The sequence below is a fragment of the Macaca mulatta genome, chromosome 1 (genome assembly GCF_049350105.2).
Source record: "Macaca mulatta isolate MMU2019108-1 chromosome 1, T2T-MMU8v2.0, whole genome shotgun sequence".
Classification (NCBI taxonomy): Eukaryota; Metazoa; Chordata; class Mammalia; order Primates; family Cercopithecidae; genus Macaca; species Macaca mulatta.
In genome coordinates this window covers 549849-620817 of record NC_133406.1, presented here as the reverse complement: position 1 = coordinate 620817, position 70969 = coordinate 549849, and the positions used below count along the sequence as shown (strand labels likewise).

At 39.3% G+C, this 70969-nt stretch overlaps 2 protein-coding genes and 1 pseudogene across 2 annotated transcripts; all 3 read left to right on the top strand.

Moving 5' to 3' along the window:
* The first annotated feature begins 9195 nt into the window (after positions 1-9195).
* On the top strand, positions 9196-10119 carry LOC100428066 (olfactory receptor 2T11-like; annotated as a pseudogene).
* Positions 10120-41357: 31238 nt separating this feature from the next.
* Positions 41358-42486, top strand: LOC722007 (olfactory receptor 2T10-like). The gene is made up of 2 exons (XM_001118207.5): positions 41358-41636; positions 41824-42486. Exons 1-2 carry the CDS (start codon positions 41358-41360, stop codon positions 42484-42486), a joined length of 942 nt encoding a protein of 313 aa, XP_001118207.4.
* An 11198-nt stretch (positions 42487-53684) lies between these two features.
* Positions 53685-54632, top strand: LOC707004 (olfactory receptor 2T5). The gene has a single exon (XM_028848843.2). The coding sequence runs from the start codon at positions 53685-53687 to the stop codon at positions 54630-54632; it is 948 nt and encodes a 315-aa protein (XP_028704676.2).
* The last annotated feature ends 16337 nt before the right edge of the window (positions 54633-70969 follow it).

The following is a 70969-nucleotide window of genomic DNA, read 5'->3' as shown; positions in this document are numbered from 1 at the left end:
GTTGTATACCTGAAACACGACATGCACTAATCCAAGTTATGAGGAAAACATAGACTGTCCCCAGGACTGTCCCTAGTTTTGAAAACATTTAACTACATTATCTGATTTTTGATTCTGATCTTCACAAAATATTAAAGAATCGGCCCCATGGGAGATGAAGAAGCTGATGTTCACAGCAAGTTATTTCCCCATTCAAGCGAGAGGCAGATGGGCCTTCAGAACCACATCTTCTAACCTCTGGTCTGGTGTTTTGTGCCAAGCCATGATACTGATAATTGACAAAGGGGAGAAGCGGCCGGGCACGGTGGCTCATGCCTGTAATCCCAGCATTTTAGGTGGCTGAGGCAGGTGGATCACTTGAGGCCAGAAGTTTAACCTGCCCAACATGGCGAAACCCTGTCTCTACTAAAAATACAAAAAATTGGCGTGGTTGGCACATGCCTGTAATCCCAGCTACTCGGCTGAGGCAGGAGAAATGCTTGAACTCAGAGTGGAGGTTACAATGGGCTGAGATCATGCCCACTGCACTCCAGCCTTGGCAACAGCAAGACTCTCAAAAACACAAAGTGGGAGAAGCACATGGCATGATGATGTGCAGCTGCCAGCTTAACCCTCATACGACCTGGGGACAAAGGTCCCTTCAGAGCAACATGCTGGTGAAAGCCATGTTCATTTGCTGTTGGAGGCCAGTTAGGCTGGTCTAGCGAGGACCTGATGACCCACGTCGAGGGGTAATCGGATTCCCTGTGGGGTCTTTCTGCAGGTGAGGGATATGGATATAAAGCTAACTGAACGCTTGCTTCTACAGACTTTTTATTTATACAGCAAGCATCTATGCAATATAAAATTATAATAGAAGAAAACATACAGTCTACTTATTTAAATACCTTATTTAACTGCCTTATTCAATAGGAAGATATCAGGCAAAAAGGAATGATCAGAGAAACTGAAGATAATTAGATAACTAATATGCTAAATAATTTAGCATAAAGAAAAGAATGCAGACCTCTGTATCCACAAAAATTAAAAAACTGAAAATTGAAAAAATTAGTGACAGAACATCCCTGTCAAGTTAAACAACTGACTTTAAATGAAGTCTGAGAATTCTGACAATTTAGGTGAAAGCAAAATGACCAAAACGTCAGGTCCTGACTCTACAAAGTTCCATACATGAAACAATTGTATTAATAGATAATCGTATGGCATTGATAGGTTATTTAGTTAAAACAATAGGCTGATTCTTACACAAATGATAAAAGCCAGATGCATTTTTAAGCTTTTTTCCAGTTGGATTGTATTGAGGGTAGATTTCTTAAACCTGGGTGACTCCCGTGACCATGCACACTTTCCAGCATTTCACTGTGTGCTTCCTTCTAAATCCCAAGTCATCAAAGGCCAAGAAAACATTTAATCTTGACTACATTCCCTTGGTTTATACAACTAGTTAAGAATATAAAATGGTAAATAAATTACCTGTAGCTTCAACACTGGTTATTTCACATTGTATTTTTATGAGCACTTTAAGCTTCTTTGGTTTTATTAAATCATCACAAACCTAAAAACAAGGATCTTTATTTTGTGATGCATCCCAAGGACCTAAAAACTTTCCTGACAGAGAATCTGCCCTTAATAAATGAGTCTAAGAAACGAATGAAAACTATTTCACAAATTTGCCCTTAATAAATGAGTGAATATGAGTGTAAGAAACGAAAACTTTCATGAATTTGCCCTTAATAAATACGAGTGTAAGAAATGAATGAAAACTATTTCACTTTAGAAGGCAAACTCTAGTACAAACTCTAGTTTCTAAAAATCCTTTTTTTAAAAAAAAAAAAAAAAAAAAAAAACTTTCCTTGGCATCTCAGGTTTGAAGAGACGTTACGGAAACTGGAGTTTAACAAAGTTAGGTGACTTGTACAGGCTCACATAGAACTGCATGTCGGGGTGATGCTAGAAGCAAAAAAAAAAAACCCAAAAACTGTACTTAAATTATTTCCGGATTCACTAAGTGATTTCTAACTATTTTAAAATTGCAGCTTATGTTTAAAAACTCATTGGCTTTTGCTAGATTCTTCATATATTCTTTCTTTGAAGAAACAGGAGGTAAGTTCCATTAGGGGCATTTGCTCAAGGGTGGAAGCAGAAAACTCGTGACTGAATTTAATTGCAAGGTTTAGGATTACATGTGTCAGCTGATGTCATCAAAATTCTTTCCCTGGAATTCCAAAGTGCTTAACTGAAAATGATCAGTGATGTTAACTATTCCACAAACTTGGAAAAATTAAAATCAGAAACATGTTTGAATGTAGTTAAAACCGTATCTTTGGGCCTCAGCTTCTGAATATGAAGGTTTAATGAAAACTGCTTTGCTGTCTCCCTGGATCAACTGTGGAAACGACTTCAAAGGGAGAAAGGATATAATTTTGGCCCAAGGCAGGGATGCTCGCAAGTAACGGCTTTGTGTAATTTGAAAGACTAAAAATCTTCCTTTGGATTATTTCTAAGGACAAGATTATTAATACATGTTGTGTATGTATTAAGGGATTTCAGTTCAAAGGTAGAGAGTAGAGTTGTAAGGAGATTACATACATATAGACACACATACACACACGTACGCACGCATATGTATATATATTATAGAGATGGAAAATATGCCACCTTTTCACTTAAGAATACAATGAACCTGCTATATGGTGATGAATGTAGATCACCTTACATTCCAGTGGTCACTTAGAACTCTATTATGTACTAAAACCTAAAATTATCTAGTATGTGTCCAGTTGGCAGATGCTTAGGTTACTTCCACTTTCTTATTGCAAAATAACACCAGAATGGGTTTTTTTAAATAAGTTGCCCACTCATCTGATTATTTCCATACTACACTTTCCTAGGAGTGGAAGCTTGTACATATTTTTTAAACTCCTGGCATTGACTTAGTGCTCTCTCAAAAAACGACAAAAAAACCCCCAGAAAACCCATTCTAATTCCCACCAGCAGTTTGAGGTTCCCCCTTTATCAACATTGATACAACCCAGCTCTCATGTAGAAGTTCGTTGAATAAGATTGACAAACTATTTCTGCATTGTGGCCTTCTACATTGCTATTTGAGGAAGCTTCATGGTTGCATGCTCTAGGAAAGAATAAAATTAAGTTCAAGCCCCCTGCCTCTGTGCTAGTGCCCAGCTAAGTGTATTCACGTTTCACTGTATTTCATCGCCTCTCAAGAGTAAGAATGTGACCCTAACTGCGCAGTGATAGACACGTATTAGGAGGGAGTGGTGAGTTTTTATGACTCCACCTGAGAGGCCTGAAAAGACCACTTGATTGGCAAAAGAGGCCATCATGAATAATTATATCAAAAATGGTCCCATGCCTGTCCTCGATCCATAGTAGGGAGACTGTCCTGTAACTTAGTTCCCTCATGCCCCTACCTTTAGGGAACTTCTCAAAAAGTGATCTAGTGTTACAACAAAATTAAACATAACCATAAGAATAGTAAAGTCTGACTACAGCGTTGGCCCTTTGAATTGTCTTTTAAAACTGTTTGAAAAATCTCTCCTGCCCATTAGTGGTCTTCAGTACCCGGGAAAACGTTGTATACAAGGGCAATTGTTTCATAAATCATTGACAGGGTCGCTGTAGTACCATTTCAGTGTATTACACAAGTATTTAAATTCAGTTCAAAATTCTGTAATTTTTTGGAAATGAATTTATTTCAATTGTAATATTCAAGGGTTATTCTTTTTTTGTAAGGTACATATAATACATTCATATGATTTGTAAAGATCAAATCAATGTAATTGAGATATCCGTTACCTTAAATATATTTGTCTTGTCTTTATGCTAGAGACATCGGAATTGTTCTCCCCTTAGGTGAACTCTGCCACATTAGAGATCTTCAAATCTGAAATCCCAACAGGGCATAGAACGCCCAGGGCTGCGTGTTAACAGCGGCAATGCTGTGTGGGACTGGACACGTGCCTGTCGAATGGGGCATTGTCCTCCGCAGTCTCACAGCAGTGACATGTGTGAGGGGCATTGGCAAGACCTTTCTCGGGGTACACCCAAGAATTTTTTTTTCATAGACCCCAATATAAAGCCAGACACCTGCAGGCAGGCATGTAATGACTGAGAATTGCCCAGGAGTTAGGGAGAATTTTGAGTTTCTGGAAAATTAACTTCATTTTTGTCACTTTGATTACTTTGACAACTTGTGATCAGAAGTTCAAATTTTCCTTGAGTGTGTTTATGGCCTTGTACGCTGTATTCGTTTAACTTCTCTTTTGCTGGTTGTAAACTTGAGTGATGCTCAAAGGGATATTGTCTTTGGGGAGTAGCTAAGGCAGAGAGAGCATGAAAAACAAAAGCTGAGTCCTTGAGCCTGGGTCCAGCTCTCCCATCTGACTTCCGAGCCTCAGTTTTACCAGCTGTGAGATGGGGATAAGTCCAGTGATGGACCCGTGGAGGTGCTGTGAGGAGCAGGTGGAAACATTGGCACCCGTGCCGTGGTGCCTGGGACCCAGTAAGCACTACACAAGTGCTGGCCCGTTTATTGTTGCAACACGTCTCAATTTTGTCTAAAAACTAAGAAAATCATTTATTGGCACAGAAGTTCCCTATGGCTGTGGTACCAAATGACCAAGTTTTATAATATCACAGCCTGGAGGTCAGAATTTGGAAGCTGGTCTCGCTGCATTGAAATCACGATGTTGGGAAGGGACTACCTTTTCCACGAGGTTGTAAGAGAGTCTTATTTCCTAGCCCTCTCCAGTTTCCAGAGACCGCCTACATTCCTTGGCTTGGGGTCCCCTCTATCGTCAAACCCGGAGACCGACTGAGTCCCCCCGACCCGACCTGTTTTCATATCACGTCTGACTCTCCTGCCTCGTGTCTCCCGTGTAAGGCCTTGGCGTTTACATTGAGTCCAACAGCAGAATTCAGAACTATCTCATCTCAGAATTCTTCATCACACCTGCAAAGTCTTTGCCACTTAAGAGAGCATATTCATTGGTTCCAGACGTTAGCACATGAGGACCTTTGCTGGAGGCGGAAGATTATTCTGCCCATATGGTTTATATTTAACATTAAACTAAGGATTACAGCATCATTCAATTTAAGCAGCAAATTAAGCCCTATGGCATTATTTAAGACAACTATTCTAATCATAAAAGGCAGATGGAATTCTGCAACAAATCATACACAACGATTTTCTTTTTGTCTGTTTAACGTAAGGTGAATTCTAACTATTAACATCTATAGTACAATCTCTGGATGTGTAATAACACTTGAAGCCAAAGTTATTTCAACCTATTGATACCTACGTGAGTGAAGACCTGTCATAGCAAGGACAGATTCAGAAGGCAGAGGAAGTGGGGAGTAGTTCCTCCTTTTTTGTGAATTATGCTGACATCTTAGTTACTCTAGGTATATTTATTTTAAACCACAGCATAATTCTCAAATTTTCTAATTTAGAAGTAAAAGTTATATTGCTGTCTGATCTTAGAAACTCTTGATTTCTTTGTTTCCTAGAATGAAGTTTCTTATCAAATGTGGGTGGATCCCATATTTTTGTCAACTTTGTTTTGCATTGAAGATAAACACCAAGTGCCTGGCATGAAAATTATTTCTTCAGCACATTTTATAAAATCGGGGTGTTTTGAAGGAATTCTGGAGATATATCTTAAAAAGCATAAAAATAATTTGCATTTTTTGCTGGCTGCATGTGTTTAAAAACGATTTATTCAACCAAAATTTACAATGTGCCAGTTGTTTCTTTAGATGGTGAGAGTTCAGTTAACAAAATCGGCAAAACCCCTTATTCACATGAAGTTTACTTTCCAGCTTGAGATAAACACAAAACACAGCATAGTGTGTCAGACGGTGTGAAGAAAAGTGAAGAAAAAGTCATAGGACCAGAATAGGCCCCTCTGAGCAGGTGGCTTTTGAGCAAAGCCCCGAAGGACAGGAGGGGGGGATGGCCTTGTACGGATGGAGGAGGAGCCCAGGCAGGGCAGCAGCAGACGCAAAGGCCTGGGCTCGGGGCTCTTGCAAAGTGGGGACAGAGAACAAACAAGGAAGCGACCGTCGCTGCAGCCCAGGGACAAACAGGCTGGAGTCGGCAGGAGATGATTTCAGAGGATGAAACGTTCAGAACGTGACCGGCCTTAACGCATGATGTGAAGCACAACAGCAGGGTTTCAAGCGGAAAGTGGCGTGGAGTGATGCGGGTCCCACTGTGACTCTGGTGGCGTGATGCGGGCCCCACTGTGACTCTGGTGGTGTGATGCGGGTCCCACTGTGACTCTGGTGGCGTGATGCGGGCCCCACTGTGACTCTGGTGGTGTGATGCGGGTCCCACTGTGACTCTGGTGGCGTGATGCGGGGTCCCACTGTGACTCTGGTGGCGTGATGCGGGCCCCACTGTGACTGGTGGCGTGATGCGGGGTCCCACTGTGACTCTGGTGGCGTGATGCGGGGTCCCACTGTGACTGGTGGTGGTATGCGGGTCCCACTGTGACTCTGGTGGCGTGATGCGGGGTCCCACTGTGACTCTGGTGGCGTGATGCGGGTCCCACTGTGACTGGTGGTGGTATGCGGGTCCCACTGTGACTATGGTGGCGTGATGCGGGTCCCACTGTGACTCTGGTGGTGTGATGCGGGTCCCACTGTGACTCTGGTGGTGTGATGCGGGTCCCACTGTGACTCTGGTGGTGTGATGCGGGTCCCACTGTGACTCTGGTGGCGTGATGCGGGGTCCCACTGTGACTCTGGTGGCGTGATGCGGGCCCCACTGTGACTGGTGGCGTGATGCGGGTCCCACTGTGACTCTGGTGGTTGTGCTGAGATTAGACGGGGGGATTCACGAGACAGCAGGGAGAGCGTGGGAAAGTTCGTGGAACAACCAGATTAAAATGTCACGATGGATTAAGCCAGGCTCCTACGAGCTATGGACACGAGAAATGCTCTAGATGTTTAATTGTTATAAATGTTTTACTTAGTTTTTAGAGACAGGGTCTTCTCTGTCACCCAGGCTGGAGTGCAGTGGCACAATCCTAGCTCTCTGTAACCTCAAACTCCTAGCCTCAAGCAATTCTCCCAGCTCAGCCTCCTGAGTTGCTGGGAGACAGACGTGCCACCACCACGCCTGGCTAGTTCATGTTTTCATAAAGACGAGCTCTGCTGTGTTGCCCAGGCCAGGCTCATCTCAAACTCCTGGCTTCAAGTGATCCTTGGCCTCCCTAAGTGCTGGGGTCACAGGCATGAACCACCACACCCAGCCTGTTTTTAGTGTTTTATACATTTTGGATAAAATGTTTGAATTTGTTTAATATGACAGAGATGTGCTCTCTTCTCCTTAGTGTGGGTTGATTCTAGGAAGTTTTTGGAGTTATGTTTTAAATTTTTGGACTTGGAATTAGCAGAATATATTTTTAGACAATATTTGTGTTCAGTTATCCTTGGGAAATGGAATAGAATTTAAAAGATCAGGAGGCTAAGACTCACTGACATAGACTTAGTTTTGACCATGGAGTATTTCTGGGAGGCCTGACAGAGGCCAGTCCTTAGCCCCTTTCACAGTAATCTGAATGTATCGATCACAGGGAAATTAAACTGGCTTACTCCCAATTTTGATGTTAGTATATAAACATTTTTTAGACTCTATTAATTTGTACTGATTCTACTGGTCACTTTTCAAGGTCATTACAATTCTGGTACCTTTGTGAAACCAGGTATGAATTCAGCATGGTAAAGGACAACCAGATAAATTTGAATTTCAGATAAATGGTGAACCCTTTTTTGATTGTAAGTACATTATGAACTTAAACAGATTTTTTGATTATCTGAAAGTCAAACATAGCTGAGTATCCTGTATCTTTTATTTGCTAAATCTGGCAACGCTAGATAGCAGAGCCAAGGTGTCCAGCAACATGTGAAAGGGGGAAAAAGCCTTGCAGCGCGCACCTAGGGCTCCCCCTTTAATAAATGTTTGACTCAAGCCACTGAGGCCTGACGTGCGGGGAGGGGGGCTAGTGGGCAGAGGGTGGTAATTTTTACTACATTTGTGGTTCTTTTTGTCTAACATTTGAATCTTCCACCTGATATAAGTTAAAGATAAAATCCCTCCTTAAACTGGCCTGTTGCTGTCACATTCCCATACATCTCCATAGCTAAGCCTGAGTTTAGCTCTGACCTCAGTTCCGGTAAACGCTGGCAGACATGTAGCTTGGTGAACCCTGCTCCTGTGTCTCCTGGTGACAAAGCTTCAACCTGCCAACACTTTCCTTGTAATTTCGTTGCCCATTTCCCAAACCTACAGGAGCAATGGAGAGCAAAGCAAGGAGTCAGCTTAGTGTCATAAACTGCTTTTTAAAAATTTAATTCTGGAGTTTTTGCAAATAGTTTTCTTCACCCTCTAACTTACCTGAAGATCGTCAAAAAGGTTAGCAAAACAGTGCAAAGAACACGGAGGAGTCCCAACTTTTAGACACACGGTGGCATAATAGGCATCGAAGACTTGGAAGAGTAGGGGGTGAAAGGGGACCGAAGGGTGAGAAATGAATATGAGCACAACCTACGCTATTTGAATTACAGTTACACTGAAGGACAAGACTCCACTATGCAACATATCCATGTCATGACACTGCACTCGTCCTTAAACTTATACAAATAATAAAACATAGGGAACGTTTTATTCACGAAGCCCCAAAAGTTATCCTAACCCTTCATTTCCTCAGTGATTTACTTCACTCCCCTTTATCCATTCTGTCAATCAATGAAGCAAGCATCCTGCTTTTCCAACTAGCATTTACTTAACCCTACTAAGGGCTAGATAACGTCCTGGATACGAGAAATGCAGCATGGACAGAACAGACATGGTTAAAACCCCGTTCTTGGTGTAGGACACAGCAATTGTATCATGCGGTTACCACAACCTCCAGCAGCATGAACAGACACAACACAGAAGCAGCAGTTCTGACGGGGAAATGCAGCCACGGTTTCCGCTTTATGATGCGCATGTCGGTCTGCTGGTTCTTTTCTAGCCTCTACCCTGGGAGCTTCATCCTGACGGTACCCTCAGAAGTGTCACCTCCACTGCAGACCTTTCCCATCTTGAACGTGTTCTTGCCTCCTCCCTGGGCCTTGTCTTCCCGCTGCCCTGGGACGCTCGTGGGGCCACATCAATGACGAACATGTCATCCTGACTTCACCCTCCTGGGGCTTCTGGTGAAGGGTGAGGCTACGGGGATCGTATTCGGTGATCTTGGCTGTTTTCGCAGCGGCTGTAACTGCAAATTTGGTCATGATATTCTTGGTTCGGGTGGACTGTCACCTCCACACCCCCATGTGCTTTCTGCTCGGCCAGCTGCCCCTCATGGACACCCTTTTCATCAGCACCACTGCCCCAGAGCTCCTGGTGGACGTGGTTCCTAGAGAACCATTTCCTTTGGGGCCTGTGGCATCCAGATCTTCCGCTACGTGACCATGATTGGTCTGAGTTCTTCCTACCGGGCCTCATGGCCTATGACCGCTGCGTGGCTGTCTGTAACCCTCTGAGATACCCAGTCCTGATGGACCTCAAGATGCGTCTCTTGCTGGCTGCTCGTGCCCTGTTTGGTGGCTCCCTCACTGGCTTTCTGCTCACTCCCATCACCATGACTGTCCCTGACTGTGGCTCCTGCAGAATCGACCATTTTTTCTGTGAGATCCCGGCGGTTCTCAAACTGGCCTGTGTGGACACGTCCTTGTATGAAACTCGGATGTGCAGCTGCTGTGTCCTCATGTTGCTCATCCCCATCTCGATCGTCTCCACCTCCTACTCCCTCGTCTTGTTAACTGTCCACTGCATGCGCTCTGCTGAAGGTCGCAGAAAGGCCTTCACACCTGTTCCTTCCACTTGACTGTGGTTAGCATCTTCTATGGAGCTGCCTTCTACACATACGTGCTGCCCCGGTCGTTCCACGCCCCCGAGCAGGACAAGGTAGTGTCAGCCTCTATTCCACTGTCACACCCGTGCTCAACCCTCTCACCTACAGCCTCAAACAAGGACGTCACAGGGGCATTAAAAAGGTGCTTGCACGTTCCTCATCTGCTCAGAAAGTCACCACAAGTGATGCTTAGAGAGTCACTGGCAGGAGGGTAAGGCTCCGAAGACCTTCCTCCGGGTGCCCTGTTTCCCTGGAGATTATTTGGTCAGCTGTCAACGTCTCCTTACTATTGGCAGTTAGGATGATTCACTCTCCTCAGGGGAGCAAGGGAAAGATGTTCTGTTATGCAGAGACCTTTCAGTGTGAAGTATCAAGAATGGTTTATTCAGTTAAATAATCGTTTATTTTCTCTAGGGAAGAAAAACCCCAGATATTGGAGTTCACAGCAAACTTTCACTCTGAACTAGATCTGTTTCACAATAGATGTTCATGTTTAAACAACACAAAATGAAAAAAAAACCTACAAAAGCTATCAAATGTTTTCAGTCAAATTCTGTGATTAGTTTTGTATCAATAGAGTAAAAGAATGTCAATACACAAGTGGCAAAGAAGATAAAGCACACACTTTAGTCGTGTTTCTTATAGTATTGACCCCAAGTAACCGTAAGCTCTAATATTATCTTTGGATCTCTGACTCTTGAGTACAGACAGCAGCTGTCAAATACTAGGCCACAAAAAATGCTGGTGAATTGCACAGAACTGAGTATGAATGGGTGGAGGCTCAACCTGACACAGCTACGCGCAGGGAATAGACTCTAGTACTTCGCATCAAAGAACACGCTGCCACTTTCCTTGAGAGTATTCACAGGACACCAGGTTCGTTAACATCCATGGCCAGAAACTTCACTTTCCAAGTTGTGTGTGATTCAACAACAACCCTTAAGGCACTTTGAATTAGGCTGAGTTGGGTGGGAAGTCCTTGGAGTTTTTCATGTGGGTGTTACGTGATAACAGACACGCGTCTAAAAGCATCACTGTGCCTGTGGTGTAGGAAAATACAACAAAGTGAAATATGGAAACAGGAAGATAATTCAGGAGGTTTCAAAGATGAGAAACAAGGATGGCTTGGGTAGGGTGGACACCAAAAAGGATTTAGCTCATGGATTTGGCATATGTCAGCAACAGATGTAGAGTGAAGGATAACTTATTGGTTTGGGCCCAAGTGAATAAAAAATGGAATTTTTAAGATTTGGAAAACTACAGTGGCCTGTAGCAGAAGTCAAGAATTCACTTGTCAAGATAATTTGGTAATATCTATGAGGTATTTAAGCTAGGCCGGGTGCACTGACTCACACCTGTAATCCCAGCACTGTAGGGGAGGCCAAGGAGGGTGAATTTCTTGAGCTCAGGAGTTTGGAGACCAGCCTGCCAACATTAGCAAAACCCCATCTTTACCAAAAATACAAGTATTAGTTGGGTGTGGTGGCACCCACCTGTAGTCCCAGCTACTTGGGAGGCTGAGGTGGGAGGGGATCACTGGAGGCTGAGAAGTTGAGGCTACAGTGAACAGTGATGGCACCACTGTGCTCCAGCCTGAGTGGCAGAGTGAGACCTTGTCTCAAAATAAATACATAAAGATATGGAAGCTCTATGTAAAGTCAATTGCAGTTCATATCAGTTCTGAACATAGGTATACGTTTAATCCTCAGAGTACAAAGTGTTTAAAAACATAGGTTTTTTGAGAATTTTCTTAAAGCTTGACATCTGAGGCAGCTGGTGTCACATGAAAAATTAGAAAAGAGGGTTTTATGAGGTAAGAAATAAAATCTAAGACAAAATGTTTAAAAAGACAGTATCAGTAACTGCAACAAGTACAGTTTATGGTTGAAATGAGATTTGGTTATGGTATTTAGCAACACGAAGGTTATTTGTAACTTGGACAATTTGTAATGGAGATATGCTTAGAGATTCAGAGTAAAATAAAGGGAGAGGAAGTAGATAAGGTGAGTATAAAGTTTTAGATTTTTTTGTAAAGGAAGTGGATTTATAACGAGAAGAACATGTGATACCAATGTGTTAATGTTGCTGTCATTGTGATACTGAGTATAAAGTTCAAAGGAATAATTCAGTACAAAAAGAAAATTGATATATGAGAAATGGAGGAAACTTTCAGAAAGATGGCCTTCGAGAGTGGCCGAAAGCACAGAAACAGACTGACCTTTTGTGAGAGCCATGGCCAAGTCACTGACAACAGCAGGAGGTCAGGCAGGGCACATGTGTCACCACTCAGCTCCCTTCCCCTGGTTTGTATCTTCTCAGTGCAGTTAGAATCAATGAGAACTTCTGAGTAAAGATCAGCGTGGTCCTGTCAAAAGTGTGAGAGGAGAAGAGAATCATCTTGGAGAACAGGTAAGTTAACAAGCTAGTAGAGCTATCTGGGTTGCAGGACAACCTTTAGGACTCCCCCTCGTTTGCATTGAATATATGAATTCAGCACAACATGTTTGTCAGATAATTCATGATGTGTGTCCAGCATAGTGCCTAGAAAATAGTAGACACTCAATATGTTAACTAGAAAAACAAGGACAAAATAACATCAACTGCTGTCGTTACTACAAACTTACTCCTTTGTGAACAAAGTATGTCGTATTTATGCTTCTCCAATGCATATAATTTGCAGCATGTAATAGATGTCCAGTAGCTGTTGATTTCAATAAATTTGTCTCTTTGGGCAATTAAAAGTTGTAGTGAGAATTCCTCATGGTGTGGAGTTCCTTGTATAATGTGGCATGATTTTGTATTATAAGGTGACATTCTGTCACTTCATTTCAAAGTGCAAATTATTTATGTTTAGAAGTTAAAGTCCACCGTACTCCCAAAACATTCTCTCTGTAATCTTGGCTTTGTGGTGGCTTCTCTGGTGATGGCTTCCCGTTTAGTGTGGAAAAATGTCCCTGCTCTGAGTGTACTAGTTGTAGTTTGTGCATCTCCTCTTGGTGCCCACAGATTTCACTAAAATACTGTGTGATACGGGCATATATGTCCAGTTACAGATTGTTCAGGTGTTGAATAGCTTTTTATAAGGTTGTTTCCCCATGAATATTTAACTGTTTTTTAATTATTTCCACCCCATCTCCCAATTTCAAAGGCAATTTGAGGGTGATAAGGCCATATGCTTGGAGCTGAACCCACTGGAGTCTGAATATTGGCCTGTTTATCTCTGGGCTGTGTGCCCTCAGCATGTTACCTAACCTCTCTGTGCCATAGTTGACTATCTTGCTTAGAGTCGATCATAGTTGAAGAATGAGAGGCTTCTTAGAGCGGACGTTTTCTAAGCCTGTAACTGTTGCTCCTTCAGGCGATGGCGGCTCTGCCTTAGTGATCCAGCCAGGCCGTCTTCTGTGGGTTCTCTGGGCAAAGCTCTCATCAGGAGTTTCTCTTGATTGGTTGAATAGATTCTACCTCAGGCGCTGCACTCAGACATTTGCGATTGCATCTAAGATAGATATCGCCCCACTTTCCCTTGGCTGATTTCTCCCTACAGGTAGGAGAAATCTAGACATGAAGACACAGTCCCAAGTGATTATCTGCAGATTCTATTATGGATACATGTAGATTTGATCCTGTCATCCTGTTCCTAGGTGGTTTTTCCGCAGGCTTGTTTGTGTGGTTGCTTTATAGTGTCAATGGTCTATGTATTTAAGTGTCTTTTGGTAGTGCCTAGTAATGGTCTTTTCTTTCCACATTTAGCACTCCTTTCAGGACCTCTTGTAAGGCAGCTCTGGTTGTAATGAACTCCCTTAGCATTTGCTTGTCTGAAAAGAATCTTATCTTTCCTTTGCTTATGAAGCATAGTTTGGCTGGATATAAAATACTTGGTTGAAAATTCTTTAGGAATGCTGAACATAGGCCCCCAACCTCTTCTGGTTTGTAGGGTTTCTGCTGAAGGATCTGCTGTTAGCCTGATGGGGTTTCCTTGGTAGGTGACCTGCCCCTTTTCTCTAGCTGCCTTTAACATTTTTCTTGTTTTCCATCTTTGAGAATCTCATGACTATGTATCTTAGTGATGGACGACTTGTGTTGTGTCTTGCAAAAAAAGTGCTGAAATGTGCTGAAATGACACCACAGTTAAAGGGATATGAGCCCACACAGATGAGAACAAACCAGTGCAAGAACTCGGGCAACTCAAAAAGCCAGAGTGTCTTCTTTCCTCCAACCAACCACACTTTACCCCACACGAATATGGAGAAATGCAGAGCTGCTACCAATAGGTGTGACTGACCCAGAGTGTTCCAGCTGTGTCATGGGCCTTACACCAGGGGCCCTTCCTGGTGATGAGCAGGGGACCAAAGGGCTCACAGGGGAGACCAAACGTGTTCTCACTCAGTGCTCTCAATTTGAATATTGGCCTCTCTAACAATGTGGGGGAAATCTTCATGGGCAATTTCCTGAAATATGTCTCCTAAATTGCTTGTCTTCTCCCCCTCTTCCAGAGATACCACATAAATCATAGATTTGGTCTCTTTACATAATTCCATATTGCTCAGATGTTTTCTTCACTCTTTAATTTTTATTTTTTCTGAGTTTGGAGTACGTCTTCAAGCTCTGAGATTCTTTCTTCAGCTTAGTCTAATCTGTTAATATTTGTGACTGTATTAAGAAATTCTTGTGTTTTTCAGCTCTCACAGATCAGTTTCTTTCCTATAATAACCATTTCATCTATCACTCCTCTATTTTATTGTAATTCTTAGAGTCTTTGGATTGGGTCTCAACTCTCCCGAATATTGATGATCTTCATTCCTATTTAAATTCTGAATCCTATTTGTCATTTCAACCATTTTAGACTAAGAACCCTAGTTGGGGAGCTAGGGCAGTTGTTTGGAGAAAAGATGTTCTGGCTTTTTGAGTTGCCAGAGTTCTTGCACTGGTTCCTTCTCATCTGTGTCGGCTCATGTCCCCTTCACCGTGGTGTAAATTGAGTACAGTCAGTTGACTTCCAGATGTTTTCAGAGGGCCGAGGCTTTGTGCAGGGTCTTTATTCATAGCTGAGTTCTTGGCCTTGGTTTCACAGGGAGGTATATTAGAGTATTTTTGATGTTGAAGTTTGGGCTGTGATCCAGTAGATGGTGCTTAAGCATAATGGCCAGTAGATAGGCCCTTGTTCAGCCCTGCGGCTCCTCTGTATTTCCTCACCATTGCAGCCATGCTCCCTCTCAGTGGTCTGAAAGTGTGGGCTCCTTTTTCTGGGCTACAGCCCACACCTCTGGGGTGACTCAGGCTTTGTTCCCTCAACCTGGAGGCAGTGTGGAGGGGGAGGGACCTGACAGGGTTGTAGATGAGGTCTTTCACTTGTTTCTTGGAACCCAGCCCAGAGAAATGCAGAGCTGCTACCAATAGGTGTGGTCAGCCCAGAGAGGGGCAGCTGTGTTTGGGCCCAAACCAGGGGGCCCTGCATGGTGACCAAAAAAAAAAAAAAAAACTCATGTCAATAATATTTCTTGTGATTAAAATTATATAAAATTACCTTTTTCCATTCATTATATTGGTTTAATTCTGCAGCATAAATGTATCAAAACACCACATTGTACTCCAGAAATATGTATAATTATTGTTAATCAATTGAAAATAGATTATCAGACAAGAAGAAATAAACGTCATTTTTGAAGTATAACATTCAGAAAAATATCTCTGAATTTTTACAAATTTAATGCATCTAAATCAAGACTCAATACATCTATCTCTGAAACCTCTCTTGGAAACCAATCAATAGCATTGATTAGTTTACTTTTTTTCCTTTATATACCTGGAATCATACAGTATGAAGTCATTTTTGTGTGTGATTTTTTTATCTTAAGTTCTAGGGTACATGTGCACAACATGCAGGTTTGTTACATATGTACACATGTGCCATGTTAGTGTGCTGCACCCATTAACTCATCATTTGCATTAGGTATATCTCCTAATGCTATCCCTCCCACCACCCTCCCCACAATAGGACCCGGTGTGTGATGTTCCCCTTCCTGTGTCCAAGTGATTTCATTGTTCAATTCCCACCTATGAGTGAGAACATGCAGTGTTTGGTTTTCTGTCCTTGCAATAGTTTGCTGAGAATGATGGTTTCCAGTTGCATCCATGTCCCTAAAAGGGACACAAACTCATCCTTTTTTATGGTTGCATAGTATTCCATGATGTTGATGTGCCACATTTTCTTAATCCAGTCTGTCACTGATGGACATTTGGGTTGATTTCACGTCTTTGCTATTGTGAATAGTGCCGCAATAAACATACGTGTGCATGTGTCTTTATAGCAGCATGATTTATAATCCTTTGGGTATATACCCAGTAATGGGATGGCTGGGTCATATGGTACATCTAGTTCTAGATCCTTGATGAATCGCCATACTGTTTTCCATAATGGTTGAACTAGTTTACAATCCCACCAACAGTGTAAAAGTGTTCCTATTTCTCCACATCCTCTCCAGCACCTGTTGTTTCCTGACTTTTTAATGATTGCCATTCTAACTGGTGTGAGATGGTATCTCATTGTGGTTTTGATTTGCATTTCTCTGATGGCCAGTGATGATGAACATTTTTTCATGTGTCTGTTGGCTGCATAAATGTCGTCTTTTGAGAAGTGTCTGTTCATATCCTTTGCCCACTTTTTGATGGGGTTGGTTTTTTCTTGTAAATTTGAGTTCTTTGTAGGTTCTGGATATTAGCCCTTTGTCAGATGAGTACATTGCAAAAATATTCTCCCATTTTGAAGGTTGCCTGTTCACTCTGATGGTAGTTTCTTTTGCTGTGCAGAAGCTCTTTAGTTTAATTAGATCTCATTTATCAATTTTGTCTTTTGTTGCCGTTGCTTTTGATGTTTTAGACATGAAGTGCTTGCCCATGCCTATGTCCTGAATGATATTACCTAGGTTTTCTTCTAGGGTTTTTATGGTTTTAGGTCTAATATTTAAGTCTCTAATCCATCTCAAATTAATTTTCAGATAAAGGAGTAAGGAAAGGATCCAGTTTCAGCTTTCTACTTATGGCTAGCCAATTTTCCCATCACCATTTATTAAATAGGGAATCCTTTCCCCATTTCTTGTTTTTGTCAGGTTTGTCAAAGATCAGATGGCTGTAGATGTGTGGTATTATTTCTGAGGGCTCTGTTCTGTTCCATTGGTCTATATCTCTGTTTTGGTACCAGTACCATGCTGTTTTGGTTACTGTAGCCTTGTAGTATAGTTTGAAGTCAGGTAGCTTGAAGTCTCCAGCTTTATTCTTTTGACTTAGGAGTGTCTTGACAATGTGGGCTCTTTTTTGGTTCCATATGAACTTTAAAGCAGTTTTTTCTCCAATTCTGTGAAGAAGAAAGTCATTGGTAGCTTAATGGGGATGGCACTGAATCTATAAATTACCTTGGGCAGTATGGCCATTTTCACGATATTGATTCTTCCTATCTATGAGCGTGGTATGTTCGATTTGTTTGTGTCCTCTTTTATTTCACTGGGCAGTGGTTTGTAGTTCTCCCTGAAGAGGCCCTTCACATCCCTTGTAAGTTTGATTCCTAGGTATTTTATTCTCTTTGAAGCAATTGTGAATTGGGAGTTCATTCATGATTTGGCTCTCTGTCTGTTATTGGTATATAAGAATGCTTGTGATTTTTGCACATTGATTTCGTATCCTGAGACTCTGCTTGAAGTTGCTTATCAGCTTAAGGACATTTTGGGCTGAGATGATGGGGTCTTCTAAATATACAATCATGTCATCTGCAAAGAGGGACAATTTGACTTCTTCTTTTCCTAACTGAATACCCTTGATTTCTTTCTCTTGCCTGATTGCCCCAGCCAGAAGTTCCAACACTATGTTGAATAGGAGTGGTGAGAGAGGGCTTCCCTGTCTTGTGCCAGTTTTCAAAGGGAATGCTTCCAGTTTTTGCCCATTCAGTATGATCCTGGCTGTGAGTTTGTCATAAATAGCTGTTATTTTGAGATACGTTCCATCAATTCTAAATTTATTGAGTTTTTTTTTAGCATGAAGGGCTGTTGAATTTTGTCAAAGGCCTTTTCTGCATCTGTTGATAATCATGTGGCTTTTGTCTTTGGTTCTGTTTATATGCTGGATTAGGTTTATTGATTTGCATGTGTTGAACCAGCCTTGCATCCCAGGGATGAAGCCCACTTGATCATGGTGGATAAGCTTTTTGATGTGCTGCTGGATTCTGTTTGCCAGTATTTTATTGAGGACTTTTACATTGATGTTCATCAGGGATATTGGTCTAAAATTCTTTTTTTGTTGTGTCTCTGCCAGGCTTTGGTATCAGGATGATGTTGGCCTCATAAAATGAGTTAGGGAGGATTCCCTCTTTTTCTATTGATTGGAATAGTTTCAGAAGGAATGGTACCAGCTCCTCTTTGTACCTCTCGTAGAATTTGGCTGTGAATCCTTCTGTTTCTGGACTTTTTTTGGTTGGTAGGCTATTAATTATTGTCTCCATTTCAGAGCCTGCTATTGGTCTATTCAGGGATTCAACTTCTTCCTGGTTTAGTCTTGGGAGAGTGTATGTGTCCAGGAAATTACCCATTTCTTCTAGGTTTTCTAGTTTATTTGTGTAGAGGTGTTTATAGTATTCTCTGATGGTAGTTTGTATTTCTGTGGGGTCGGTGGCCATATCCCCTTTATTATTTTTTATTGCATCTATTGGATTCTTCTCTCTTCTTTAGTAGTCTTGCTAGCAGTTTATCCATTTTGTTAATCTTTTCAAAAAACCAGCTCCTGGATTCATAGATTTTTTTTTTTTGAAGGGTTGTGTGTCTATTTCCCTCAGTTCTGCTCTGATCTTAGTTATTTCTTGCCTTCTGCTAGCATTTTTGAATGTGTTTGCTCTTGCTTTTCTAGTTCTTTTAATTGTGATGTTAGGGTGTCAATTTTAGATCTTTCCTGCTTTCTCTTGTGGGCATTTAGTGCTATAAATTTCCCTCTACACACTGCTTTAAATGTGTCCCAGAGATTCTGGTATGTTGTATCTTTATTTCTGCCTTAATTTTGTTATGTACCCAGTAGTCATTCAGGAGCAGGTTGTTCAGTTTCCATGTAGTTGAGTGGTTTTGAGTGAGTTTTCTTAGTCCTGAGTTCTAGTTTGACTGCACTGTGGTCTGAGAGACAGTTTAACATTTCTGTTCTTTTACATTTGCTGAGGAGTGCTTTACTTCCAACTGTGTGGTCAGTTTTGGAATAAGTGTGATGTGGTGCTGAGAAGAATGTATATTCTGTTGATTTGAGGGTGGAGAGTTCTAATAGTTCCACTTGGTGCAAGAGTTGAGTTCACTTCCTGGATATCCTGTTAACTTTCTGTCTCGATCTGTCTAATGTTGACAGTGGGGTGTTAGTCTCCCATTATTATTGTATAGGAGTCTAAGTCTCTTTGTAAGTCTCTAAGGACTTGCTTTATGAATCTGGGTGCTCCTGTATTGGGTGCATATATATTTAGGATAGTTAGCTGCTCTTGTTGAATTGATCCCTTTACTGTTATGTAATGGCCTTCTTTGTCTCTTTTGATCTTTGTTTAAAGTTTTTTTTTTTTTTTTTTTTTTTTTTTAATCAGAGACTAGGATGGCAACCCCTGCCTTTTTGTTTTCCATTTGTTTGGTAGATCTTCCCCCATTCCTTATTTTGAGCCTATTTGTGTCTCTGCAAGTGACATGGGTCTCCTGAATACAGCAAACTGTTGGGTCTTGACTCTTTATCCAATTTGCCAGTCTGTGTCTTTTAATTGGACCATTTAGCCCATTTACATTTAAGGTTAATATGTGTGAACTTGATCCTGTCATGATATTAGCTGGTTATTTTGCTTGTTAGTTGATGCAGTTTCTTCCTAGCATCAATGATCTTTACATTTTGGCATGTGTTTTGCAATGGCTGGTACCAGTTGTTCCTTTCCATGTTTAGTGCTTCCTTCAGGAGCTCTTGTAGGGCAGGCCTGGTGGTGACAAAATCTTTAAGCATTTGCTTGTCTGTAAAGGATTTCATTTCTCCTTCACTTATGAACCTTAGTTTGGCTGGATATGAAATTCTGGGTTTAAATTCTTTTCTTTAAGAATGTTGAATATTGGCCCCCACTCTCTTCTGGCTTGTAGAGTTTCTGCCGAGAGATCTGCTGTTAGTCTGATGGGCTTCCCTTTGTGGGTCACCTGACCTTTCTCTCTGGCTTCCCTTAATATTTTTTCCTTCATTTCAACTTTGGTGAATCTGACAATTATGTGTCTTGGAGTTGCTCTTCTCGAGGAGTATCTTTGTGGCATTCTCTGTATTTCTTAAATCTGAATGTTTTCCTGCCTTGCTAGGTTGGGGAAGTTCTCCTGGATAATATCCTGCAGAGTGTTTTCCAACTTGGTTCCATTCTCCTAGTCACTTTCAGGCACACCAATCAGACATAGAATTGGTCTTTTCACATAATCCTATATTTCTTGGAGGCTTTGTTCATTTCTTTTTACTTTTTTCTCTACATTTCTCGCTTCATTTCATTCATTTTTCAATCACTGATACTTACTTTCAGTTGATTGAGTCAGTTACTGAAGCTTGTGCATTTGTCACGTAGTTCTTGTGTCATGGTTTTCATCTTTTAAAACATCTTTTTCACTCTGGACATTTGTGAGTGCTATAGATAATTTAAGACATAGATGTAACTGAAAGAAATAAAGGTATCTCTAATCCCAGCACATTTTATTTACTGTAAAGTTTTGTTTTCTTTGTAAAATTTAAGTTTGTTTTTAATCAACTCATAACAATTGTATATTTTTACAGGGTATGGGGTGATGTTTTGATACAAACATACATTGTATAATCAGAATAATTAAAATAAAATTTTCAAAATAGCTAAAAGACAGGATTTTGAATATTGTCTTTAACTGACAAATGTATATATTTGGGGGTTACAGTGAGATGTTTCATTACATGTACACATTGTGGAATGACCATGTCATAATAATTTACATATCCATCATCTCACATACTCATCTTTTGTGGGAGAACATATTTTTAATATATAGATGGATACATAGATATAAAAATACTAGAGTCATGCTGTATATAACTCCACATCTGCATATTGTGCTTGTTACCCGTATTTTCAGTGTTTAAATACTTTTTAGAAATATTGTTTTGAATATAACTTCATAATATTTTACCTTAACAGAATCTGAGTTTTCTTATTTCCAATGTAGATTCTTCCAATTTTTTTATTAATCTAAAACAATACTATAATGAATCTGTGTAAGAAATTCCTTTATCAGTTGTTACATTTTTATTAAACAGTGTCCCTCTCATATTCATATATTTGCATTGTACCCATCAGGGTATGACCCTGACATACCACAAAAGGCGGCACTTGGTGTTTCCACTGTACTCACAGCAACACTGATAATCATACATTTTTGCCTCTGTTATTCAACAAATTAAAAAATGGACATTTTTGTGCTTTTTATCATTAATGTCTTATTTTGTATGTACAAATCTTCCACAAATTCTTTACTAATGTTTTTTAAAAATTGACATGTCTCTCTTCTGATTAATATGCAAGAGAATCTTACACATTACCGATCCTTAGCCTTTCATTTGTCATATGAACCATAAGTTTCCTAATTAGAAAAAAATTGTTTCATTCAGATTTTCATTTTCCAAAAGCTAATTTTACTTTCCATGTTTTCTTCATTGCCTTTGCTCATAGTTCAGCTAGATCTTTACCCATTCATGTGTCTTGTTTTATATTTGCACTTTCCATATCTAAACATTTAATTGATTTGATATTTTAAATAATGTGATAACAGGATCTAGGTTCACCTCACTTTTTACTAAATTTTCATAATAATTTACTGAGTTAATGCTTCTTTAGTTCACTGAATTGCAGTGGAAATTTTGAGACTTGTATTTTCCCAGAATTGTGTTGCAATCGTGCCAAGGAACAACACATTTCATTGGTTAATTTTTTTTTTTTACCATAACCATTGACAATCTATTGAGGAGAAACATCTCTCCTGTGTTCATCAGATTACGGCACTAGAAACCTTCAGTGACTTCGTTGAGGAACATTTAATAGCTTAATATGCAGGTTTCTGTTCTACGTAGACCAAAGCTTCATTAAGGCTGACCCTGATTAGTATATATGAGACGTTCAAACTTGTAAAATACACTTTTGAATGTCTTTTAAAATGATACTTTAGTAGACAATTCACTACCTAACTCTTCATGCCTTTGAATGTTGAGATATTTTAAAATTCACAGCTGAAATATGAAAAATAAAAATGTATAGTAACATTTCTGCAACAAAAGTCACAAATACAGTAATGTGGTGGCTTGAGTGTGGGTGTGTTTTAACATGCAAATTCTACAATAAATTTATAGCACAAGATCCTTGTGGCTGAATAGAGCACAATGATAACTTAAGCATCTTAAAATACTCAAGTTCTGTAGAACTTAGTATAGTTCCCTTCAACTCCAGGGAAATGTGCCTCCTAAATTTACACAAGTCTATTTTTTTTTAATTTTCTAATAGTTTCACCTTGGAAGTTGTAAGTAGCTTACCTGGATGGGAAAGCAGGTCAGTGGCAGGGCTGGCCAGGTCGTGGGCCGGCCTGCCCTGAAATCCCCTGCACACCTTGCTTGTCTCGATCTCTTATCTCAGGCTCTCCCACTCTGAGTAAGTCTCCAGCCAAATGCAAGGCATTATGTAGGATTAGGAAATGGAAAGAAAGGTGCAATCAGTTTTTTTTTTATCCCACAACGGGAAAAAGCATAAGGAACACACAGGAATTTGGGCTTCCTTGCAGGTAATTAGGGGCTAGTCCTGAAAGGTTATGAAGACGAAGATAATTTGTTTTAAATGCTGCTGCTGTTTTCAGTAAATGAACTGAGCTATCATTTTAACTGTTTTCAGGTGATTGTTTTAATCCTCTCAATATAATGAAGTAGTCGATTTGCCCATTATAAATTCTAAATGTTGCCAGGCATTGGTTTATTCACTCCAGTCAAGTGCCTGCTTTGTGCCCCTTCCTATGCTTGTCACTGGGGGCACAATAAGGACAAAAGAGGCAAAAAGATTAAAGACGATCCTTTATCAGTCTGAATTAAATTGCTTGTGTTATTAGATAACTAAACACAGGGGACACTGAAGAATTCAAAGCAAGGTTTGCAGAAAAATTATGGAGATGAGGATGAGGTTCTGATGTTTAAGAGAAATGATAAAAACAGCCAAATTTGGTATCAGACATGTAATGATGTATAGGACAGAATATACAAGGCTTTAAAACATTTCATCACTTACTGTCCTATGAAAGCTACATAGGATACATAAAGGATCCAAAAGACTTTAAACACATTTCAAAACTCATATGCCTAAAACACATAGGTAGCTAGTAATGGAAACACATTTTAATAAAGTATTTCATTTTAGGCAACGTAAAAAGAAAGCAAAATAGAAAATGTATGAATCTACTAAAATTATGAAAAGTTGGTTCCCTTGAAATAAAGTTGCAATGAAATCTGATATTTCTTTGTAATAGAATTCAAATGCTACATATTAGGGTCAAAGTAATCAGTATCAAGCAAAAATAGAAATTAATATTGAGGTGACAGATGTTAGATAATAGAAGATAAAAGCAAAATAAAAAATGTTAAGAACAAATGAAGAGAAACAGCTTAAAATAATGAAAGACCAGAAAGAGGCTTAAAAGTCTCTTTTAAGCTGCGGGTGAGTCGATGGGGTTTTCTTAAATACACAATCATGTCCTCTGCAAACAGACAATTTGACTTTCTCTCTTCCTATTTGAATACTCTTTATTTCTCTTGCCTGATTGTCCTGGCCAGAACATCCAATACTATGTAGAATAGAGAGGCTGGACCAAGCGGACTGAACGGATGCCTACAGAACTCTCCACCCCAAATGAACAGAATATACATTCTCAGTGCCACATGGCACGTATGCTAAAATTGGCCACATAACTGGATGTAAAACACTCCTCAGCAATTCCAAAAGAACAGAAACCATAAGTCTCTCAAATCGCAGTACAATCAAATTAGAACTCAGGATTAAGAAACGCACTCAAAACCGCACACTTACATGGAAACTGAACAACCTGCTCTTGAATGACTGAGTAACGAAATTAAGGCAGAAATAACTTTTTTGAAACCAATGAGAACAAAACACAACATACTGGAATCTCTAGGACACAGCTCAAGCACTGTTAAGAGGGAAATTTATAGAACTAAAGGCCCACAACAGAAAGCTGGAAAGACCTAAAATTAACACCCTAACATCACAATTAATAGAACTATAGGAGTAAGAGCAAACACACTCAAAAGCTAGCAGAAGACAAATAACTAAGATGAGAGCAAGACTTGAATGAAATAGAAACATGAAAATCCCTTCAAAAACCAATGAATCCAGGAGCTACTTTTTTAAAAAGATTAACAAAATAGATGGACCACTAGCTAGACTAATAAAGAGAGAGAAGAATCAAATAGACACAATGGAAAATGATAAAGGGGATATCACCACTGATCCCACAAAAATACAAACTACCATTAACATTTAGAAACCGAGATCTAGGCACTCCATGTGCTCATTCCTTTCTGCTGAGATGTCACTGCTTTCAGAACATTCACTCCTTTATGTGAACAATTGAATATGACTGGTGGTCCAACAACTCTACACTCAGCCTTGCACAGGTCATTAAAAGCGAAACCCTAAAGTTCATGACTATGAATACATTTTCAAATTCTGGAGAATCCAAATCTTCAAATTCATCTGCTGACTCCTTCACTAAAGCACACTTTAATTTCCATATTAATAACACTTTGTAGGATTTTTTTCATGTGAATTTCCAGGACAACTTTGTTTTATCTTCCTAACAAAGACTTCCATTATATTAAAAGTCTTTAAACCTCTTATGTATTATTTTTGTTTTCCAGGTTCTTGAATCAATATCACTCACTTCCATCTGAGGCATTTATTATTCAAAATATGAAGTAAGAGTTTTCCTTGGAGGTTTCAGTAAATTTTAGAATTGAAAATGGAAGAGTCAGCCAAGTTAGTGTCCCCAGTGGTGGATGTTAACACATTATTTCCAGCCATTGTTTGTACTCTTCTAAATTAGCACTCTCAAACACAGCCCTGGGAGTTTCTCCTCTTCAAATGCCAACTCCTCTCACAGATACCACCATTCCTTGCTGGTGGCCACCACAGCCAATTCCCATTTGCTTGATGTTAAAACTATACCGATTTATATGGGATGGTGTCTGTGCAAATGGTCAAATGAACAGATGGAACAGAAAAAGCCTAGAAATGGATCAGAACCTATACGTACACCAGGTTTATGACAAGGGCAGCCATTCAGAGTGGGAAATGAAGTATGCTTTTTATTTTATTTTTTTTTATTTTTTTATTTTTTTATTTTTTTTAAATTATTTATTAATTTATTATACTTTAAGTTGTAGGGTACATGTGCATAACGTGCAGGATTGTTACATATGTATACTTGTGCCATGTTGGTGTGCTGCACCCATCAACTCATCATTTACATCAGGTATAACTCCCAGTGCAATCCCTCCCCCCTCCCCATGATAGGCCCCTGTGTGAGATGTTCCCCTTCCTGAGTCCAAGTGATCTCATTGTTCAGTTCCCACCTATGAGTGAGATCATGTGGTGTTTGGTTTTCTGTTCTTGTGATAGTTTGCTAAGAATGATGGTTTCCAGCTGCATCCATGTCCCTACAAAGGACACAAACTCATCCTTTTTGATGGCTGCATACTATTCCATGGTGTATATGTGCCACATTTTCTTAATCCAATCTGTCACTGATGGACCTTTGGGTTGATTCCAAGTCTTTGCTATTGTGAATAGTGCTGCAATGAACATACGTGTGCATGTGTCTTTATAGCAGCATAATTTATAATCCTTTGGGTATATACCCAGTAATGGGATGGCTGGGTCATATGGTACATCTAGTTCTAGATCCTTGAGGAATTGCCATACTGTTTTCCATAATGGTTGAACTCGTTTACAATCCCACCAACAGTGTAAAAGTGTTCCTATTTCTCCACATCCTCTCCAGCACCTGTTGTTTCCTGACTTTTTAATGATTGCCATTCTAACTGGTGTGAGATGGTATCTCATTGTGGTTTTGATTTGCATTTCTCTGATGACCAGTGATGATGAGCATTTTTTCATGTGTCTGTAGGCTGTATGAATGTCTTCTTTTGAGAAATGTCTGTTCATATCCTTTGCCCACTTTTTGATGGGGTTGTTTGTTTTTTTCCTGTAAATTTGTTTGAGTTCTTTGTAGGTTCTGGATATTAGCCCTTTGTCAGATGAGTAGATTGCAAAAATTTTCTCCCATTCTGTAGGTTGCCTGTTCACTCTGATGGTAGTTTCTTTTGCTGTGCAGAAGCTCTTTAGTTTAATGAGATCCCATTTGTCAATTTTGGCTTTTGCTGCCATTGCTTTTGATGTTTTAGACATGAAGTCTTTGCCCATGCCTATGTCCTGAATGGTACTACCTAGGTTTTCCTCTAGGATTTTTATGGTATTAGGTCTAACATTTAAGTCTGTAATCCATCTTGAATTAATTTTCGTATAAGGAGTAAGGAAAGGATCCAGTTTCAGCTTTCTACTTATGGCTAGCCAATTTTCCCAGCACCATTTATTAAATAGGGAATTCTTTCCCCATTTCTTGTTTCTCTCAGGTTTGTCAAAGATCAGATGGCTGTAGATGTGTGGTATTATTTCTGAGGACTCTGTTCTGTTCCATTGGTCTATATCTCTGTTTTGGTACCAGTACCATGCTGTTTTGGTTACTGTAGCCTTGTAGTATAGTTTGAAGTCAGGTAGCGTGATGCCTCCAGCTTTGTTCTTTTGACTTAGGATTGTCTTGGAGATGCGGGCTCTTTTTTGGTTCCATATGAACTTTAAAGCAGTTTTTTCCAGTTCTGTGAAGAAACTCATTGGTAGCTTGATGGGGATGGCATTGAATCTATAAATTACCTTGGGCAGTATGGCCATTTTCACGATATTGATTCTTCCTATCCATGAGCATGGTATGTTCTTCCATTTGTTTGTGTCCTCTTTGATTTCACTGAGCAGTGGTTTGTAGTTCTCCTTGAAGAGGTCCTTTACATCCCTTGGAAGTTGGATTCCTAGGTATTTTATTCTCTTTGAAGCAATTGTCAATGGAAGTTCATTCCTGATTTGACTCTCTGTTTGTCTGTTACTGGTGTATAAGAATGCTTGTGATTTTTGCACATTAATTTTGTATCCTGAGACTTTGCTGAAGTTGCTTATCAGCTTAAGGAGATTTTGGGCTGAGACAATGGGGATTTCTAAATATACAATCATGTCATCTGCAAACAGGGACAGTTTGACTTCTTCTTTTCCTAACTGAATACCCTTGATTTCTTTCTCTTGCCTAATTGCCCTAGCCAGAACTTCCAACACTATGTTGAATAGGAGTGGTGAGAGAGGGCATCCCTGTCTTGTGCCAGTTTTCAAAGGGAATTTTTCCAGTTTTTGCCCATTCAGTATGATATTGGCTGTGGGTTTGTCATAAATAGCTGTTATTATTTTGAGGTACGTTCCATCAATACCGAATTTATTGAGCGTTTTTAGCATTGAAGGGCTGTTGAATTTTGTCAAAAGCCTTTTCTGCATCTATTGAGATAATCATGTGGTTCTTGTCTTTGGTTCTGTTTATATGCTGGATTATGTTTTGATTTGCATATGTTGAACCAGCCTTGCATCCCAGGGATGAAGCCCACTTGATCATGGTGGATAAGCTTTTTGATGTGTTGCTGAATCCGATTTGCCAGTATTTTATTGAGGATTTTTGCATCGATGTTCATCAGGGATATTGGTCTAAAATTCTCTTTTTGTGTTGTGTCTCTGCCAGGCTTTGGTATCAGGATGATGTTGGCCTCCTAAAATGAGTTAGGGAGGATTCCCTCTTTTTCTATTGATTGGAATAGTTTCAGAAGGAATGGTACCAACTCCTCCTTGTACCTCTGGTAGAATTCAGCTGTGAATCCATCTGGTCCTGGACTTTTTTTGGTTGGTAGGCTATTAATTATTGCCTCAATTTCAGAGCCTGCTATTGGTCTATTCAGGGATTCAACTTCTTTCTGGTTTAGTCTTGGAAGAGTGTAAGTGTCCAGGAAATTATCCATTTCTTCTAGATTTTCCAGTTTATTTGCGTAGAGGTGTTTATAGTATTCTCTGATGGTAGTTTGTATTTCTGTGGGGTCGGTGGTGATATCCCCTTTATCATTTTTAATTGCGTCGATTTGATTCTTCTCTCTTTTCTTCTTTATTAGTCTTGCTAGTGGTCTGTCAATTTTGTTGATCTTATCAAAAAACCAACTCCTGGATTCATTGATTTTTTGGAGAGTTTTTTGTGTCTCTATCTCCTTCAGTTCTGCTCTGATCTTAGTTATTTCTAGCCTTCTGCTAGCTTTCGGATGTGTTTGCTCTTGCTTCTCTAGTTCTTTTAATTGTGATGTTAGAGTGTCAATTTTAGATCTTTCCTGCTTTCTCTTGTGGGCATTTAGTGCTATAAATTTCCCTCTACACACTGCTTTAAATGTGTCCCAGAGATTCTGGTATGTTGTATCTTTGTTCTCATTGGTTTCAAAGAACATCTTTATTTCTGCCTTCATTTCGTTATGTACCCAGTAGTCATTCAGGAGCAGGTTGTTCAGTTTCCATGTAGTTGAGCAGTTTTGATTGAGTTTCTTAGTCCTGAGTTCTAGTTTGATTGCACTATGGTCTGAGAGACAGTTTGTTATAATTTCTGTTCTTGTACATTTGCTGAGGAGTGCTTTACTTCCAATTACGTGGTTGATTTTGGAGTAAGTACGATGTGGTGCTGAGAAGAATGTATATTCTGTTGATTTGGGGTGGAGAGTTCTATAGATATCTATTAGGTCTGCTTGCTGCAGAGATGAGTTCAATTCCTGAATATCCTTGTTAACTTTCTGTCTCGTTGATCTGTCTAATGTTGACAGTGGAGTGTTGAAGTCTCCCATTATTATTGTATGGGAGTCTAAGTCTCTTTGTAAGTCTCTAAGGACTTGCTTTATGAATCTGGGTGCTCCTGTATTGGGTGCATATATATTTAGGATAGTTAGCTCTTCCTGTTGAATTGATCCCTTTACCATTATGTAATGGCCTTCTTTGTCTCTTTTGATCTTTGATGGTTTAAAGTCTGTTTTATCAGAGACTAGTATTGCAACCCCCGCTTTTTTTTTGTTCTCCATTTGCTTGGTAAATCTTCCTCCATCCCTTTATTTTGAGCCTATGTATGTCTCTGCGTGTGAGATGGGTCTCCTGAATACAGCAGACTGATGGATCTTGACTCTTTATCCAGTTTGCCAGTCTGTGTCTTTTAATTGGAGCATTTAGTCCATTTACATTTAAGGTTAAGATTGTTATGTGTGAACTTGATCCTGCCATTATGATATTAACTGGTTATTTTGCTCATTAGTTGATGCAGTGTCTTCCTAGCCTTGAGGGTCTTTACATTTTGGCATGTTTTTGCAATGGCTGGTACTGGTTGTTCCTTTCCATGTTGAGTGCTTCCTTCAGGGTCTCTTGTAAGGCAGGCCTAGTGGTGACAAAATCTCTAAGCATTTGCTTATCTGTAAAGGATTTTATTTCTCCTTCACTTATGAAACTTAATTTGGCTGGATATGAAATTCTGGGTTTAAAATTCTTTTCTTTAAGAATGTTGAATATTGGCCCCCACTCTCTTCTGGCTTGGAGAGTTTCTGCTGAGAGATCTGCTGTTAGTCTGATGGGCTTCCCTTTGTGGGTAACCCGACCTTTCTCTCTGGCTGCCCTTAAGATTTTTTCCTTCATTTCAACTTTGGTGAATCTGGCAATTATTTGTCTTGGAGTTGCTCTTCTCGAGGAGTATCTTTGTGGTGTTCTCTGTATTTCCTGGATTTGAATGTTGGCCTGCCCTACTAGGTTGGGGAAGTTCTCCTGGATGATATCCTGAAGAGTGTTTTCCAACTTGGTTCCATTTTCCCCCTCACTTTCAGGCACCCCAATCAGACGTAGATTTGGTCTTTTTACATAATCCCATATTTCTTGCAGGCTTTGTTCATTTCTTTTTCTTCTTTTTTCTTTTGGTTTCTCTTCTTGCTTCATTTCATTCATTTGATCCTCAATCGCAGATACTCTTTCTTCCAGTTGATCGAGTCGGTTACTGAAGCTTGTGCATTTGTCACGTATTTCTCGTGTCATGGTTTTCATCTCTTTCATTTCGTTTATGACCTTCTCTGCATTAATTACTGTAGCCATCAATTCTTCCACTTTTTTTTCAAGATTTTTAGTTTCTTTGCGCTGGGTACGTAATTCTTCCTTTAGCTCTGAGAAATTTGATGGACTGAAGCCTTCTTCTCTCATCTCGTCAAAGTCATTCTCCGTCCAGCTTTGATCCGTTGCTGGCGATGAGCTGCGCTCCTTTGCAGGGGGAGATGCGCTCTTATTTTTGGAATTTCCAGCTTTTCTGCCCTGCTTTTTCCCCATCTTTGTGGTTTTATCTGCCTCTGGTCTTTGATGATGGTGATGTACTGATGGGGTTTTGGTGTAGGTGTCCTTCCTGTTTGATAGTTTTCCTTCTAACAGTCAGGACCCTCAGCTGTAGGTCTGTTGGAGATTGCTTGAGGTCCACTCCAGACCCTGTTTGCCTGGGTATCAGCAGCAGAGGCTGCAGAAGATAGAATATTTCTGAACAGCGAGTGTACCTGTCTGATTCTTGCTTTGGAAGCTTCCTCTCAGGGGTGTACTCCACCCTGTGAGGTGTGGGGTATCAGACTGCCCCTAGTGGGGGATGTCTCCCAGTTAGGCTACTCAGGGGTCAGGGACCCACTTGAGCAGGGAGTCTGTCCCTTCTCAGATCTCAACCTCCGTGTTGGGAGATCCACCGCTCTCTTCAAAGCTGTCAGACAGAGTCGTTTGCGTCTGCAGAGGTTTGGGCTGTGTTTGTTATTGCCCTGTCCCCAGAGGTGGAGTCTACAGAGACAGGCAGGTTTCCTTGAGCTGCTGTGAGCTCCACCCAGTTCGAGCTTCCCAGCAGCTTTGTTTACCTACTTAAGCCTCAGCAATGGCGGGCGCCCCTCCCCCAGCCTCGCTGCTGCCTTGCCGGTAGATCACAGACTGCTGTGCTAGCAATGAGGGAGGCTCCGTGGGCGTGGGACCCTCCCGGCCAGGTGTGGGATATGATCTCCTGGTGTGCCTGTTTGCTTAAAGCGCAGTATTGGGGTGGGAGTTACCCGATTTTCCAGGTGTTGTGTGTCTCAGTTCCCCTGGCTAGGAAAAGGGATTCCCTTCCCCCTTGCGCTTCCCAGGTGAGGCAATGCCTCGCCCTGCTTCAGCTCTCGCTGGTCGGGCTGCAGCAGCTGACCAGCACCGATCGTCGGGCACTCCCCAGTGAGATGAACCCAGTACCTCAGTTGAAAATGCAGAAATCACCGGTCTTCTGTGTGGCTCGCGCTGGGAGTTGGAGACTGGAGCTGTTCCTATTCGGCTATCTTGCTCCGCCCCCTGAAGTATGCTTTTAATAAATAGTTCTGACTCCACTGCACATCCACATGGGAAAAATGAATGTTGATCCCTATAGTACAGGAGAAGAAAATATAGTTCAGATGGGCTGTAGATTGAAATATAAAAGGTAAAGTAATCTTAGAAGAAAATGTAGAACACATTATAATCATGAGGTAAACAAGTATTTCTTAAACAGAAAAGTGCTAACCCTAAAAGAAAACAGAGCAAATTGGACTTCATTAAATTAGAATTTATTTTTAAAAATATTCATTGTTAAAAAGTAACCCATAGAAAATAAGGAAATATTTATAATAGATATATCTATGAAGGATTCATATAGAACATAGAGGAGAAACTCCTACAAATCAATACGGAAGCAGAAAATCCACTTACAAATGACAAAAGAGTAGAATGCGCATTTACGAATATGATAGCCATGATTCCAATAAATTCCCATAAATGCACGAAAAGGTGCTCAACTTGGCTAGTTGTCAAAAAATGACACTTTAAAACCACAACGAAATAGCACATCTGTCAGTGTGGTTATGATGATTAAAATAACTGCTAATGAGACTATACATTGATAAAACCTGGAAAACAGTTTGATAGTATCTGATAGAGCTGAACATGTGCCCATCTATGACCCAGATATCCCACTCCTGGTTATATATGCAACAGAAATGCAAATATGTGTTTACCAAAATACATGTTTTAAAATGTGGGTGAAATATTTTACTGAATGAATTTGTTGTGGTGGTTTATATATTTTTAAAAACATACAGTTTTATAAAACTTAAATGATTGCAATAAATTTCTCCAATTAATAAAAATCAAAATGGTCAATTTAGCTGCTGTAATTTTGTGTGTTATCCTTTTAGCTTGTACTATGCAATTTGTGTTTTATTAATGGATGTAAAGGTGTGCTGACTATTTCATTAGGTTACGAGTTTCAACTTAAAAATGATAGGGTATTATTTATAACCATAAATAGAAAACAAGCTGCCGTGAACAACAAAACAAATTGGTCTTTATTGTTATAGTAGCATACGTACAATACAGAGTAAGAATGAACAAACCACCACTCTAACTACATGTAAATGTGGTTGAATCTTACATAATGTTTAGTAAAAGCTAGGCATGAAAGAGTGCATGTTTTGTGACTTTATTTACATAAACTTCAAATCCAGACAAAACTAATTTATAGGAAGGCAGAGTCAGTTTTCTTGGGGAGGGTATTGGAATGCAGGCTGGGGTCTACTTGGGGGCTAACCCACTTCTGATTGTGTATCTTTGGGCAGGCCGTGGTGAGTTCAGTTCGCAAGAACTACTTGAGCTGTACACTAGTGACTTTTGCATTTTGGGTCTGTTTATTTTCTAAAAAGTTTACTAAATACAGACTACAGTATAATCAGAATATCCTTCAGCTGTTACCAGGAATTGCAATTAAGAGTTAGTGCAGCATCGTGGTTCTAGGGGCATGTTCTTGAGTCCAGCTGCCCCATTACTCATCTGTCTTGAGTCCAGCTGTCCTGTCACTCATCTGTCTGACTTGGGGAAATTCCCCGATGCCCTTTGCGTCTCCGTGTCTGCATCCTCACTCGGGGTAGCGTTGATTAGCACCTATTCTGCATAACTCCTGATTGGATCAATCACTGAACACATTCCGTGTGCTTGGAATGTATCCGCATGTGACATACACATAGTTTTTGGAGGTGGATTTATGTTAACACTGACACGGTAAAGTATGCTTGATAAACTTTTCAGTATAAAACACTACAACACTCAATGGCACATTAAATTTCTGTAGATTATTCCTTCCTTGAAGTTTGTATCTGTAAATTTTTTATAATGAATGTGTTGTTTTGGGACCATAAACATAAAACTTTTAATAGTGGTTACATTTTGGAAAGTCGTTTAGTGGAGTGTTCTAAGAGGTATGGATCCTCTGACCATCACACCTGGAATTTCAAATTTGTAACTCCACCAAAATAAACACATTGAACAGAGAACTGTTTATTGAAATATCACTCAGGTTACAAAATCTGAAACACTCTGAAGACTTAAGACACAGGGAGGTCATATAATTTGTTGACTCAGCCAATGTTCTACATGAATTATTTCAAAGTCATATGCTATGGTGTAAAGAAGACCATTCTATAATCTGCTTGAAATGCAAAAACCAAAGTTTTGGATATATCGGTTGTCTCCAAACACATCCTGGAGGGAAATGTTACATTATTCCTAAATTTGTGCCTCTAAGGGTTAAAAGTAAAAAATGTTATTTTGTATTATCTACATAATTCTATGCTTTTCAAATTCTCAGAAATAACCCTTTCATGAAAATTTCAGTTAAAAGGGTTTATACATTTAACAAAGCAATTTCAATTACAAATATCCATTTTCATAATTTAAAAAGTTTCTTATGTGCAATTGTTTGGGTTAAATAAGAAAAATTAGAAATAACACATATCTCTAATAGTTTTACATTTTATGGACACTCAAATACACACTTTGGTTTAAAATGTCATATTTTCAAAGACAAATGGATACAAAATTCTATAAAGAAAATCATATGAAAATGCCTAAAAGCAAGGAAAATTCAAACTAGTTATCTTTGGCTTTCTAGAGTATATATTATTTCTCTTTTTTTATAATACTTAGTTTTTAAATTTTCTACAATTATTACTATGAAAATCAATAAACATGGAATAATATACTCTATTAAATGTGTTGTCTAATTCGGGTTTGTGTCACTCTTTTCACTCATGGCAACATGATGCAATGATTTGAGCTGTGAGAGGAATGGTCTTCAAGGAAACATTCTGGTGAAGTCTGTGTGCCATTAGTAGATGCTTATTTTCCTTTGGAGGTTTACAGGAGTTAGGCAATTAGAAAAGTCTAGAGAATCAGGCCCGACAACTTAATGGCCGAGGAGTCTCCTCCAGGGCTGCTCCCATGGAGGCCACCACAGCCCTGGGAGGGTCCCTGAGGAGAGCGTCGTTCTTCGAGTTTGTCGACCCAGGACTGCACGTGTGAGACTCGGCAGCATCAGCTGCTCTTCAGGGAGAGTCATCGAGTTTGTAAGTGTTTCCTTCGCAGAAAAGCAGGCTGGTGTTTCACGGACAAAGTGGACAGATCACAGTGAAAATGACAAGGCGGACAGATCACAGTGACAATGACAAGGCGGACAGATCACAGTGACAATGACAGGCGGACAGATCACAGTGACAATGACAAGGCGGACAGATCACAGTGACAATGACAAGGCGGACAGATCACAGTGACAATGACAGGCGGACAGATCACAGTGACAATGACAAGGCGGACAGATCACAGTGACAATGACAAGGCGGACAGATCACAGTGAAAATGACAAGGCTGTAACTCACGACGACTGTACTTGGAGGTGCCTTCTTGGAAACAGAATTCCTCAGGGTATCACATTTCTTCCTTTGCTCCAGTAAGAGAAATAATTTATTAAATAAAAGGTTATTTTAACTTTTAATCCATAAATATATGCATTATAGAATTATCAGTTGATATTAATCAGCAACATAACATATTACAGCAAATATAATTGGTAAAATATATTGTGTTATATTGTTATAGATCACATAAAATAACTTGTATTTATTATAAGCATATTTAACTTAATACTACACACAAAGCTAGAACTTAGAAAGTACTTGCTGTGCATATTATCTCTGAAACTCTCTGCAATCCTATTAGGCTGTAGAAATAAGTAGTGAGTATCCCTACAGGTATAAATGGAAAAAAAGATATTCAAAAGTTTTAGGTGACTCGCAATGTACCTCAGAAAAGAACGAAACTCCGTGAGCGTGGGACCCTCCCGGCCAGGTGTGGGATATAATCTCCTGATGTGCCTGTTTGCTTAAAGCGCAGTATTGGGGTGGGAGTTACACGATTTTCCAGGTGTTGTGTGTCTCAGTTCCCCTGGCTAAGAAGAGGGATTCCCTTTCCCCTTGCGCTTCCCAGGTGAGGCGATGCCTTGCCCTGCTTCAGCTCTCGCTGGTCAGGCTGCAGCAGCTGACCAGCACTGATTATCCGGCACTCCCTAGTGAGAGTAACCCAGTACCTCAGTTAAATGCAGAAATCACCGGTCTTCTGTGTCACTCATGCTGGGAGTTGGAGACTGGAGCTGTTCCTATTTGGCCATCTTGCTCCGCCCCCCCCCCCCCCCCAAGACAGGGATGCCCTCTCTCACCACTCCTATTCAACATAGTGTTGGAAGTTCTGGCTAGGGCAATCAGGCAAGAGAAAGAAATCAAGGGTATTCAGTTAGGAAAAGAAGTCAAATTGTCCCTCTTTGCAGATGACATGATTGTATATTTAGAAAATCCCATTGTGTCAGCCCAAAATCTCCTTAAGCTGATAAGCAACTTCAGCAAAGTCTCAGGATACAAAATTAATGTGCAAAAATCACAAGCATTCTTATACACCAGTAACAGAGAGCCAAATCATGAATGAACTTCCATTCACAATTGCTTCAAAGAGAATAAAATACCTAGGAATCCAACTTACAAGGGATGTAAAGGACGTCCTCAAGGAGAACTACAAACCACTGCTCAGTGATATAAAAGAGGACACAGACAAATGGAAGAACATACCATGCTCATGGATAGGAAGAATCAATATCGTGAAAATGGCCATACTGTCCAAGGTAATTTATAGATTCAATGCCATCCCCATCAAGCTACCAATGAGTTTCTTCAGAGAATTGGAAAAAACTGCTTTAAAGTTCATATGGAACCAAAAAAGAGCCCACATCTCCAAGACAATCCTAAGTCAAAAGAACAAAGCTGGAGGCATCACGCTACCTGACTTCAAACTATACTACAAGGCTACAGTAACCAAAACAGCATGGTACTGGTACCAAAACAGAGATATAGACCAATGGAACAGAACAGAGTCCTCAGAAATAATACCACACATCTACAGCCATCTGATCTTTGACAAACCTGAGAGAAACAAGAAATGGGGAAAGAATTCCCTATTTAATAAATGGTGCTGGGAAAATTGGCTAGCCATAAGTAGAAAGCTGAAACTGGATCCTTTCCTTACTCCTTATACGAAAATTAATTCAAGATGGATTAGAGACTTAAATGTTAGACCTAATACCATAAAAACCTTAGAGGAAAACCTAGGTAGTACCATTCAGGACATAGGCATGGGCAAAGACTTCATGTCTAAAACACCAAAAGCAACAGCAGCAAAAGCCAAAATTGACAAATGGGATCTCATTAAACTAAAGAGCTTCTGCACAGCAAAAGAAACTACCATCAGAGTGAACAGGCAACCTACAGAATGGGAGAAAATTTTTGCAATCTACTCATCTGACAAAGGGCTAATATCCAGAACCTACAAAGAACTCAAACAAATTTACAAGAAAAAAACAACCCCATCAAAAAGTGGGCAAAGGATATGAACAGACATTTCTCAAAAGAAGACATTCATACAGCCAACAGACACATGAAAAAATGCTCATCATCACTGGCCATCAGAGAAATGCAAATCAAAACCACAATGAGATACCATCTCACACCAGTTAGAATGGCAATCATTAAAAAGTCAGGAAACAACAGGTGTTGGAGAGGATGTGGAGAAATAGGAACACTTTTACACTGTTGGTGGGACTGTAAACTAGTTCAACCATTATGGAAAACAGTATGGCGATTCCTCAAGGATCTAGAACTAGATGTACCATATGACCCAGCCATCCCATTACTGGGTATATACCCAAAGGATTATAAATCATGCTGCTACAAAGGCACATGCACACGTATGTTTATTGCAGCACTATTCACAATAGCAAAGAGTTGGAATCAACCCAAATGTCCATCAGTGACAGACTGGATTAAGAAAATGTGGCACATATACACCATGGAATAGTATGCAGCCATAAAAAAGGATGAGTTTGTGTCCTTTGTAGGGACATGGATGCAGCTGGAAACCATCATTCTTAGCAAACTATCACAAGAACAGAAAACCAAACACCACATGTTCTCACTCATAGGTGGGAACTGAACAATGAGATCACTTGGACACGGGAAGGGGAACATCACACACTGGGGCCTATCATGGGGAGGGGGGAGGGGGGAAGGGGGAGGGATTTCATTGGGAGTTATACCTGATGTAAATGACGAGTTGATGGGTGCTGACGAGTCGATGGGTGCAGCACAGCAACATGGCTCAAGTATACATATGTAATAAACCTGCACGTTATGCACATGTACCCTAGAACTTAAAGTATAATAATAAAAAATAATTAAAAAAAAGAAAAAGATGGAAGTGGCTAGTCCACATGTAGATGTGCTGTAAAATACCCACTGGATTCCAACTATTTGATACAAAAAATGTTAAATGTCTCACTAATATTTTTTATATTCATTAATTATTGAAATAATTTTTGGCATATTGGGTTAAAAAATAGATTATTAAAATTAATTTCACCAAAAAAAAAAAAAGAAAAGAATGAAACTCAGTGACTCAGATCTTGAGGCTTTTCCTCCTGGTGATATATTTTTCCAGGCAAATCTGACTTAACATTTTTTTTCTCTGAAAATTGGAGCAATGTTGAATATTAGTGTTCCTTTTCCTTCTTCCTTCCTTTCTTCCTTTTTTGCCTTTTTCCCTTTATATAAAAAAAAAAAAAACCCACTGATCTCGAAGACCCTGAAAGGGGAACACATGGATGAGTGGGATATGTCTGATAGAGGTTTAAGCTTCATGGTGAGCAACATAATTCTCCTTCCTGGGTGAAGCATGACTATCACTTTGGAGTATGAATGCCCGCTCAAGGAGGGGTGCTCTCCTTCCTACAGTGCAGATGTTACTACTGGGAAGCCTGTCACAACTGGTTTGCTTTGTTATGAAGGTTTACTTTTGGCAATAGCAATTCTTCAAAATATTTTATTGCTTTGAAGGAACCTAATTGCTGTTCTTTGCCTTGCATGGCTGTCTGTGCTGGTGTCATTTGTTTCCTACAAGTGGACAAATTAATTGATTTGGTTAAGGAGAGTTTTTGCTTTGCAGCTTTATGGACTGAATCCCCGTGTTTCAGTGTCTGTGGAAGAACAGTAGATTGAACTATATGGCCAAGAAATGCAATATCCACTCTCACTTTTGTTCTCCTGAATAAACCTGAGACATGCTCACCCTGACTAGCTCATGTCCATCTCACTACTGATTTGTATAACTATACTCATTGTAAACCACCTGTTCAATTTGGGAAAGTGCCTCCTTGCTGTAGATCTAGAGTTAATTAGCTCTGACAGGCACCAATTTTATCCTGGACACTGTCCCTACATGGACTCCATTTTTGGGAGTGGACATTAAATATACTTATTTCACTGAGAAGCTGGGCAACAAGTGAAAATGCTTATTTTCTATATTGTGGAAATTCCGTTGAGTCTTTTCCTTACACCTTTTCCGTCTACTTCCTGATTTTTGAGACATGATGTGATATAGATAATGATTATCATTCAATTTGGCACGTGTGTGTTTTATTTGTCTCAGGTTTTGCCTTCAGTCCAGGTGTACCATGACACTCACATTTTAGTTGTTTTGTCTTATTTGACGGGACAGATGCTGACTGACATTGGCTGGAGCAGGGCTGATAGTGAATTTCTGAAATGGTTTACCTGATTCTCTGCTTTCTTAGTTCTTGGATATCTGAGACAGGGCCTCTATGCTGTTTCACTGCTGGATATATGCTTCATTCGTGGACCATAATTGTTTTTTCAAATTTTTCTAGATGTTGCTTCATTGTCTTTTGGAATCTACTAAACGATTCCACTGAATTTTTGAAGTTTATTGGGAATTCTTTATTTTGCCTTTATACTTAGAAAATTACCTTCTGCTCCAGGAAAAAAATAGTTTATTAGTCTAGTAATTTAGTCTAGTAATTTATTGACTAAAATCTACAATTTGTTATGGCCAGTGATACGATGTTTACTGAAAATACCTTCAGTCCCTTTGGTTTTAAATCTCTTAACGTAAGACAGGAATTTGTTAAAAGCTGACATTACTTTACTCTCATGCTTTCTGTGTTCTTTGTGCTAAGTATCTCCAAAACAAAATGAAAACCCACGAGGTTAGTCTTGGCCAGGGCAAGATATTCGAAATAAAAAAGGAAATAATAGTACCAATTGCAATAATTCTTACTTATAAATTTTAAGTTAATGATAAAGAATAATATAAAGTGTAAGTTACAATGTAAAGGTTACATAAGAGAAGTTACAATATAGAAAGGACGAATGTGTTTGATTTAAATAAACCATTTTACACACATTATTAATATATTGAACATTAGTATCTAAAACTTCATTTTATAAAGGATAGATAAGCATTTTCTTCAGAGAATAATAGCATCCACATGTAAATCACAGAATTCTGAATGAGAGAAAGAGTGCTATCAACTGAAAAGGGCTGACCAGCACCACTGATCCCCAAAAATAACCAGATAGAAGAATTCTACAGTCTATTACAAGGTAATTAATTGACTAGATGCTCTGAGAAGAAATTGGAACTTGGATGATCTGAAGATAGCTATCTCGATTGTACAGCCAGTTACAGGTAGAATTCCTTGTTCTATGTTTTCCTCCCTCTCACTAGTACGTTTGAGAAGTCTTTTAAAAATTGCAACTTCAGGGACCCCTGAGGATATAGCCATCATTTTTTTGATATCTTGAAAGACTGGCAGAACCACAACAGATCAGAACATCTTGATGGAAATCATGAAAATATGAATAAATAACTCACAAGATTAATGTCTTTGTAATAGGATAAGTGGAAGTATAAAAATGTATTTCACAAATCGTGTGTAAAAGTATTTAATTTTAGAAAAATTGACAAGTTGTACTAGTGTTTTTAATACATTTAAAGAAATTTGACTAAATTTGTACCTGTTATATAAGTTTGGAATTTTGTTTAAAATGTCTACAATTACTGGTTGCTTAATATATTGCTTTTATATATTGAAAAATTGCATGTTCATAGATTTGTAACAAGATATTTAATAAGAAACCACAAGTATTACTAATCCTTTTTTGCAGAAATGACTCTTGAGGGTCAAATATATAGAAATACTTATATTGATTATTAGTTCTGTAAAATCCCATGAGAATGGAATTCGGGCAATACAGGCACATGCAACTGTAAGATACTAACACAAAAAAATTAACCAATGTGAACATATACAAGTAAAAATAACAAATATTAGTGACTATATCATTTCCTGTAGGAAATATTTTAATGTCAACTGTATGGACCTCTTCACTGAGAATATAAATATTTCATTCCTACTGTAGATGAGAATCAGATTCGCAATCTAACGTGCTCTTTTTAGTGCAAACTCACAGCTGATGTCAGAAATAAACTGATTTTTTTTTTTTTTTTTTTTTTTTTTTTTTTTTGAGACGGAGTCTCACTCTGTCGCCCAGGTGGGAGTGCAGTGGCCGGATCTCAGCTCACTGCAAGCTCTGCCTCCCGGGTTTACACCATTCTCCTGCCTCAGCCTCCCGAGTAGCTGGGACCACAGGCGCCCGCCACCTCGCCCGGCTAGTTTTTTGTACTTTTTAGTAGAGACGGGGTTTCACTGTGTTCGCCGGGATGGTCTCGATCTCCTGACCTCGTGATCCGCCCGTCTCGGCCTCCCAAAGTGCTGGGATTACAGGCTTGACCACCGCGCCCGGCCTTAAACTCTGATTTTTACATGGAATTTTAAAAGTTGAAGTGAAGCAAACATACTTTGATGTGGTGCACACAGGATTATAAAATAACATTTACTTTTGTCCTCCAGGTAAAGCCACTTCAAGCGATCATACCACATGTGGCTGGCCAACCAGACTCTGGGTGGTGACTTTTTCCTGTTGGGAATCTTTAGCCAGATCTCACACCCTGGCCTCCTCTGCTTGCTTATCTTCAGTATATTTTCGATGGCTGTGACTTGGAATATTACACTGATACTTCTGATCCACATTGACTCCTCTCTGCATACTCCCATGTACTTCTTTATAAACCAGCTCTCCCTCATAGACTTGACATATATTTCTGTCACTGTCCCCAAAATGCTGGTGAACCAGCTGGCCAAAGAGAAGACCATCTCAGTCCTTGCTCTATTACAATAATCGTATTCATGTCACTGGCTGCCCGACCTTCTTAGGGACTTGGTGGGCGCCCTTTGAAAGGACTTTCAAGCCCTTTCTGTCACTGGTGAAGTTGGAATTGTTCAGTGCCTATCACGCTACTCACTTCCGCACCCCCAGCAGTGCCTAGACTCAAGTGATTTCATAGGGAAGTGTGGATGTCCTTGGGTGTGGGACCCAGATGTACTTCTACCTGCAGTTGGGAGGTGCAGAGTACTGCCTTCTAGCTGCCATGGCCTATGACCGCTACGTGGCCATCTGTCATCCTCTCTGTTACTCTGTGCTCATGAGCCAGAGGGTATGTCACCTCGCATCAGGTTGCTGGTTCGTGGGCTCAGTGGATGGCTTCATGCTCACTCCCATCACCATGACCTTCCCCTTCTGCAGATCCCATGAGATTCACCACTTCTGTGAGGTCCCTGCTGTTTTGAAGCTCTCTTGCTCAGACACCTCACTTTACAAGATTTTCATGTACTTGTGCTGTGTCATCATGCTCTTGATCCCTGTGACAGTCATTTCTGTGTCTTACTACTTTATCATCCTCACCATCCATAAGATGAACTCAGCTGAGGGTCGGAAGAAGGCCTTCACCACCTGCTCCTCCCACATGACAGTGGTCAGCCTCTTCTATGGAGCTATTTACAACTACATGCTCCCCAGCTCCCACCACACCCCGGAGAAAGATATGATGGTGTCCTTTTTCTACACTATCCTTACACCTGTGTTGAATCCTAGCATTTACAGTTTCAGGAATAAGGATGTCACAGGGGCTTTGAGAAAAATGCTAAGAATGCAGAAAGCTCCATATTAAAGTGTGAAAGAACTTAAGTTGGTCCTCTCTTCTTAGGGTCTCTCTCTTCACTTTAGGTGTCCTTCCTATAAACAATCAGCACATCGTGGTGGTGTCTGGCTCCCTGAGTTGCCATTCAGGGGGTTTCAGCCCACTGTTCTTCTCTCCTATAATCACACTTGAGATGATGTTCACTTGCCCCCTCTTCCCTCATAGCATTGATCTCTAGTCCAGTCCTTCCGGGCCAATAGTCCTTTTTTAGATGGCAGTTGATAAATATGAAAAGAAATGTGTTTATGACCCTTGAGCACCTTGTACCAGAGAGAAAATTTGTTTTGATATCATGAGCTCATTGAGTATGAAATAACACCATATTCAGATTGTTCCTCAGCATCTACTCTTTGCTAAACACTTGTCATTCACCACCTCATTTGACCCTCACCCTCTGTGGTTGAAGCTAAGGTCATCCACATTTCACAAGTGACAAAACAGCCTTCGAGGCTTCCCCTGACTTGCCCCAAGCAGGAGATCCTCATGGGAAGGAGGTTCATTCATCTATAGGCATTTGGGTCTAAACACATTCAAGACCTCAGAGATGCTAAATGTACAGTTGAGATTTTTCTTCCATCAGAATTTTTAGAATGTTCTCAAGTTATTTTCTGTGAGCATATGAGAAGTCCAACCTCAAATTAGACCAGACACATGGGCTATATAGAACACATTTGTTTGGAGTAGAATTGGTTCATTCATAGACTTCCTTAACCAGAGAACTAGGGAAGTATCTCACACTTCTCCCTGTTCAAGCCAAAGGTGACACATACTTAGAATATAATTTCAAATCAGTTTTATGTATGTGCATGGTTGTATTTGTATTAATTTATTTAACAAATAATTATAACCTCTTGTGTGATTATCACGATCTGGCACCATTTTTAGTGTGTGACATGGATGGAACACTTTTATTTTCACAGCCTATTATTAGCCTTATTCTAGTTGATTTAACTGAGATTCCGTGGGTTTGAGAAACTTGAACAAGGGTATGCAGCTTAGAAAGTGCTCAACAGGGATGTAAGTCCAGGCAAGCAGGCTGGAGTCCCTGCCCCTGACCACTGCATGTGCCACCTCTTGTGGAGTCTGTGGCCTTTTCCACACTGCGTTGCCTCTCCATCTGGGAGGGCCATACTCCAATGCTGGAAACACTATAGTTCTTTCCATACCCAATGTTTTCACATAGCTTTCCCTCTCTTCGGAATGTTCTTTTTCATCTGTAAGTACAAGGATACAAAGATAACTTTCCATGACTCTGTTATCTTCCTTTAGGCCCCAAGTCATTCATTCATTCATTCATTCAACAAGTAACTACTGACCCCCCTATAGTTTGCCAGGCCCTGTTCTACAAACTGAGGTTATATCAATGAGCAAAACAAAGAAAAATCTTCATCTTTTTAGCACTTACAGGGTATATACAGAATATAAATTTGGTAATTGATAAGACATGGCGTATTAGAAGAAAACTGCATGCAGTGGGGCTCCTGCAGCTGTGTAGGTGTCTTCCGCCTGCTTGGTGTCCTCATCCTCCTCCTGGGGCTACAGCGGCGTCCTGGCTGGATCTGACGGGCTGATGGCGGGGAACGAGAAGCTCACGCAGAATCTCAGCACCGCTTGGCTCCTGCCTGGACAAGGTGTGCGCCCTGAATGTGTGGACCATGGCGAGCCGGAGGCGAAGATCCGCGACTGGTACCAGAAGCAGGGGCCTGGGCCCGGGCCCTCCTGCGACTCCAGCAGCTCCTACAAGACCATCGAGGACCTGCGGGAAAAGATATTCTTGGGGCCACCACTGAGAACCGCAGGACTGTCCTGCAGATTGACAACGCCCGTGCGGCCGCAGAGCACTTCCGGGCCAAGCCTGAGACAGAAAGCTCTGCGCATGCGCTTGGAGGGCGCCATCAAAGTGCGCAGGTGCGGGACGAGCTGACTTAGGCAGGACCCGCCTGGAGATGCAGATCCATGGCCTGAAAGAGGAGCTGGCGTCCCTGAAAAACAACCACGAGGAGGAAGTCGGTGGCTGAGGGGCCAAGCGGGAGGCCAGGTCAGTGTGGAGGTGATTCGGCTTCCGGCACCGATCTGGCCGAGATCCCGAGTGACCTGCAAGCCAATGTGGGGCCATGGCGGATCGGAACCGGAAGGAGCTGACGTCGGGTTCACCAGCGGGGCTGAGGAGCTGAACTGGGAGGTCGCTGGCCACACGAAGCAGCTCCAGATGAGCAGGTCCAATGTCACTCACCTGCGGGGCACCCTCCAGGGTCTTGAGATTGAGCTGCAGTCGCAGCTTGGCCTGAAAGCTGCCTTGGAAGCCACACTGGTGGAAACTGCGGTGCGCTTTGGTGCCCAGCTGGTGCAGATCCGGGCTCTGAGGAGACGTATTGAAGGGCCGGTTGGCCACTGTGTGAGCTGACAGCGGCAGGGGCAGGAGGTCGCCACCTACCGCAGCCTGCTCAAGAGCCAGGGAGATCATTCCAACAACCTCTCCACCTCCAAGGGCCTCTGAGGCGGCAGGCTCCGTGGCTTCTGCCCTCCTTCAGAGGGTGTCTCCTGGGTTAGGGGGACAGGAAGGAAGGGCTCTTCCCCTGACCTGCCAATAAAATTCTTTGGCCCAAGGTGGGAAAAAAAGAATGAAAGATGTAGCAGGCAATAACTAACCAAAGAATGACAAATGTTTTTTTTAAAAAAATGCAATTAATGTGAAATAATGCAGCATTTGAGACAACAAGCACTAGTAGAGATAGTGATGACTGGAACCAACAACCAGGAAAGTATTGCAAGTCTAATCTTGCATAGAACTGATACCAAATCTTCACGATACATAAAAAAATGAAAAAATGGAAATCCGTAATCACAATGGCAGATTTTTTTTGGTATGTGATTCATCTGGCTTATTTTCAACCTGATTGAGGTACAGTTGATGAATAGAAATTGTACAGATGAAAGCTGTACATATTGATTTTTATATATGTATATGTTATGAAATCATGACCACCATCAAGCTCGTTAACATTTCCATCACCTCAGTTATTTTTTTTTTTTTGGGGGGTGGGGAGGGTGTGGTTAGAACACGTAAGATATCTTCTCAACAAATGTCAAGTATACAAGATTTATTCTCTTAACAGATGTCAAGTCTACAAGACTATTGCCAACTGTAGTCACCATGCTGTACATTAGCCCTCTAGAAATTATTCATTTTTGTGTCACTGAACTTTGTACCATTTGACCAATCCTTATTCATTTCCCTAAACTCCTAATCACTGGGCACCAACATGCTACTCTGTTTCTATGAGCTAGTCTACTATTTTAGATAAGTGAGAATATATGGTATTCGTCTTTCTGTGTATTTTTCACTTAGCATAGTATCGTTCAGATTCATTCATGTTGTCCCAAATGGCAGGACTAACTTTGGGGCTAAGAAATAAAGAATATTTCATTGTGCTAATATGTGTATGTGTATTTTCATTCATTCATTTAGAGTTATTTTTCTATTTTTGCTATTGTGAATACTGCAATAAACACTGGTGTGCTGCTACCTCTTTGAGATCCCGATTTCACTTCTTTGGGTGAACCATGACCTAGAAGCATGATTGCTAGATCATAGGATAGTGCTATTTTTAACTCTTTGAAGAAACACTCTACTGTTTGCTTATAATTGCTGTGCCAATTTTCATTCTCACCAACGATGTTCAAAGGTTTCTTTTTCCCCACTTTCCCTCTCTTGTTTCATCTGTAATGAGGGCTATTCTAACAGGTGGGAGGTGATACCTCGTTGTGGTTTTAGTTTGCATTTGCCTGATGCTTAGTGATGTTGAGCTCTTTTTATTTACCTGATGGCCATTTTTATGTCTTTTGAGAAATGCCTACCCAGGTCATTTACTTATTTTAAATCAAGGTAATTGGTTTTTGCTATTGAGTCGTTTGAGCTCCTTATAAGTTTTGGATATTACCCCCTTTACAGATACATGGTTTGCAGATATTTTCTCCCATTCTGTAGGTTGTCTTTTCACTTTGTTGATCAGTTGGCCAATTATGCTCAGGTTGCTTTCTGTTCTCCCTATTGTTGTTTCATTGGTCTATATGTCCATTTTTCTTTTATGACAGTTCTTTACTGTGATAATTCCCATATCTTTGTGTGATATATTTTGAAATAAATGTGATGCCTCTAGTTTTGCTCTTGTTCAAGATTGATTTGGCTATTTGAGATCTTTTATGGTTCTAGATGTATTTTCTTATTGGTTTTTTATTTCTGTAAAGAAATACCACTGATATTTTATAGAAATTGCTATTTATACATTGTTTGGCTTAATAAGGACATTTTAAACAATGTTAATTCTTCAAATCTACAAATTTGAAGATTTGTTAATTTTCAAGTCAGTGAATACAGTGCCTTTCCATGTCATTTGTCTCCTTCAATATCTTTGACTCTTAATGTATTATGATTCTTAGTGTAGAAGTCTTCTGTCCCATTGGATAAGTATTCCTAAATATATTATTTTTTGCTATTTTAAATGGGATTGCTTTCTTATTTTCCTTCCAAATAACTCATTGTTTGCAGAAGTGTCACTGATTTTTGTGTGCTATTTTATGTTCTGCAACTTTACTGAATTTGTTTATTAGTTCGAATAGTTTTTTGGTGTAATCTTATATATAAAAACCCTAAGGCCATGTCATCTGCAAATAGAAATGATTTTGATATTTTTCTAATTTTGATGCTTTTTTGTCTAATTGCTCTGGCTAGGACTTTCAGTAGCATGTTAAATAGAAGTGGTGACAATGGACATCCTCGTTTTGTACCAGATCATAGGAGAAACATTTTCATTTTTTATTATGTTAACTGTGGGCTTTTCACACATGATAGGTTGTGTTGAAGTAAGTTCATTCCCTCTGTTACTATTGTTGCTAATAAAGTTAAAAATAAGTAGAAAGCTGAAACTGTATCCTTTCCTTACTCCTTATACGAAAATTAATTCAAGATGGATTAGAGACTTAAATGTTAGACCTAATACCATAAAAACCCTAGAAGAAAACCTAGGTAATACCATTCAGGACATAGGCATGGGCAAGGACTTCATGTCTGAAACACCAAAAGCAATGGCAACAAAAGCCAAAATTGACTAACAGGATCTAATTAAACTAAAGAGCTTCTGCACAGCAAAAGAAGCTACCATCAGAGTGAACAGGCAACCTACAAAATGGGAGAAAATTTTTGCAATCTACTCATCTGACAAAGGGCTAATATTCAGAACCTATAAAGAACTGAATCAAATTTACAAGAAAAAAACAACCCTATCAAAAAGTGGGCAAAGGATATGAACAGACATTTCTCAAAAGAAGACGTGCATACAGCCAACAGACACATGAAAAAATGCTCGTCATCAGTGGCCATCAGAGAAATACAAATCAAAACCACAATGAGATACCACCTCACACCAGTTAGAATGGCAATCATTAAAAAGTCAGGAAATGAACAAAGTGCTTTGAGGATCAAATGATTTCTTTGTCTTTCCCCTAAATAATTCTAGCTCAAATGACGATGGTTTTACACAATTCCTCATCACAGAGGGTTTTTGTATAGCTTCATTCTCTTAAGGAAAAGAAAGTCTTAAATTCCACAACTTCTGGCCTCAAAGAAATCTATATGTAGTTACAGAAATAATGCAATCTCCGAATTGCCCCCTAATTATATCATGTACACACAAACACAAAAACATAAACATATTGGAAAGTTACAAAAATCATAATTAGAGTGTAAGTTACCTATTAGCTTAATATTTGTTCAGTTTCTTTTTCTCCCCTGCTACTAAAGTTACACACAATTAAAACGCCTGATTTCGTATCATCTTTTGTGACTTCAGAAGGTAGGGAAGCACTCTGCGCTCCACACGCAGCTATGGAATTTTTCTTGGTCTTTTCACTTTTAAAAACTGATTTTGCGAAAGCATTCCTATTTCTCCACCTCCTCTCCAGCATCTGTTTCCTGAATTTTTAGTGATCGCCATTCTAACTGGTGTGAGATGGTATCTCATTGTGGTTTTGATTTGCATTTCTCTAAAGACCAGTGATGATGAGCTTTTTTTCATGTTTGTTAGCTGCATAAATGTCTTTTGAGAAGTTTCTGTCCATATCCTTCACCCACTTTTGGGTTTTTTTTTTTTTTTTTTTTTTTTTTGAGATCCTGCCTTCTCAAAATAGCTCTTTTCAGTGCTGGGATTCACCACAGTTTTGACACTTCCTACCAAGATCCAGAAGTTCCCAGCAAGGGACTTTTGTGCCTGGTTGGCTGCTATATTATTGCTGCTTTGAGGGGATACGATTATAGGAGCTCCTCTTCTACCATCATGCTAATATTTTTAATCTTTGTATTAAGAATAGTTCTCTAGCACATTATTCAACTTGGATTTTACTCAGTAAGTTAATTTAAAACCTGTGAAACCAGACAGCAAGTTATCTGCTGTCAAGATACAACAGTGACACTGATGTGTAGGATGGACATTCCTATTCTGAAAAAGAGAAATTGGAAGTAATAAAGAAATCTTGGAGCCAAAGCAAGCCTGAAACCTGTCAGGGCAAGTTTCATTAGATTTTAGGACTTGAGGTCCTCTTTGGCTTGATATCCTGACCTCCAGTCCATAAAGGTGGTGGCCCCTCTTCCTTTGTTCTGGGCATGTATCTTTCTATTTCTTTATATCTCTGATGGTGTCTTCAGGACCGTTTACAAAATTTTTGACATGTTTTATATGTTTATAGCTCTTAACATTTTATTTTTGCTTTTATAAATATTTTCTCAGTTTACATTTAAAATGTAAAAAAGGTAAAACTTAAGCAGGGTTTCCACCATAAATATTACTGTTGAAAAAATATATATCAATAGCTCTTGTCATTGTTAATACATTTTAAGTATTTTTAAATAAAAATGTTCTCTTCAAAAAATATAAAAATATCTCAATAATCTGAATTATTGTGGAAGAATTTTATTAAAATTATTTTAAAATCCATACTCGACCTCTAAGTGTTTGGATGCCTGGGAGACCTATCATGCTTGTTTATAAAAATCTGCAACATTTTAACAATATCAGCTCTTTCCAAATATATTTTATTGTATTCCAATCAGTACGATTAGTTAGATCTTTTGAACCTAGCCAAATAGATCAACTGAAAGGAAAAAATAACTTAAAAGCTTGACTATTTTGAACATGAACATACAGGAAGACAAGAATTGTTTCACTAGATGTTTAAAATCGTCATGAGGGGAACACCCAATAAAACAAGGTATTTTAAAGGAATCCAGTGAAAGACCAATGGAAAAGAGTTCATGTGTAAACTTAGCCTCCCCTGCTCTGGCTTCTGGGATAGGATGTTGACCCTCCTTCCTTGTGCAATCCCATTGTTTCCTCCAGACACACTGGTTCTCACACCCATGATTTCAGGACTGCCTTCTCTTATGAACTCTGGATTCATGGATGCACTAGCCTTGCATAATCTTCATGGTCGATGTGTACTGGGCAACTGGAGTCCCAAATTTGTTTCAGCGTTCCATGCCAACCTGCCCAGCCCCCAAATTCCTGTGTGTATAAATAGCAATCCAACTTTACCTCCTCCACCACAAACCCCTTGCCCAGACACCGTATCTCTCATCAGGACTAGCTCTTATTATTCTATACATATAGAATATATACATCTTATTATTCTATACATACATATAGAATATATTTTGTAAAGTGGAAAAGGCTAAGTCTATTAACTCATGTTTCATAGAGAAGATTTTGATGATGAGATCTGAGATTATTATAAATATTGGTTAAGAGTATGCATTTAAAAACAGAGGTAAAAATTTTAAAAGCCATTAGAAGAAAACCAGAATGGTTCAGGAGAGCTACCTACTGACTTCTTTAGCTCTCTTAATTGCATTCTTCTTCAAATCCCAGAGGTGATGTGTCAACGGAAAGCTTTCATCCACTCCCCTGGTGGACATGGTAAAACCAGGCATGATGTCACCTCCTTACTTCTCTTTGTGCTCTTAACCTGAGCACACACCACCAGCTCGTCTCGGTGAGGTTCAAGACAGCGTCTGTTGGTGAGTTCTGCCAGACAGGCAGTACTGATAGAAATAAAAGGGTAATCACGGCTCTCCACTTGTTCTGCTTCTGAAACATTCTGTTAGTTCTTCACAGTATTTCCTCATTTTGTCTTAATTTTTTAATGGAGAAAAACACTTGTGATTCTTTCTTAAAACTTCTATATAACACTTATTTACTGTGACATAATTGTAAATGGATTTTTAATTTCCATTTATGGAAAAAATCTTTTTCTATATTTTGGGATTTTTATACAAAGATGCATTTATTTTTCCTGTCACTAAAGTTTTATAGAGGAAAAGTGACTGATTTTCTTTTGAGTGGGGATGATTTCTGAGGGTTACAAAACTCTAGAAACAATGTCTCAATCATTTTATATTTCCCTGATGAAACCCACAGAGTGTGGCCTAAACCCAAGTGTAGACTGCGGAGGGAGGATGGTGTCCGTTAGAGAACTGAGGCAGAGTCACGTGCTCTGGGTCCCACTCTTGGGCTGAGACATGCGTTCTTTCTCAGGTTAGGTGTGTGATATTAGGCAGGCACCCTGAGAACCTGAATTTTTATAATATGTATAAAGAGAAAATAATATGAAGTAACTCGTAGGCTCTTGGGAAAGAAGAAATGTAAAGTATTAAACAATTTTAATATTGGTATTAGAACAATTCCTGGGATGGTGTCTGCTTCAAATAAAGATTTGATATGACTCCATTTATACTTATAATAAATCCCCAAGTTAAACATGCATTAAGCAATTTACATGAAATTCAAACAAGCGGATAGAGAAGAACAAGAATGAACAGGGGGCCAGTCACTACGTGTGGACACAGTGTTTCCATATCTGTCCCGTGTCCTGGGTGAGCTTTCTGAGTGGCTTCATGATAGTGATCCCCATTTACCAAAGTGCAGCACAAAGATTTGCTTAGCAAACCCCGCATCTCCCTGCCCTCCTGCTTCCCCTGAATTTACTGAGCAAATACGTTTTAGGGCTTCACATGTGCTGGTCACTCTGGTCCTTGCTTCACTTTGGCCACAAATACAGACGAGATCAGCAGGTGTGTTTTGCAGTTTATTGGAATGTTTTAAAATTGTGCACAGATCTCAGTCACCATTTGCCAGTGGGGACCGTAATTGATACAGATCATCTACCCACCTACCTACCTATCTATTAATATGTATAGAAATATATAGACACACAAAATGTCTCAGATTTGTTGGGTATTTATATTAAAGCATCAAAGCATCCCAGCATATTGGAACTTTTGGTGAATTGAATGTATTAACTAGTTTTTATAAGAATACAAAATGTATTTGAAACTTGTAAATTCATTCTAAAATGTCCCTGCATCATAACCACAGCTAAAGTCTTTCCAGAAAGAGGAGTTACTCTGTCCTTATTCTTGACTAGGGCTATCAAAATTTAACATTTAACATGTCAGAAGTTGAAAAGTTGGAAAGGTTTAATTTCTTTCGGAGAAAACGTGGAAGAAACTGTTATGGACTATTTCAGAAAGGCCAGATATATTTTGTGTCTATTGCCCTTATTTATTTTGTAGCTATTTAAAAATTCTGCTTTAAATCACATTTACAAAATCATTTTTCCCTGAATAGACTCACTGTGACCTCCTTAAGTGCACTGAAGTTCAATTCATCTTTGATCCATCTTCAGCATATAACACAGACAGGCTGTGAGTGTCACGGTGGAGAAGGAAACTGAGTTGAAGTCAGAGGCATCTCAGTGTTTGATATTCCTCCCTGCCTCTCAGTGTGTATGAAAGATTGATTGTGGCAGGCAGTGAAGCACATGATTGCAAAACCAACTAAAGCTTTGTCTGATAAACAGCAGTGACCCTCCAAATTCTAGTTCTTCCTTGCTGAGATTTAATGAGCTTTAAAATGAGGGGAGCTATAAGGAGATGAGGTTGGAGGACCACATACTAGACAGGAAGGACATGGGATTCTCCAAAAAGCTCTGCATAACCAAGGTTAAAATAAGAAATGTAGAATATAGTTATATATTCACCTGTGTATGTTTACATAAATGTTTACATTATATTTACATAAAACCAGAATATTTACACATAAACACACAAATATAAAAACCAAAGTTGTTTTTTTCAAGTGGGTCATATGCTTTATTTTGCAGACCTTCTGCCATTTTTATTTTGAAAATCAACTTCTTAAATGTATGAACAGGTACTGCATCTGGAGAATGGAAGTTAATGCATCTTTCATAATAATCATAGTAGCAACCATCTTAGGTAGGTTGTGCAGAATAATGTAGATATTAACTCTTTAAGCTAAGAGTATATGTGTTCATCAGAAACTGTACTATTCTAAACACTTTCATTACATTTCCTCATTTTACCCTCATCACACCTGAGCTCAAACATGATTTTTATTCTTTTTGATGTAGACTGGAGAAAAGAATGGCAGATAGAGAAAAAGATGGACCTATGGCTGGGGTCTGTGTATGTGCTCCTTACTCATGTCCCGCAATGTCTAAAGGGTCAGTCGTGTGTGAGGATCCTTCCCTGCTCACGAGAATGTGAGGCTCGCTTCATGCAATCACAGAGCCTCACAGCATGGCCTGATCCTGTGGAAGAAGTTTCAAACATCTGGTATAACTTTTCCAAGTTACGCTTTAGTTACTTGCTACATCTTTCTTATATCAAATATACCCCTGAGTATTTTGAAGATGCCTATTTTCTTAAGCCAGAGATGTTAATTCAATCCAGCCCTCTATGACAAAAACTCTAGAAATGACGAGTTTGATTTATCTTTCAATGAGTCACATTTGTGTTAGCAGAGGAGGGTGGTTCTGCAAATTTCCAGCACTTGTTGATAAATGACACTATGAGGAAAGTTTATTAATTTGAACCGTGACAACCTTACTATTAGTTACCAATTCTTTTGGCCTATAGTTGTGAATTCTTTTTGTAAATTTGTTATGTCATTTATATACTAAAATATCCAGACCCATGAGACTTACTCAGGTAGCACAATCGGCATACATGAGCGTGAGTACTCACTAAACACTTGGTACAAAGGGATGCATTACACTAACTCCAAAACTCTCCTTGGTGGCCTAGGTGAAACCTCATGGCCAACACCACCTGGATGGCCAACCACACTGGATGGTCGGATTTCATCCTGATGGGACTCTTCAGACGATCCAAACATCCAGCTCTACTGTGTGTGGTCATTTTTGTGGTTTTCCTGATGGCATTGTCTGGAAATGCTGTCCTGATCCTTCTGATACACTGTGACGCCCACCTCCACACCCCCATGTACTTTTTCATCAGTCAATTGTCTCTCATGGACATGGTGTACATTTCTGTCACTGTGCCCAAGATGCTCCTGGACCAGGTCATGGGTGTGAATCAGATCTCAGCCCCTGAGTGTGGGATGCAGATGTTCCTCTATGTGACACTAGTAGGTTCAGAATTTTTCCTTTTAGCTGCCATGGCCTATGACCGCTACATGGCCATCTGCCATCCTCTCCGTTACCCTGTCCTCATGACCCATAGGGTGTGTCTCTTCCTGGCATCGGGCTGCTGGCTCCTGGGCTCAGTGGATGGCTTCATGCTCACTCCCATCACCATGACCTTCCCCTTCTGCGGATCCCAGGAGATTCATCATTTCTTCTGTGAAGTCCCTGCTATAACGGTCCTGTCCTGCTCAGACACCTCCCTCTATGAGACCCTCATGTACCTATGCTGTGTCCTCATGCTCCTCATCCCTGTGATGATCATTTCAAGCTCCTATTTACTCATCCTCCTCACCATCCACAGGATGAACTCGGCAGAGGGCCGGAAGAAGGCCTTTGCCACCTGCTCTTCCCACCTGACTGTGGTCATCCTCTTCTATGGGGCTGCCATCTACACCTACATGCTCCCCAGCTCCTACCACACCCCTGAGAAGGACATGATGGTATCTGTCTTCTATACCATCCTCACTCCAGTGCTGAACCCTTTAATCTATAGTCTTAGGAATAAGGATGTCATGGGGGCTCTGAAGAAAATGTTAACTGTGAGAATTGTCCTTTAGGAAATTATAAAGTAAGACATTTGGATATAATGATTTATTTTCCTTTTCTCTACCCATCAGGTACTTAGGATTTTATCCCCGTGTTGTTCCTTAAACTCTCGTACAATGATGTCTCATCTCATTTTCATCTCATGTTGAGGAATTCTTTCACTGTGTGGAAATTCTATTTTGCCATCCTTGTCCACCCAAAATTCTTATACAATTGTGTTGTAGTAATGTAACATTTTTGGAAGTGGATAACTGCTCTTTAATTTTGTGAAAAAGTATTCATAACCTTAGGAAATGCATAATAAAATATTTAGAGAAATAAAGGTCATGAGGTGTTCAAATGATGAGAGGGAGAGAGGGGTGCAGTGAAACAAACTAAGCACAATGTTGCTGCCGCAGGTGAGTCTAGGTGAACGGTATGTAGGTATTAATTGTACTATTCTTTTTTAATGATAGTTTTCTGTAAATTTCAAATAATTTACAAATAAAGAATTAAATGCCAGGCTTTTCTTCTTTTTTGAAAATATTCTCTTTTCACTTGGTGAAATTGTGACATCTTAGAAATCATGCTCATTTCATTATGTCCAGTAATTACTGAGAAAATCCAATCATCACCTCTTTATTGAAGGCTACATTTTTCTGCATGGTCCGATTCTGACAGCACCTAGTCGATATTGCCTCTCTGAAATATTCAGTGCCATATGGTATACTGAGGATGTAAGATCACATAATGGACTGCAGAAAAAATATTACACCTGAGTGGAAGGAGTTTTAGGGAAGGTTACCTGCCCAGGGTGATTCCTGAGCTGAGATTTCAAACATGTAACTTGTTATACAAACAAGGAGAGTGATGGCATCAACATTCAATCCTTCGTTTATTCAACAAACATTTTGTGCTTTAATCTTATTTAGCTATTTTTAATTATAATAAATTTGGAATAGCACATGGCTACTTTTTCCAAGGAATTGGAAAAATACATGTAGTTGTTTATGCAGACAAATGTAATAAATTGTTTTAATACTCGTGTGAAGTGTACAGCTCATAAGGACACACTAATTCCATCTGTGACATCTGAGTTCAAACAAGGAGCTGAGAGGAGACTCTGCGGCTCAGTGCTGAATAGTGACTAGGTGTTACCCTCAGCTGAGTGTGTGATAGTGGAGCCAGGGAAACGTGCTCAGAGACATGCTGCAAGGGAAAAGCCAGCATGATAAAGACAGGCTCTCACCAAGCGAGAGAGATCAATGCTCCAGGAGATCCTTCTTTCTTATTTTATTTTAGCCTCCTTTCTTGCCTTTGTGTGGCCCAGGGTTTTAAAAACAATAGTGATATGATCAGATTTCCGTTTTGGAAATGTTATTTGTGTGGTAACCAATTGGAGATGTGCAAGACCAAAAACATAGACACTAGGTAAATGAGAACGGTGATCTAAATGATGTTGATCTAAGTGGAGTCGACTGTGCCTTTACACCAGGATAGGCTGATAGGAGGACATTTGAGGTGTGGGACCTGCTGAATCTGTTGCATAAAAGCACAAATGTGGTAGCTGCATGCCTATAATTTCCTAATTGGCTATGTCCAACTTGTGAATAATCAGGTGGTTTCAAAAGTACAGATTCCTCTTCTCTCACCACATCCAATTATTTTATGACTATAACAAAGATTCTGTAGTGTTTTGGAAAAAAATATGAGAACTAGTTTTTAATATTTTTCCTAAACTCAGACAATATAAAAGGCATACTCTAACTTGGATGAGTTAAAGAACCTGTGTCAACTCTCAATTTGCTGGATTATAATTACAGACACATTTGATGGTTATCTTTAAAACATATTTGTAACAGGAAATAAAATATAGCAAAACCTCTTAAAATGCTTTTTTGTAGAGTTTTATTGTGCTCAACATTAAGTTGTTTAGTAGATTAAAATAACCTGTTAATATTTTTGGTAAGTCTTGTAACTACGAAGCAAAAACCTGTAGTACACAGACAAATAATATTTTAACACAAGGAATCAATGCATACCACTAGATAAAACGTCACTTAGCCCCAAAAGAAGATAGGAAGGAAGGAAAAAAGACTACAAAATAACTGGAAAACAACTAACAAAATTATTGTATTAAGTCCCTATGTATCAAAAGTTATTTTGAATGTAAATGTATTAAATTGTCCAATCAAAAGCCATACAGTGACAGAATGAATAAAAAATGTTACCTTCAACAATTACTTTAGCTTGCAAGGACATATGTAGACTGAAGTGAAGTGGTCTAAAAGGATATCCCATGCAAGTCGTAACCAGTAAAGAGCAGGAGTACCTGTGCTTACATCAGATTAAATAGACTGAAGTCCAGAACTGTAGAAAGAGACAAAGAAGATCTTATATAATGATTAAAAAGCCAATTCAACAAAGTGTATAGTAATTGTGACTATATATGCTCTAAACATTAGAGCACCTAAATATATAAAGTTAACTATTAATAGATCTAACGGGAAATGGGAGAGATAGCAATAAAATAATACTAAGAAACTTCACCACACTTTCAGCAATGGAAAGATTATCCAGACAGGAAGTCAACAGTGAAATAACAGCTAAGTTGCGCTCTAGGGCGATGGACCTAAAAAGCATATGCAAAACATTTTATTCAGTAGCTGCAGAACACACCCTATACTCAATTGCACATGAAACATTTTCTAGATTAGATCACATGTTTAGTATAGAAAAGACTTAAGATAAAAATATCAAGCACCATTTCTGATCACAGCAGTTTAAACTGTAAATGAAGAATTCTCCAAAAGTTTACAAATAAACAGTGATTAAACAATATGCTCCTAAACAATAGGTGTGTCAATGAAAAAAATGAAAATAAAACGTTGCTTGAGGCAAATGAAAATGGAAAATTCAAGATACCAAAACCTACAGGACACAGCGGAAGCAGATCAAAGGGGAAGTTTATAGCGATAAAGGGCTACATCAATAAAGAAGAAAGACCTCAAATAAGAAAAGGTAATATTGTACCTTAATTAGCTAGAAAAAAGAAACCCAAAATTAGTAGATGAATTAATAATAGAAGAAACAAAACAAATGATAAAAAAAATGCAAATCAGATAAAAGTCTTTTTGTGGAAAAAAAATTAAGAAGGATAAAGTAAATCAGAAATTGTAAAAGGGAACTGAGGCCACAGAAATACAAAAGATTATGAAAGTATAATGAAGAATTGCATGCCAAAAAGTAGATAAACTGGAAGATATAAATTCATTGATACATAAAACCTATCAGGATTGAATTATAAATAGTAAATCTAAACAAACCAACAATGAATTATGCAATGAAGTAGTAATAAAAGTCTCCCACCAAAAAGGAAAATAGCAGCCCGCGACAATATGGACTCACTGCAAAATTCTATCAAAAATTGAAAGAACTAATACCAATTCTTCTCAAACACTTCCAAAAAATGGAAGTGGGAATACTTCTAACTTCATTTTACAAGGCCAGAATTACCCTAATACCAAAGCCACAGAAGGACACGGGAACAAAAAAGGAACTACAGGTCAATATCTTTTGGGAACATGAATGCAAAATTCTTCAAAAAAAGGTAGCAAACTGAATTTAAAAGTACATTTCAAAAAGCATTCACCATGATCAAATGGGATTCATCCCAGGGATGCAAGGATGCTTCAACAGATGCAAAATAATAAACATCACATAGCACATTAACAGAATGAATGATACAACTGTGTGATTAAGTAGATGGAGAAAAACATTTGACAAAATTCCAAAACTCTCAACAAATTAGGTATACAAGAAATGTATCTCAACATAATAAAGCCCACATGTGATAAACCCACAGCTGACACAATACTTAACAATGAAATGTTGAAAGCTTTTTCTCTAAGATTCAGCAAAAAACTAGAATAGTCACTCTTGCCACTTTTATGTAACATAGTACTGGAAGTCCCAGACAAAGCAATTATGTAAGGAAAATAAAAACGTAAATAGGAAAGGAAAAAGTGACATGGTTTCTGTTTGCTTACAAAATAATATTACATATAAAAAAACTAAAGACTTCAAAGCTTCCCTAATAAACAAATTCAGGAAAGTTTCAGGATATAAAATCAATGTACACAAATTAGAGCTTCTATACTGTAACAGCAAACTGTATTTTTAAAGTCAACAAAGACTCATAGGAGTTATAGCAACAAGATAGATGAATAGAAGATTCTCCAGGATCGTTCATCCACACCCACAAAAGCACAACTAGAAACTACTCAAAAACAAGAATAACATCCTGAATTCACATGAATTCAGGAGAGAAAAAAGAGAAAAAGAAGTTGTGTCTGGTCTTAGCCAGAGCAATTAGGCAAAAGAAAGAAACAAAAGCCTCTAAATTGGAAAGAAGGAAGTCAAATTTTCCCTGTTTACAGATGACATGGTCATGTATTTAAAAAAAAAAAAATACTAAAGATACCAGCAAAGACTGTTAGAACTGATGAATGAATTCAGTAAATTTGCAAGATACAAAATCAACATACAAAATTAGTGGCATTTATATATGCCAACAGTGAACAATCTGAAAGTGAAATAAGGCAACCTCATTTACAAAACCTAAGGTAAATACAAAATAACTAGGAATACATTTAGCCAAGGAAGTGAAAGATCTCTACAGGAAAAACCACAGAACTCAAAGAAATGGAAGCGATCACAAACAAATGGAAAGATTCCCTGTGTTTGTGGATTAGAAGAACTGGTATCATTAAAATGTCCATCTACCAAAAGAGAGCTACAGAATTAAAGCAATCACTATCCAAATACAAAAGACATTCTTCCCAGAAATACAAAAAACAATCCTAAAGTTCATATGGAAGCATAATAGACTCCAAACATCTGAAGCAATTCTGAGCAAAATGAATAGATCTATAGGCATCATACTATCCAATATACTACAAAGCTATTAAACACCAAAACAGGATGGTACTGGCATTAAAAAAAAAAAAAAAAATCAGAGCTTGAAGACAAAGCAATTGAATTAACCCAATCAGTGGGGGAACAGTGGCTCATGGCTGTAATCCCAGCACTTTGGGGGGACACCACGGGCAGATCACTTGAGGTCAGGCGTTCCAGACCAGCCTGGCCAACATGGTGAAACCCCATCTCCACTAAAAATACAAAAATTAACACAGCATGGAGGCACGCATCTGTAGTCCCAGCTACTCAGGAGGCTGAGGCAGGAGAATCGCTTGAACTGGGGAGGCAGAGGTTGCAATGAGACAGCAGCACTGCACTCCAGCCTGGACGACAGAGTGAGACTCAGTCTTAAAGGCTTTTTGTTGTTGTTTCCTTGTACTTTGGGGTTTTTGTAGGTTAATGACTTGCCTTCATTCCTCCATCTGAGTAATTAATAATATGGTTATAAAGAATATCAAATGTCAGACTTAATTCTTTTCAAGCTTGCCTCAGCTGCTTAAAGTTAAAATTTTTCATTCCTTCTTCTATCATCTTCTGGGTTTGAAAACACCATTCACTTGAACATAGACAAAATCTAATTGTTCATCTCTACCACATGGAATCTTGTTTAATAATTATTTCTGAATTTATCCTGATGCCATGCATCATTGGTTTGTTATATCTAAAGAAGTACACAAATTTTTGCATTTTTCTCTATGTCCTTGATTTCCAGAAGTTGTGATTATGTTTTATTTCTCTGGAGATTTTTCCATCCATGTCTTGTAACATTTTTAAAATTTTCTTTAAGTTGGTATTCACCTTTCTCTGGTGCTTCTTTGAGTAGTTTAATAACCTTATGAATCATTTATCTGGCAATTCAGGGATTTCTCCTTCATTTGCATCCATTGCTAGTGAGCTAGTGTGATCTTTTGGGGGTGTCAGAAAACTTTGTTTTGTCACATTTCAGAATAGTTTTCCTGGATTTTTCTCATTTGGGTAAACTATGTGAGACAGAAGATCTGGAGCTAAAGGGTTGCTGTTGAGATTCTTTTGTCCCATGGGGTGCTCCCTTGATGTGGTATCTACCCCTTCTTCTAGGGATGGGGCTTTCTGACAACCAAAGTGCAGAGATTGTTATTTCTCTTCCACATCTAACCACCCAGCAAATCTACTGGGCTCTGGGCTGGTACTGGACAGTGTCCACAGAGAGCCTTGTAGTGTGATCTGTCTTCAGGTCTCTCAGCCATGGATACCAGCACATGCTGTGGTGGAAGTAGGAGGGGAGTGAAGTGGACCCTGTGAGGGTCCTTGGCTGTATTCTTTTTATAAGTGTGCTGGTTGGTCTCCAGCCAGCAGTTGATTCTTTCAAGAGTGCATCAGCTGCAGTAGTGTAGGGAAGATACAAGCTTGCCTTAGGGTTACCTGGGTAAGTATGCAGATTTCTTAGGCAAAGGGCTAGACCTCAGAGCTCCCATGAGATTATCTTTGGCTCCCAGGGTGGGTAGAGGAAGGCCATGAGGTGGGGGCAGTGTTAGGCATGTCTGAGCTCAGACTGTCCTTGGGTGGGGCTTGACTTGGCGGCTGTGTAGAATTGGGGTGTCTGAGCTCAGACTGTCCTTGGGTGAGGCTTACTATGGCTGCTGTGTGGAATTGGGGTGTCTGAGCTGAGACTCTCCTGAGGCAGGGCTTGCCTTGGCTGCTGTGTGGGACTGGGGTGTGGTCCTCAGACTGATGGAGTTATGTTCCCAAGGGGGTTATGACTGCCTCTACTGTGTCATGCAGGTCACCAGGGAAGTGGGGGAAATCAGCAGTTACAGGCTTCACCCAGCTCCCACGCAGCACAAAAGGCCAGTCTCACCTCCACTTTGTGCCCCCAGTAGCACTGAGTTTTTCTCCAGGTAGCTGGTGAGCAGGGCTGAGAACTTGCACCAGTCTACAAGCCCCTCATTAAGAAAGCAAGCAGGGCTTTTAGGTTTCATGCCTCTCTGTCTGCCTCAGCTTCTGTGCTTGTGTCTGCACCCCAAGTTTCCCCTCCCCAGGTTCTGTCCAGGAAACTTCACATTAGTCAAGATTATTACAAAATTGATCTGAAAGTTCCTTCTTGTGGTCCTTCCCCAATTCCACTGGCAGTCCTCCCAAAGGACCCCTGCAAGGCAAAGTCAGAGATGGCTTCCCTGGGGGCCAAGAGTGCCTGCATAGCTCTTGTTGTTGCTTCCCTTACCTGTGTATTTTGCTTGGCTCTCTAAATTCATCTCAGCTCCATGTAAGATTAAATCATTTTCACACCATCTGGACCTTCAGGTTCCCCAGGGAGGATGTGTGTCTGAGGGTGGAGCAGCCCCCTTTTACACTTTCACACATTTTGATGCTCAGTTTTTGGCACAGAGCCTGCAGTGTCAAAGGGTGTTTGGATTCTCTTGGCTTTCCTGGTATGTCCTATGGTAGTTCTTGCAGCAAAAGTCCACAGTGTGAATCTCCACATGCTGCTCTGTCCATCCGAGCAGGAGCTGCAAGTCAGTCCTGCCTCCTATCTTCCGTCTTCCTCTTCTGGAGTCCACGAGAGGGACTATAAACAAACTATTTTGTTGGGATTAATAATCTGGTCCTGGCTTAGTGTGAAGTGAAGCTCACTCCAGGTCACTTCTCTCAAGCTGTGTTAATTTGTACCCTTCAGCAGTTTATGAGAGATTCATTTCCACAGGCCCCCAAATCTACAACTAGGGGATTTCGTATATCTAATCTGAGCAGGGATATGGGTTCTACACGGAGACAATGCAGAGATGAGCTGTGCTGGAGGCCGCACCTGTAGGTAGGGTCTAGACTGGGAGACAGGCAGTGGCCGACGGAAAGTAAAGGACACAAAGTGATGTCCTTCTCCACTCACTTCAGCTTTTCTCCTCAACATTATTTCAGATGCTTCATTCCTGGCTTGGCTCTCAGTCAAGGTGAGATACGGGAACAGGATCGTGGGGGCAGGTGGCCCCAGGTGTGGAGCCTAAGGGGAAGTGTACATGGCAAGAGACAAGCCAGAATATGGGGGATAAGAAAGGAACAAGGTGTCTGTGGTGGTCATCCATGGTTGAGATGACGTGCGGACCCTGAGTCAGACTGCCTGGTTCAAATGCAGACTCTCTCCTTGTTACCATTTGATCTTGGCCTGTGGCTCTCTACTTCTTATCTGTTTCAGCTTGGACTTATGGCTTCTCATACCTCATCTTCCTCAGTCCTTCATATGAAATCCCCCTAAAGTAGGAACAAAGCTTTGGCCACCTGGTCCTCCCATCTTTCAGTGTCTTTACTTAGGAACTGTGTGTTTAAATATGCATGACACAGGGTTTCTCCCACAGCCCTGAGCAGGAACAAGCTGTATCTGTATTTTGCACTGTACTCACTCCCATGCTAAACCCCCCTCATCTACCTCCTGGGAAATGAGGATGTGGTGGGGCTCTTCAGAAAGTTCTGGGAACACATCAAGTCTCTAAACAGAACACATAAATATCAATGTGGAAAACGGTAGAGGGCCAAGATGCAAAGACTCCAAGAGCATCTCATTTTCCAGCATGCAGAACGTTGCTCCATCTTATGAGAAAACCATTTGGTTCAATTTAATTTGAATTATTAGTTTTCTCATAAAAAGAGTAAGAGCCAGGCACAGTGGCTCAGGCCTATAATCCCATCACTTTGGGAGGCTGAGGAAGGTGGATCACTTGAGGTCAGGTGTTTGAAACCAGCTTGGCCAACAGGGTGAAATCCCTTCTCTACTAAAAATACAAAAATTAGCCAGGAATGGTGGTGGCCACCTGCAATCCCAGCACTTGGGAGGCTGATGCAAGAGAATCGCTTGAGCCTGGGAGGCAGAGATTGCAGTGAGCAGATAGCATGCCACTGCACTCCAGCCTGGGGGACAGAGCAACTCCATCTCAAAATGAATAAATAAACCAATACATAAATAGTAAAAAGCTTAAGAACTTTTTATTAAGTAGTTTCTAACCATTGTTTTGAAATAGCTGAACCCAACTGTCTTTCTCCTTGAAGCTAGATGATAAGCATAGACAAAATTCCAGTTTTCTCTCTTTATACCTGCTTTAACCATTTCTCAGAGTGCTTTGAAGCTCAGCTCTGTTCAGTGTTATTTGTGCTTCAGGTATTGCTAATCTCCACTGTTGTGAATATCAGCTTCCTAGGAAAGACAAAAGTATGGTTTGTCAGGGGCAATACTAACACAGTAGATTTTCTTTTCTCTTCATTGCTCTGGAAATCCCAACATGTTGGCTTTATTCTCTTTTCCTGTCTTGAGTGGGAAGTTTTCTGGTAATTCTCAGATAAGCAATAATTCAGCTCATATGTGATACAAGAAGACTTTCTCTTCTCGAACAAATACAGCCAGCCTTGAGTAACGGTACATAATCTATGGGTGAGCAAGGAACGATAGGCTTCTCTCTTGGCTTTGTAAGCTCATCCCAATCTCACTAGCTCTAGGTGCATACTCTTCCTTGAGTCAGTGCTGGTGGAACTTGGGGGATAGAGTGGAAGTAAGGAGCTAGAAAAGCCTTACCTACTGCCACCAATACAGAGAAGCTTCCCTCCGATTTTTGATGGTTTGATTATAATATGTCTTAGGGGTAGTTTTGTTTGGATTGAACCTGATTGGTTACTTTTCCACCTCACTGCACATGGTTATTTACATCTTTTTCCAGGTTTGAAAACTTTTCCATTATTTATTTATATAAGCTTTCTACCCCTTTATCATTTTCTTCTCTCTCCTTCAGTGACTCAAAAATTTGCTGTTTTGTTGCTGTCCCATAAATGTCCTAAGTTTCCTTTACTATTTTTCATTTTTTCTTCTCTATTTTCATATAACCTGGATTTGAGTTCACAGATTCTTTGGCTTGATCCATTCTGCTGTTGATGGTCTCCACTGAAGTTTACATTGTGTTCATTATATTTTTCAGCTTTAGAATTTGTTAGATTTTTAAAGTTATTTCAATATTTGCTAAGTTTATCATTCTGGTCATATTGTATTTGTCATTTGTTTCAATAGTTTCTGTGTATTTTCTTGAGGTTTGCTGGACTTCCCTAAAACTGTTATTTCAAATTCTTCATCAGGCAATTTATACATCTCCATTTGTTTGTTTGGTGTCGTATGCTTTTTTGATTTTTCTTACTTCTGTACTCATGCATCAATGTCTCTGCATCGAATAAAATAGATACTTGTTTTAGTCTTTGTAGACTTGTTTCATCCTGAAACGTTTTTCAGTAGTAAGCCTGTCTAGAGATTCTGAGCAGGTTGTCTGGTGTGGTCCCTAAGCTCTAGATTGCTGTGGTCAGTGCAGCTCTAGGTGGTGCCCTAAGCCTGGGACTGCCATGACTGGTGCTGTGCAATGCTGTAATCCCATGGCCACTGGAATTGGAGTCGGTCCCAGATGATACCCTGTGGCCACTGAGGCTGGTGCAGCACTGATGCATGTCTGAAGCCCATGTTCACTGAGGCCTGCCTGCGAGTGGATCCTTCCCAGAGCGTAAGGCCACTCTGGGTGGGCAGCAGTGATGATGACGGCACATTAATTCTGCTTTGTGTGGGCTGCAGCTTTCTGCCTCGTGTTGCTGTAGATGGGGAGGCTCAGACTTTGTGGACTGGCTGGAGTCAGTGGTTGTGGGGGCTGCCTGGTTTTCGGTTTTTCGTGGTGGGCCTTGTGTTAGGCACCAATACCAAGTCCTACACTTGCTTCCCTTTTTATTCCCTAGATGTTTGGTATCTCTCCCTACACTGTGCTGTCTGAGGTTAGGGATAAGAAATGCAGGTAATGAAAAACTCGCCTTCTTGCCCTCTTCAATGTTTCTTACCTTATTATTTTATAACCAGAAGAAAATTGTATAACCAGGTACTATGATCTCTCACATGCCTTTACTAGCTTTTGTGAAGGTATGTTTGTGTAAGAATAGTTATTAAAATTGATGTTTCTATGGGGATACAATTGTTAGGGTTCTGTTCTGCCAGCTTTCCCACTCTCCTCTCTTTTTACTTTCTTGATTGAGACCTTTGAAGCACAAAAACTTTGAAGTTAGATGAGGTCCAATTATTTATTTTCTTGTTGCCTGTGCTTTTGGTATCATGCTAAACAAAATGCTAAATTTAAGGCCTTGAATATTTAACCTTATCTTTTCTCATATTTTTTATAATTTTGCTTCTTATGTTTAGGTCCCTGATCAATTTAAGTATGATTTGTAATCCTACTTCCTTCTTTTATTTGTGGATATCTGGTTGAGCACAGTGTGCTAAAGTGAGTCTTTTCCCACTGAAGAGACACGGCGTCCTTGTCGGATGATTACTGACTGTGGACACACGGGTTTATGTCTAATCAGATTCTCCATTGTGTTCTATTTATTCATGTGTATGTCCTTATTCTGTTACCAGGCTTTTAAAATTAGTGTATCTTTTTGGAAAATTTTGTACTCGGTAAGTGTAAATCCTCCAACTTTGTTTTTCTATTCAAGGTTGTTTTGTTTTTTTGCAGTCTGTCGTAATTTCATGATTTTTAGTGTTTTCCACTCCTGCAACAAAAAGCATGGACTTTTGACAGGCATTGTATTGAACCTGTGGCTACATTTTGGTCGTATTGTCGTCTTAACCACAAGTCTCCCAATCCATTAACATGCGATATTGTTTCATCCATTTATGTCTTATTTGCTATTAGCAGTGCTTTGTAATTTTCAGTGTGTTGTTTAACACTACTTTAAGTTTCTTCTTGAGTAAGTGTTGGTAGTTTCTGTGTGTCCAGGATTTGTTTTTCATCTCGTTGAAGGTGTCTAGTTAGTATTCAATTATTTGTAATATTCTTTTATAATTATATTTCTGAAAGGCTAGTTGTTATATACCCATGTTATATTCATATTTATATTTTCATGATATAAGACTTCTCTCTCTCTCTTTTCTTTTGTAAGTTTACCTAAAGTTTTGTAAATTTTGATCTTTTGAAAGCTAGAAATGGTCAAATTGTTTTTTCTATTCTGCATTTTATTCATCTCTATTCTAATACTCTTTTTTCTTCTGTCTGCTTTGCAGTTAGTCTGCTCTTCTAGTTCCTTAAGGTGTAAAAGTATGTTATTGATTTTAGATGTTTCTTCTTTTTTTGAATGTAGGCAATGTAGCTAAAATTTTCCTTAAGAATTGCTTTATCTTAATCCAATCTGTCACTGATGGACATTTGGGTTGATTCCAAGTCTTTGCTATTGTGAATAGTGCCGCAATAAACATACGTGTGCATGTGTCTTTATAGCAGCATAATTTATAATCCTTTGGGTATATACCCAGTAATGGGATGGCCGGTTCATATGGTACATCTAGTTCTAGATCCTTGAGGAATCGCCATACTGTTTTCCATAATGGTTGAACTAGTTTACAATCCCACCAACAGTGTAAAAGTGTTCCTATTTCTCCACATCCTCTCCAGCACCTGTTGTTTCCAGACTTTTTAATGATCGCCATTAAATGTGGCACATATACACCATGGAATACTATGCAGCCATAAAAAAGGATGAGTTTGTGTCCTTTGTAGGGACATGGATGCAGCTGGAAACCATCATTCTTAGCAAACTATCACAAGAACAGAAAACCAAACACCGCATGTTCTCACTCATAGGTGGGAACTGAACAATGAGATCACTTGGACTCAGGAAGGGGAACACCACACACCGGGGCCTATCATGGGGAGGGGGGAGGGGGGAGGGGGGAGGGATTGCATTGGGAGTTATACCTGATGTAAATGACGAGTTGATGGGTGCAGCACACCAACATGGCACAAGTATACATATGTAACAATCCTGCACGTTATGCACATGTACCCTACAACTTAAAGTATAATAATAATAAATAAAAAAAAAAGAATTGCTTTAGATACATCCTATATGTTTTGTTATGTTGGGTTTCTTTTAAATCATCTGAATATATTTTCTAATTTTGTTTACAATTTCTTTTTTGACCCACAGGTGTTCAGTGTGGTGTTTAATCCCCACATATGTGTAATTTTGTACTTCTCCATTTCAGATTTCCAGTTTTATTTCATTGATGGGAAAAGATACTTTGAATTAAATCTTTTAAAATTTAGTCTCACTTGTTTTGTGGCAATTGATCCTTGAATGTGTTGTTTGTACTTGAGAAGCATCCATATTCTACTATTTCTGTATTCTCCACATATATGTTAGGTCAGGGTGGTTTATAGTGCTGTTCTAGTCACTACTATATTAACATTCTAATAATGTTAATGCACTATGCGTTATTGAAAATGGACATTTAAGTCTTGAACCATAAGTATAGAACTGTTGATTCCTTTTATTCTGTCCATTTTTGCTTCATATATTTTAGGTCTCTGTTACATCCATTCATGTTTATACTTTTTATATCTAAAGATCTATATTACATTCTCCAAGGAAGGTACACAAATGATCCGGAACAGTATACAATTTTCTTTTATTCATAAAAGTTTGTTTCATAAACTCACTTTGTCTTACATTAACATGGGCCCTCTAGCTATCTTTTGGTTACCATCTGCATGAAGTATTTTTTCTTTTCACTTTTTACCTATAGGTGTCTTTGCAAATAATGTGAGTGTCTTTTAGACAACACACAGTTGGATTATGAGTTTTTCACCTATTCTCCGAACCTGTGCTTCATTGTTCTCTCTCCAAATGTTTATGAACTTAATTATTAATTCCAGATAGTAAGAGTGTATTACTAAAAAATATATATAACAAATTTGTCAAAATTTGCAAACTTATCCAGAATTATTTGTCTCTAAACAGAAGGATAAGCAGTTACATTTTTAAAGTTGTATTTTATTAATGATGCATAATTGTACATACTTACGGTATACAATGTGGTACATACATTGATCATATATGTGTAATGATCAAATAAGGGTATTTAGCCTATACATCACTTCAAACTTCTTATTTCCATGTGATGAAAACATTCCAAATCCTCTTTTCCAGTTATTCAGTAATGTAAAATACAATATAGTTAACTGTACTCATCCTATTGTGAAATGGAACACCGCAACCTATTTTTCCATCAGACTAATTTTCTGTCCTCTGAGCAATGTCCTCCCATCTCCTCACGCCTACTCTCCCCTACTCTCCCCAGCTTCTGGTAACCACCATTTTCCTCTGTACCTCTATGAGATCAGTGCTTGGCTTGTTTAACTTAACAGAATATTTTCCAGGTTCATCTGTGTTGCCACAAATAATAAAATTCTACATTTTATAAATGAATAGTTTTCCATGGTGTATATACCACATTTTCTTTTGTAAATTTAAATTTTAATGATTATGGGAATATAATTATATATAATTTTAAGGTACATGTGATGATGCAGGTATATACATCAGATGATAAATTATAGGAAAGCATAGTTTCTGTGTTTGGACCATTTCCTCTTAACTTGGCAGATGGTGAATGCTCAAAAAAACTTCAATGAATACGCTTACATTTGGAAAGTACTGCTGGAATGATACTTTAATATTGATCATTTGCTAAATTTAACAATTTACTAATAATATAATGCATCATTTTATAACCGTGCCCAAACATAGTTATATAATATTATTTAACTAGAACAGAGGAACTAAAGCATTCATTTTTGTTAATGAACATTTGTAAAGATAAGCTGAAGATATATTTTGGATAATATCAATAAATAAGGCAATCCTTCCCACTGATCTTTCATTTAACAAAGCCATGCCTGTCTTCTCGGTTAAACTCAATCATTCCTTCAGTCAAGCATTTGCTGTCATCATTATACCACTCATTGGTGCACTGTTCTTTGTTTGCTATTTAGCTTGGTATCTCTTTGGCCCTGTATCTAGACATGCACATTTTGATATCTGAGTTGAAGTGTAGGCACTGGTGCTGCTCTGTTTGCCGTGGCTTTTTGTAATTTGTGAAGCTTCTCTGAAGGTTGAGTTCCTCATCTGTAAATCGAAGGTCCTCATTTAGATGACTTAAATCTATAGTAATCCCTGGCTCCAAACTTCATAATTGTTCACTCCCTTTTCAAAGACTCTATGATTGAGGTTTACATTATTCAAAGAAATAATGACATTAATAGATACACAAATACTTTCATAAATGTACACTTATTCTGCCTTTAAAAGGACTTCTAGAGTCATTCTATGGACTTGGATAAAATAATTAAATTGTTATATTCACAGATAAAACAATTTAAGGTATAAAATTCTGACTCAATGTGCTTTTTAATTTCCTTGAACACTTTTTCTCCTAAATCTATTTTTCTTTATTCTTCCTTTATCGTTTATTTTCATATACTTAATAAACAAATTCAGAAATGACAAACTTGAAATTACAACTAACCACACAGAAATACAAAAAACCCTGAGGGACTATTATGAACACCCCTATGCAGACAAACTAGAAAACCTAGAAGAAATAGATAAATTCTTCAAGGAATTTATCTTCCTTGAAGAATTCTTCCAGGAAGAAACTGAAATCCTGAACAGATCAATAATGGGTTCTGAAATTAAATCAGTGATTAAGAAAACCTACCAACCAAAACAAGCCCTGGACCAGATGGAATTAACAACCAACTCCTACCAGACATATAAATAGGAGTTGGTACAAACCTTCCGAAATTATTTAAAAATTGAGAAGGGACTACTCTCTAAGTCATTTTTTGAAGCCAACATCATTCTGATATCAAAATCAGGCACAAACAGAACAAAAAAAGTAAACTTCGGGCCAACATTCCTGATGAGCAGAGACACAAAACTCCTCAACGAAATACCAGCAAAGCAAATCCAGCAGCACATCACAACGTGAATTCACCACGATCAAGTAGGCTTTATTTCTGTGATGCAAGGTTGGTTCAACATGTGCAGATCAGTAACTGTGATTCACCACATAAACATAACTAAATACAAAAACCACACAATCATCTCAATAGATGCAAAAATGATTTTTCATAAAATTCAGCATCCTTTCTTGTGAAAAACCCTCAGTATTCTGGGCATCAAATGAACTTATCTCAAAAAAATAAGAGCCATCTATGACAAACCCACAGCCAATATCATACTAAACAACATCTGGAAGCATTCCTCTTGAGAACTGGAACAATTTGAACAATTTCAGTTTTTAATTTCTCATCAAAAATCATGTTGACATGATTAATTGAAGTATTTTATCTCCCTTTCTCCCAAATACCAGGCCACAGACAGAATGAAATATTGTAAATAAACATTAAAATAAGTCCAGATTGGTCATTAAGTTTTTTTTACTTTTTATTGTATAAATTCAAGATGTGCAACATGTTTTGATACAGATATCTAAAGTGAAATAATTACTGCATGCTAGCCGTTTAACATATCCATCACTGCCTGTAGTTTATTTTGTGATTAAAAA

Excerpts from the sequence above, each read along its gene's own strand:
- LOC722007 (XM_001118207.5), top strand. The coding sequence starts at position 41,358 with ATGTGGCTGGCCAACCAGACTCTGGGTGGTGACTTTTTCCTGTTGGGA. Across the intron at positions 41,637-41,823 it reads CCAAAGAGAAGACCATCTCA|GGAAGTGTGGATGTCCTTGG; the intron begins GTCCTTGCTCTA and ends GTGATTTCATAG.
- LOC707004 (XM_028848843.2), top strand. The coding sequence starts at position 53,685 with ATGGCCAACACCACCTGGATGGCCAACCACACTGGATGGTCGGATTTC.